We start from the raw sequence: 72,089 nt of genomic DNA on the forward strand, positions 1-72,089 counted from the left end.
CATACCCAGATATCAGGAAGTTATTATAAAGTTGAATCAAAACAAATATTAATAGATAAGCATAAAATAAACTCAGATCTTATAGTCTTAAAGGGATTAATGTATGATTTTGATTTTAAGTGCCCTGAAAAGATTATTATTAGATGCATTAATCACAATTTTCCCAATATTGGACACTAGTGTGTTTGCTTGATTTTGTTGCACATGTCCTAGACAGACCTTTTAAAAAGCAAAACAATGTATAATTGATGTAACTGGAAATATACCAACTGAAGAAACTATTTCTGAGAGATAGGTCAGAATTCTTGAGAACAAGTTTCTTTGAAAAACAAAATTGTGCTAGGGAGAAGAGATGTCACATCCTCTTGAATTTTTGTACTCAGATATAAATTGACTGATCTAAATATAGGAAAAGTTGGTTTGTAAATTGAAAATGCATTAGCACTTTTTACTCCCATTCCCATGGGATTGCATTGTTTGAGAGAAATGTGTCTGGGGCTGTGTTTTGTTTGATCTGGAAGGAACTTGAAGACTGAAGGGCAGAGTTGGTTCTACTTTGATTATTGTAATGCCAATATATTTTTGTTCACTGCAAGCTTGGTGACTCCTAGTCAGAAGGGAGGTGTACTTGTTTAACCAAAGATTTTCTGGATGAAGGATGGAACATATGGCAGCCTCAGGTTTTCTGTCCTATTCTGAAATAAATGTAAAAATATGTGTTTGCCTTTCTAGGATGCAATATTGATTTTATATATTCAGATGCATTTTAGAGAAGACCCTCCAAATGTCAATGGACTTGCAGAATGCATCACATCTTAATGTGGGGTAACACTAGCAGCTGGGATGAAAACTAGATGGGCTTATAAAAAGGCCAAACAAGGGGACTTTGTGACTCTGAAGGCTTATTTGTTGTTATTGTAGTTGAGGGAGATGCAATTTGATCTGAGCTAATGACACATTCTAGTCCTATGAATCTGTACATATCATTTGGTTTCCTCTGAAAATGATATGAGCCTCCCAACATGAAATAAAAATTAGGAAGATTCTGAAGTTTCTCAGGGAAAAAGAATTATATAATTTCAAGACTGGAAGGAGAAAGAGGAGATGAACATTGATTAGGCAGACACCTAGCATAGATCAGGCATGGCAACTCACTCCAGTATTCTTGCCTGGACAATCCCCATGGACAGAGGAGCCTGCTGTGCTATAGTCCAAGAGGTCGTAAAGAGATAGACATGACTGAGCAACTAAGAACAGCATAGCATAGATCAGGAAAAAGTTATGTGCTCAGAACCAGTTATTATATTTAATTCTCACAACCACTTTGTCAGCCTCATGTTATTATCCTTATTTTACTTATGAGCCTGGAGGTCAGAGTAGCCTTCTCCAAGTCATAGAGATAAGAAGCATGTAAGAAAACCCTTAATTGCTTTTTAGCTATTTGTGTCAAATAGAGCATAGAGATAAGTCAAACTTCCAGGCTTAGGTTGAAACAGGACTGCATCTGCCTTGACTTTCCCATTCGAAAAAAACCCACTGGGCTTTTATGGGCAAAGGGATGAGTCATTGGTATCATGCTTGCACATGGTTTCCCTAAGTGGCCTCTCCATAGGACAAAGCTACCAATGGGATCCCTCCCCTTTAGTTAAGTTCATTAACCTTGTCTATTATGTTAGTCCCAGTTTACGGCCTCTTGGTGGGGTCCTGGTTCCCTGTGCAGCTCTTCCCCCATCTACTCTCCAAACTATTGTAAGGTCATCATTCTGCTTGTTCCCAAGTACCTCAAATTTAGAGTTAATAATATCTTGAGCCCTTGCCCAAGAACTTCTAACACCTGAATATTGAATTTCCCGTCATCCAAACCTACCATGCATGAACATCTCCAGGAATTAATTCCCTTTGGAAAGTAAGACCATTTGTGTTTGAATTCTCTAGCCTTTGGAAATTTTTTTCTTTATATCAAGCTCAAATATATCAAGCTACTTCTGGCTAGTCCTAGTTCTCTGAAAACTTAACTGATTTTTTTTTTTCAAAGATTCACAGCAAGTCCTCATCCAGCAAAAGTTGGGAAGAGTTTGAAGTTGAGTCAAGTTCCCAGGCTTAGACTGACATTCATTCATTCAAAATATACTTTTGAGTTACTACTAGCTGCCAGCTACAGTTGTAATTGCTCGGTATACATCAGTGGACAGAAACCATGAGGAATAAGTCTAATTCCTATTCCATAATAAAAGGTTTTAAATCTTTGAAATCAGTTATCTTTTTCCCATTGAGCCACCTCAGGCTTACGGGCTTAATCTATCCAGTTCTTTGTGTATAGGATATGATATCACCATCCTTTATAGGGAGCCTCCTTAGAAATGAGGGCCAAAAGAAAGTGGGCCACATTATTTTACTCTTCATCACACACCCTTCAGTTCAGTTCAGTTCAGTCCCTCAGTCGTGTCCATCTCTTTGCGACCCCATGAATCACAGCATGCCAGGCCTTCCTGTCCATCACCATCTCCTAGAGTTCACTCAAATTCATGTCCATCGAGTCAATGATGCCATCCATCCATCTCATCCTCTGTCATCCCCTTTTCCTCCTGCCCCCAATCCCTCCCAGCATCAGAGTCTTTTCCAATGAGTCAACTCTTCGCATGAGGTGGCCAAAGTACTGGAATTTCAGCTTTATTTATTTATTATTTTATTTATTTTTTAAGTTTTATTTTATTTTTAAACTTTACATAATTGTATTAGTTTTGCCAAATATCAAAATGAATCCGCCACAGGTATACATGTGTTCCCCATCCTGAACCCTCCTCCCTCCTCCCTCCCCATCCCTCGGGTCGTCCCAGTGCACCAGCCCCAAGCATCCAGTATGGTGCATCGAACCTGGACTGGCAACTCATTTCATACATGATATGTTACATGTTTCAATGCCATTCTCCCAAATCTTCCCTCCCTCTCCCTCTCCCACAGAGTCCATAAGACTGTTCTATACATCAGTGTCTCTTTTGCTGTCTCGTACACAGGGTTATTGTTACCATCTTTCTAAATTCCATATATATGTGTTAGTGTACTGTATTGGTGTTTTTCCTTCTGGCTTACTTCACTCTGTATAATAGGCTCCAGTTTCATCCACCTCATTAGAACTGATTCAAATGTATTCTTTTTAATGGCTGAGTAATACTCCATTGTGTGTATGTACCACAGCTTTCTTATCCATTCATCTGCTGATGGACATCTAGGTTGCTTCCATGTCCTGGCTATTATAAACAGTGCTGTGATGAACATTGGGGTACACGTGTCTCTTTCCCTTCTGGTTTCCTCAGTGTGTGTGCCCAGCAGTGGGATTGCTGGATCATAAGGGAGTTCTATTTCCAGTTTCTTAAGGAATCTCCACACTGTTCTCCATAGTGGCTGTACTAGTTTGCATTCCCACCAACAGTGTAAGAGGGTTCCCTTTTCTCCACACCCTCTCCAGCATTTATTACTTGTAGACTTTTGGATTGCAGCCATTCTGACTGGCGTGAAATGGTACCTCATAGTGGTTTTGATTTGCATTTCTCTGATAATGAGTGATGTTGAGCATCTTTTCATGTGTTTGTTAGCCATCTGGATGTCTTCTTTGGAGAAATGTCTGTTTAGTTCTTTGGCCCATTTTTTGATTGGGTCATTTATTTTTCTGGAGTTGAGCTGTAGGAGTTGCTTGTATATTTTGAGATTAGTTGTTTGTCTGTTGCTTCATTTGCTATTATTTTCTCCCATTCTGAAGGTTGTCTTTTCACCTTGCTAATAGTTTCTTTGATGTGCAGAAGCTTTTAAGGTTAATTAGGTCCCATTTGTTTATTTTTGCTTTTATTTCCAATATTCTGGGAGGTGGGTCATAGAGGATCCTGCTGTGATGTATGTCAGAGAGTGTTTTGCCTATGTTCTCCTCTAGGAGTTTTATAGTTTCTGGTCTTACGTTTAGATCTTTAATCCATTTTGAGTTTATTTTTGTGTATGGTGTTAGAAAGTGTTCTAGTTTCATTCTTTTACAAGTGGTTGACCAGATTTCCCAGCACCACTTGTTAAAGAGATTGTCTTTAATCCATTGTATATAATTGCCTCCTTTGTCAAAGATAAGGTGTCCATATGTGCGTGGATTTATCTCTGGGCTTTCTATTTTGTTTCATTGATCTATATTTCTGTCTTTGTGCCAGTACCATACTGTCTTGATAACTGTGGCTTTGTAGTAGAGCCTGAAGTCAGCTAGGTTGATTCCTCCAGTTCCATTCTTCTTTCTCAAGATCGCTTTGGCTATTCAAGGTTTTTTGTATTTCCATACAAATTGTGAAATTATTTGTTCTAGCTCTGTGAAGAATACTGTTGGTAGCTTGATAGGGATTGCATTGAATCTATAGATTGCTTTGGGTAGTATACTCATTTTCACTGTATTGATTCTTTCAACCCGTGAACATGGTATATTTCTCCATCTATTAGTGTCCTCTTTGATTTCTTTCACCAGTGTTTTATAGTTTTCTATATATAGGTCTTTAGTTTCTTTAGGTAGATATATTCCTAAGTATTTTATTCTTTCCGTTGCAATGGTGAATGGAATTGTTTCCTTAATTTCTCTTTCTGTTTTCTCATTATTAGTGTATAGAAATGCAAGGGATTTCTGGGTGTTGATTTTATATCCTGCAACTTTACTATAGTCATTGATTAGTTCTAGTAATTTTCTGATGGAGTCTTTAGGGTTTTCTATGTAGAGGATCATGTCATCTGCAAACAGTGAGAGCTTTACTTCTTCTTTTCCAATTTGGATTCCTTTTATTTCTTTTTCTGCTCTGATTGCTGTGGCCAAAACTTCCAAAACTATGTTGAATAGTAATGGTGAAAGTGGGCACCCTTGTCTTGTTCCTGACTTTAGAGGAAATGCTTTCAATTTTTCACCATTGAAGATAATGTTTGGTGTGGGTTTGTCATATATAGCTTTTATTATGTTGAGGTCTGTTCCTTCTATTCCTGCTTTCTGAAGAGTTTTTATCATAAATGGATGTTGAATTTTGTCAAAGGCTTTCTCTGCATCTATTGAGATAATCATATGGTTTTTATTTTTCAATTTGTTAATGTGGTGTATTACATTGATTGATTTGCAGATATTGAAAAATCCTTGCATCCCTGGGATAAAGCCCACTTGGTCATGGTGTATGATCTTTTTTTTTTTTTTAATTTTATTTTATTTTTAAACTTTACATAATTGTATTAGTTTTGCCAGTTATCAAAATGAATCCGCCACAGGTATACATGTGTTGTTGTTGGATTCTGATTGCTAGAATTTTGTTAAGGATTTTTGCATCTATGTTCATCAGTGATATTGGCCTGTAGTTTTCTTTTTTTGTGGGATCTTTGTCAGGTTTTGGTATTAGGGTGATGGTGGCCTCATAGAATGAGTTTGGAAGTTTACCTTCCTCTGCAATTTTCTGGAAGAGTTTGAGCAGGATAGGTGTTAGCTCTTCTCTAAATTTTTGGTAGAATTCAGCTGTGAAGCCATCTGGACCTGGGCTTTTGTTTGCTGGAAGATTTTTGATTACAGTTTCAATTTCCATGCTTGTGATGGGTCTGTTAAGATTTTCTATTTCTTCCTGGTCGAGTTTTGGAAAGTTGTACTTTTCTAAAAATTTGTCCATTTCTTCCACGTTGTCCATTTTATTGGCATATAATTGTTGATAGTACTCTCTTATGATCCTTTGTATTTCTGTGTTGTCTGTTGTGATCTCTCCATTTTCGTTTCTAATTTTATTGATTTGATTTTTCTCCCTTTGTTTCTTGATGAGTCTGGCTAATGGTTTGTCAATTTTATTTATCCTTTCAAAGAACCAGCTTTTGGTTTTGTTGATTTTTGCTATGGTCTCTTTGGTTTCTTTTGCATTTATTTCTGCTCTAAGTTTTAAGATTTCTTTCCTTCTACTAACCGTGGGGTTCTTCATTTCTTCCTTTTCTAGTTGCTTTAGGTGTAGAGTTAGGTTATTTATTTGACTTTTTTCTTGTTTCTTGAGGTGTGCCTGTATTGCTATGAACTTTCCCCTTAGGACTGCTTTTACCGTGTCCCACAGGTTTTGGGTTGTTGTGTTTTCATTTTCATTCGTTTCTATGCAAATTTTGATTTCTTTTTTGATTTCTTCTGTGATTTGTTGGCTATTCAGCAGTGTGTTGTTCAGCCTCCATATGTTGGAATTTTTAATAGTTCTTCTCCTGTAATTGAGATCTAATCTTACTGCATTGTGGTCAGAAAAGATGCTTGGAATGATTTCAATTTTTTTGAATTTACCAAGGCTAGCTTTATGGCCCAGGATGTGATCTATCCTGGAGAAGGTTCCATGTGCGCTTGAGAAAAAGGTGAACTTCATTGTTTTGGGATGAAATGTCCTATAGATATCAATTAGGTCTAACTGGTCTATTGTATCATTCAAAGTTTGTGTTTCCTTGTTAATTTTCTGTTTAGTTGATCTATCCATAGGTGTGAGTGGGGTATTAAAGTCTCCCACTATTATTGTGTTATTGTTAATTTCTCCTTTCATACTTGTTAGCATTTGTCTTACATACTGCGGTGCTCCCGTGTTGGGTGCATATATATTTATAATTGTTATATCTTCTTCTTGGATTGATCCTTTGATCATTATGTAGTGACCTTCTTTGTCTCTTTTCACAGCCTTTGTTTTAAAGTCTATTTTATCTGATTTGAGTATTGCTACGCCTGCTTTCTTTTGGTCTCTATTTGCATGGAAAATCTTTTTCCAGCCCTTCACTTTCAGTCTGTATGTGTCCCCTGTTTTGAGGTGGGTCTCTTGTAGACAACATATGTAGGGGTCTTGTTTTTGTATCCATTCAGCCAGTCTTTGTCTTTTGGTTGGGGCCTTCAGAATGGACTGGTTGGATCTCCTTGCAGTCCAAGGGATTCTCAAGAGTCTTCTCCAACACCACAGTTCAAAAGCATCAATTCTTCAGCACTCAGCTTCCTTCACACACCCTTAATGTCTAACAAATAGTAATACTCAATAAATAATTGTTAAAGATAATATGAATGCATCTTGCTTATTTCTCAAACTCTTCTAATTTGGGCTAGAATTAGTACTGAATCTCCTTGAGCTAGAATCTATAAATTTACTCCCTGAATAATGATAGAAATCCATTTTCAGTATGGGATAAGATTAATCACAAGTGTTGTTTTAAGGAAACTGCACAAAACAAAAGTATAAGTGGATGATTCAGGTCAAAGGTAGGCATTGAAATAAAGAATAAGCTTACAACCATAGGCAAGTAAGAGATCTTGGAACCACCGAAAGTGAGGACCACAGCACATCAAACAATGGTTGTGGATTTTTGGAACTTTAGGTTTATTTGTCCAAGTAAAGAATGTCCCAGAAGAGCAAACCCTATTATAAATGATTTTATTATTATCAGCAGTATATCTTGAACTGTAGCTCTCACTAGCAGAACCCACCATTTTTTGCATGAATATATTTAAAATAATTATTTGTTATCTTCTTTGAACTCCTAGCATTTAGTGCTAATGACAATTAACTTGTTAACTTACTCTTGTACTGTCCTTTGGCATCTCTTAAAATATTATACTGTTGCATGTTTTGTGTTATTTTACTTCTTTTTTCTGTTTAACTAAAGTTAATTTTGTAAGAAGCATAATGTTTTTCACTTCTTTATGGGTCTCATAAAGTCTACAAGAACATTGTTGTATTAGTCAGACTGGGCCAAAATGCTATAACAAATATATCCACAGACATATAATGGCTTAAAGGCAGTTTAACTTATATCTTATTCATTTAACCAAGCCAGGTGTTCTTGTTTATAAACATTGTGAATTCAGGCCTAGTAACTTTCACTACCTGCTTCCTCCCTCCCCAGAACATTGTTGCCTCCTATGTCAAGCTTGTAAAAGCTCAAAGAGCTTAGCTGAGCCACATCCCATTCTTAAAACTTGGTTCCCAAATGCAAATATAATTTCCAGTCAATGTTATTGGAGAGTTGAGTCACAGAAGCATAGGTGATGGGGGAGGTAGTCCTTTCCTGAGCAGCCACTTTCTAGATGCAAGATCTATAGTCTAGAAAGCAAAAATGGATTCTGATGGACAGCTAGCTGTCTCTGTTAAGCACAAAGTGGTTTAACAAATATTTGTTGAGGTACTTATATCAGCAGTAAAGGTTAAATTGCTTTTATTTCTTCTTGGAACAGTGCTATTACATGCCCCTTAGAAATTTTAGAAAATTCTGCAGTAGTGTGCACTAGATTATGCATTTCTTCAACAATGGTTTGAAAGATTGCTGATGTTTATCTAGGGAGATATGAAGCAATTTAATATTATTAATTGCTAACAAACGGATAAGATTTACATGAATTGTCAAAGCTTAAAGCTCCAAATAATCATTCTTCACACAGGAAAATTTATTATGCCATTATGCTTATTTCTATCAGGGTTCCTATAGTGCAATTGCTGTTCGCTATTAAATTTTTATTGCGCATTTAATTTATCTTTCCCTCTAGTGGGGAAATGTATTAGAGAATTCATTTGACACCAGTATCATCTCCCCTTCTCTTTTTCTCACTCTGCTTGCCCTGAAATAGATAGGAGTATATTTGTATCTTGGTATTAATTATACAAAAGCTTAGGAGGACAATGCTTGCTGCTGTCTGAAAGGAATTATCCAGCTAGAATTAGCTTTATGGAAAAGCAAGTGGACTTCCATTATAAACATCCATTTTCAGTGGTTTATAAAGAGTACTGGAAAACATCCATTTATAAGTTAAAGCTTGCTTTTCATCGATTAAAATAGAAAGTAATTTTGGTTTCCAAATATTAAAGGCTTGTAAAAGGTTGAGGTTGGGGGCTCTTTCATTTATAAGGTGCTATATTGAAAATGAGGTTTTATATTTCTGAGGGTAGAACTTTTATGTGCAAAGATTAACAATCTTGTTCTTTGCACCTCTTCCTGCCCCACGAGTTACATATAGTTGAATCAAGAGAAAAACAATGATACAAGATACATAAACCACCTTTTTTCATCATCAATGCCTTTTTCTTAACAGGGCCTAATTCAGTAGAAACACCCTAGGCCTTGGTACAGTACAATCATTCTCTTGACTTTTGGAAAGATTTATAGCTTTTCTTGGGTCTGATTTACCAAGACAGAAATCAACTTGTCTTATTGATTGATCTGAAGGTTCGGTCTCTCATGGGATTTGATAACATACTGCAACTATATTTTTTGCACATTGAACAACTACCGAAGTTTTGTTTTTGCTTTGGGTAGGAGGCTGGACATGACAAAATGTTTGTGATCCCATTTCTAGAGCCTAATAGAGGTTAAATATTTGTTCCTTTGAGTCAATACAACTGTAAAGCTTGCAGATCTCAGAAGGGAATGCATAGCTGTCCTCTCTGTGGCAGGAAGAGTCTCTGAACCCTCCAGACTGGTGGTTCTGATTTCAGTGTGCCTTCATCCCACCCCACTGTAGCATGTTTTCCCTTGGTCATGCTGTTTAATCTATATACGTTCCCAGGTGGTGCTGGTGGTCAAGAATCCACCTGTCAATGTAGGAGACACAAGTGATGCTGTTTTGATCCCTGGGTGGGAAAGATCCCTTGGAGTAGGAAATGGCAACCTACCCCAGTATTCTTGCCTGGAGAATTCTATGGACAGAGGAGCCTGGTGGGCTACCGTCCATGGGGTCACAAATAGTCAGACACGACTGAGCGATTGAGCACAGCAGACACATTTGCCAAATGACTATATTTACTTCCTCATAGACATTGACATTAATGTCCTGGAGAACAGCATAATTAGTGCTCCAGAAGAAATAGCACTTAAATCTGACAGTTACAAGGTTTAGGTACTGGACAGTAGCTTGAGGCTTAACAGCTTCTGAGTAATTTTTCCATCTTTCCTTTACTACCTGAAAGTATCAGCTAGTGGAGAAAGACTGAGAAACCCACCAAAGCCAAGCTGCCTTTTCCGTTCATCTTCTGAGGGTCGTTTTCTGAAACCTCATACATTATGTTCAGCCTGACATGCCATCTAGTGGGACTTCCACTTTGGTCATGATGTACTCTTGCAACCCTACTCTTTGGAGTCTTTCTGGCAGCCTCAGAACCACCTGGGACAAACTTTTTTTCTGATATTTCTGTTTATATAATTGGGTAGAACGCCAGGGCTTGGCATCATTGGCTAACCAGCACACAATGCTTAGTAGCTGTTCAAGAAGTTGTGTCCGTGTTCCTTAACCCTTTGACTAATCTGTTCCAGAGACTTAGGGGACCCATCTGACAACCCTTTTCCATGAACTGATTCTCTAGCTCCCTCCTGAAAGATCCCTCCAGACATACACACACATTCACTCACCCTCAACTGGTCTTGACACTGTTCACTGGCTACAAGTGACTGGAGCCTACTCAAACTGGGGTCTCAGATGAAGGAGGTGATTGAAGAATAGAAGAGGTTACAGAGGTGGAGGAAGTGGCGAGTCACTGAGAGTGCTCCTTCCATCTCTCACTGGCTCCTAGGAACTCCCGTCTCAGACTTTCTCTATATATTACCTTCATTTTCTTAGTTTTTCTCTGCAGAACAACTTTTTCTCTCAAACTCCCCTTTTCTGCTTCCCAATTAGTTTACTTGTCAGTAACTTGGTTTGCATGGTTCTGACTCCAACTCTGACTCTTGAGGAATATTTGGTTTAATTACACACCTTCAACTGCCTTCAGTCTTCATGTGCTTTTGTTGACATTCTTAAGTTTAGTAAGTGCCAAGAATCTGTAGCCTCTCAACTGACAGTCTTCTGTAGTCAGAATCAGTTAAAGATAGTTGAAATTCTGAAACCTCATTGTGTCATTTACTAGAACTAGGTGACTTGCTTTATGATATCATTTTAAATCATCAATAGTTTCATTATTTGAGGATTTATTAAATAAAAAATAACAGGAACCACAGGGAAATCTGAAAGGTTTTTCCAAATATTTTCAGGTAGAAATGAAATAAAGGAGGAATTTTTCCCTGTTTTCTTATGTCCTGAAAATTTTCCTGGGTAGACTCTAATTTATATTCCAAATTTAAGTTGGCAATACAATTTGTATAATAAAAAATTACTTTTTTCTCCTTTACCAAATAAATGTTGAATAAACTTCTAAGAATATTGGTTTGAAGACTATTCAATGATAAATCTGCCCAGGGTACCTGTATTTGTCAGGCTGGCCGTGGTTGTGTCTAGCACTCAAAGCAAGTTCTGACCCACATTATCTCTAAATGCCATATTTAGGAATTGGCCCAGTTTCCTGTGTAAGGGATTTTAACCCTGGCTGCCCTGAACTTTTGGCTGAGTGTCTCCCCAGGTCAAGGAGAGCCTTGAGTAGAAGAGAAGCTATCAAAGAAGAAGGGTGGGAGAAAGGGGAGAGGCTGGAGCTGACCAGCCTTTGTCTCTGCCAGGATGACAACCGTCCCCCTGGACTGAGCAGAGGCTGCTCCTTTGCCAGGTTCATCTACGTTTTAGTTTGATTTCTTCCCAGCATGTCACTTCCCTGCAGAGTCATGGATTGCCTCTCTGATTTGGTTTGGCAACATTAATCTAAAGAACATGTTGGAACTTCCCTGGTGGTCCAGTGGTTGAGACTCTGCTCTTCCACTGGAGGCAAATTACCATGTCTTGGCCAGGTATCTAAGATCCTACGTGCCACATAGCTAAGTCAAAAGAGAAAAATTAAAGGACACGTTTAATGGCCTGGGCATGGTTACTTGCATGCTTTTGTTTTGTTTTGTTGGTAGCTGCTGACCTCTGTTAACACCATGAGGCCTCGAGTCTGCTAAAGCTTTGCTTCTGCTTGGAGCACAGATTCTCTTCCCAGATGCTTGGTGTTTGCAGTTGCAACCCTCCAGACACCGTGCTCTTAAAGGTGTTCTAATTCAGGGCCACTGCCTGCTGTCAGAATGAATGCCTGTGATGGAGAAGGGAAGGTGGCAACTGCTCCAGACAAGCTGTCTCCTGTCCTAATTCATCGCTGCCTCGTGGGTCAGGCTTCTCTGCTCCCCAGGGCAGCGGGTCTCTAGGCGGGGCGGCATCCGCACACTAGTGATGGATTGCAGTGTCTGGGAACTCCTGGCTGGAGCTGCTGTCCACTGCACTGAGAGCTACTGGCAGCAGAGGAGGCAGAGCGAGCAAAGAGTTCACCTTAGAAGCCGTGCACATTTTTTCCTCAAGATTTGGTGTCACTTGCTATTAGTGTTGACTGTGCGTGGCCACGGGCCTTCGCTTCTCCTGACTTCCCCTGGTGTCAAGGGCTACCCAGGCTCTTCTCCAGGTGATAGTTCAGACTGGCAGTTCTGATGTTGTCTTTGATTCCTCCCGTCCCCACGGACTTAATACCCTCAGGCTCTCTCATTTCCTCTGGCATTGCATTACATTCTGGACAACATTCTCCCCTTAGCCAAGGCCTCTTTGTCTCACCCAGCAAGGACTGGAAAACAACAGTAGGGGGGCCAGTAAGAGGAGACTTCTGTGTAAAAAGCAAATCTCCACACTTCATTTGGAGATGACTCTGCAACAAGGCATTTTCCCTAAGGGAAGTAGATCAAAGCATTGTCACTTTGACAGATTTCTTTCTCTGATGCTTTGCATGGTGGTTTTCTGAGGTCCAGTTCTTATCACTTGTAACTCCCCCCAAACTTGAAACATTTTAGATTGGAAGTTGAATAAAGAAAAACAAAAGGAAACTGACAACCAAAAAGGGATCATTGGAATGCAGATTTCAGCCACCCTATAGGGTTCATTTCGTCTCATCTCCCTGAAACCACGTACTGACACCTTTTTCTCTGATATCCACAGATCCTACCTTTGTGCTGTGAAACATGTGGCTTAAATTATTACATAGCTATAGGTCTATTTCTAGGTCTTTAGGACTTTTAATACTGCAAAACTTTTTTTCCTCTAAATTGGGGTGTAATGGCTTTGGGGGCAGAGGCCGTATTTTATCTGGAATAGCCTGAGAATGGCGTGGATTGAGTCTTGAGTGGTTTTTCCCAAATTCAATTACAAACTCTGAAGTAAGCATGAGAAAAGGCATATTATTGTAACATCATTGATGTTATGAAAAGCATTATTGACTTATTTATGCCTCCAAATCATTGTAGAAAGTGATTTTGAGAAATCTTATTTCTCTCTGTCTTTATGCCTATAAGAGGGTTTTTTTTTAAGGTGAGGAAATGGCAGCAAAAGGAAGATGAAATTAGGAAAATAAGATAAATAGAAAGTTTGATAATATATAATGAATATCAAAAGACACTATTCCCCTGCTGGAGATGAGTCACAAATTTAGTTGCAAATTTATCAGCAACCAAAACAAAGGGAAATACAATCTGTTACAAACATTATGAAGCCCATAAAATGAAAGCTTAAGTAAAAACACAGAATGCCTGCTGTTTATGGTTCTGAGATACCAATACCTAAAACTCAACGATTCCTGAGAAGGGCCACTGATGCTATTATTGCCAACACTTTGTCATTGCCAGCATTTTCAAAAACATGCAAGTTTTTCAGCATCCCCCCAGCACATGATAGCTGGGGGTTTAGTAGACCTATTAATACTAGCTCATAGTTTAATAGATGGTGTTCCATGACACTTCAAAACAGTTCATCATGCAGTAGTATTTTTCCTGCTGAAACCAATGGAACAAAAATTTTTTGTGGTTTGTATATCAATAAGCATTGGTAATCAACCCAGTGGAGGGCAGGTGTGACAAACTATTAATATCACTAAAGTTATGGTTGTGTACTTGAAGGTCATAAAATCTCCCCCAGGAGGAAGCCTGAATACTTGTATAAATAGTTAAGCAGGGAAAGTATCTCATTTGAAAGAACTGCCATGAAATTATTATGTAAATGTTCATGACCATGTGTTCCATACTAGCAAATTAAAAAAAAAAGTGGAAAAATATTATGCATAACTGCAGATCTAGAATCAAGGAAAAGAATAAAGAGTAGAAAATGTTTGTTAGAGACTTCCCTGTCCAGTGGCTGAGACTCTGTGTTCCCAGTGCAGAGGTCTCACGTTTGATCCCTGGTCAGAGAACTAGATCTCATCTGCTGCAAGTGAAAACAAACAAACAAACAAACAAACAATCCTGCATGCCTCAGTGAAGATCTAAGATCTCACTTGCTGTAACTAAGACCCAGAGCAGACAAATAAATAAAATAAATTTTAAAAAGAACATATTGGTTAATGATTCTCTGTGAACCCACACTTTTAGGAAATTGGATTGATAGTCTTATTCATTTTGTCTGTTACAGTATCTCAACAATGACAGTGCTGGGTGGTCTCATAAGCTTTCCGAATCTGGAGTGCTAGAGAGGAAAGTGCATAACTTGGAGAATATTTACTAAATTGTGGTGGGTGAAGGGAAATAAAGTACTTGCTAAAGAAAAGAGGGATAAAGGCTGATGAGAGGAGAGAAGAAAGGACCAGAAAAGAAAGAAGAGAACTGGGCAAGGAGAAAGGAAAAAGAGGGAATGGGATGGACACAAGGAGGAGTAGAGAGAGAGGAAATGGGGAAGAAAAAAGACATTCTAAATAAACCTCAAACAGTGGCCAGCAACTTGACTTTCATGCAAAAAGCTGTCAAGAGTAAAGTTTCCTCTTCAGTGCACAGAAGCTAAAGAGAAATGAAAGGGACTTTTCCTTCCCTCTCCCCATCAGTCTTCTTCCCGCTTGTAGGTTACCTCACGCCCCACTGCTATAGTGGCTCACAGCAAGTGGTGGACAGTCCCTCCAGAGGGAGAGCAAGAGACACACAAGAGTTTGTGTTCCAGAGCACTGGAGACAGGGTCCAAAGGGGTTGGGTTATACAAGGCCTTGCAAATGCCCATACAGAGTATGGATTTTTGCTTCATAGTCTGGATGGCAGCATTGCAGGGTTTTACAAAGGTGAACAGTGAGATCAGAGTTTCAATTTAGAAATAGTCCTCTGGCAGCATTACAGAGCACAGATTGAAGAGGGCACTTGCTCAATTCTGTCTCCAAATACTTTGAGATGAGCCCTCTGATTCCTGGCATTTCACGCCACCTTGAAGTGGTGAGGATTCTTGCATTGTCCATTGTTTTTCCAAGAATTCCCTTATAAAAGGTCAAAGTACACCAAAGACCAATAGGCCAGGCTCCTTTTTCTGAAGCAGCATTTCAGATCAGCCTGCCATATCTGAAGCTTCCAAATCCATTGAATTGTTTGCTTGAATCCAGGGATGTGGAACCTGTGGATATAGGAAGGGAGTAGGGGTGACCCTACTATGTTATTTTACATGAGGGATTTGAGCATCTACAGATTTTGGTATGGGAGGTGGAGGGAGGTCCTGGAACCAATCCCCATTGGATACTGAGGGATGATTGTGTAATAAGTCATTTCCTCCTCTAAAACTATCTTACACTTCTAATTCCTAGTAGAAAGGTTCCTCATTAGCCCATGTCTATGTACTCTTCACTTGGATGTTACCCTGTCTTCAAGGTGCTTAAAATTCATCTTTCTCTAAATTCTCTTCTCTAGGAAAATTGGGGTAATTATTCCCTAAATAGACTCATAATATTGATGTTGTTTCTCTTCTTAGGATTCCTTCTCCACTTTTCTCTTTTGAGCCAATAAAAACCCAAATTTTAAATCCATATCAAATGTTTTCATCACTAAGGAGGCAAAATAAATTACAAAAAGCCTGGTCTCTAAAAGCAAATGTGTCTGGGTTCAATTCTAGATTTATTGTCAGCAAACAGGTAGTACAATGTCCCAGCCAGGATGTGGACTTTGATACAGTTGAAATCCAGAATATTTCCATCACCATGAGGATCTCATGTTACTATTTTATAGGCTACATTTACTTTCTTCTCTTTCCCCTCCTTGACCTGGGAATCAGTTATCTGTATTTCTATAATTTTGTGTTTTTAAAATGTTATTTAATTGGAATTGTTTAGTATGCAACTTTTGAGATTAGATTTTTTTTTTTACTCAGCATAATTCTCTAGAGATTCTTCCAGATTATTGCATGTAGCAATAGATCATTCATTTTCACTTCTGAATTATATATTCCATGGTATGAATGTAGCATAGTCTGGTTACCTTTTCACCCACTGAAGGATGTATGAACTGTTGCAGTTTTGTCTATTACAGGTATGACTGCTATGAACATTCTTGTACAGGTTTTTGCCTGAATGTATATCTTTATATCTCTGGGAGAAATAGCCAAGAGTGCAGTTGCTGGATTGTATGATAGTTGTTTGATTTTTTTGTTGGTTTAAGAAACTGCCAAGCTCATTTTCATAGTGATTATATTATTTTTCATTTTTTATCAACAATATATGAGTGATTCCATTTCTAAATATCCTTACTAGCATTCAGTGTTGTCACTGCTTTTTATTTTAGCCATTCTGATAGGTTTATATTGAGATCTCATGGTAGTTTTAATTTGCATTTAGTGGATAGCTAATGGTGTTGAACATCTTCTCATGTGCTTATTTTCTAGCTATATATTCTCCATGGTGAGATGTATCTCCATGTCTTTTGGTCTTTTGCCTGTTTTCTAATTGGTTGCTTTTTTTGGTTGAATTTTCTTCTTATATATTCTAGTCCATTATCACATATGTGGTTTACAGATATTTTCTCCCATTCTGTAACTTGTTTTTTTTTTTTTTTTTTCATCTTTTTAACAAGCTCTTTCCCAGAGCAAAGTGTTTTTTGTTTTTTGGCTTTTTTTTGGAAGAACTCCTAATTTACAATTTTTCCCTTTTATCAATTGTCATTTTGGTGTCAAGTCTAAGAACTAGCCCTAGGTCCTGAAGCTCCTGAAGATGTTCTCTTATGTTTTCTTAAAAAAGTTTTGTTAGCTTTGAGTTTTATATTGGTTCGTGATCTACTTTGAATTAGCTTTTTTATAAGAGGTGATACTTAAGGTGAGGTCTGTTTTTTTTTCTTTGATGTCCAATTGTTCCAGCACCATTTGTTGAAAAGGCCATCCTTTGTCCATTAAATTACTTTTGTACATTTGTCAAAAATCATTTGGGTGTATTTGTGTGCGTCATTTTATGAGTTCTCTATTCTGTTTCATTGATCTATGTGTCTATTCCTCCATCAATGCCTTGGAGTCTTGGTAACTGGAACTCTGTAATAACTATTGAAATCAAGTAGACTGATTATTCAGAGAAGGCAATGGCACCCCACTCCAGTACTCTTGCCTGGAAAATCCCGTGGATGGAGGAGCCTGGTAGGCTGCAGTCCATGGGGTCACTACGAGTCAGACATGACTGAGAGACTTCACTTTTAGTTTTCACTTTCATGCATTGGAGAAGGAAATGGCAACCCACTCCAATGTTCTAACCTGGAGAATCCCAGGGACGGGGGAGCCTCATGGGCTGCCGTCTATGGGGTCATACAGAGTCGGACACGACTGAAGTGACTTAGCAGCAGCAGCAGCAGCAGCAGCAGACTGATTATTATCACTTTATTCTTATTTGTCATATTTGTTTTAACTATTCGAGTTCCTATACCATTCTATATAAATTATAAAATAATCTTGTCCATATCTATAACAATCTTGTTAATATTTTGGTTGTGTGCTAAGTTACTAAGTTGTGTCCAACTCTTTGATGACCCCATGGATTGTAGCCAACTAGGCTCCTTTGTCCATGGGATTTTCCAGGCAAGAATACTGGAGTGGGTTGCAAATTCCTCCTCCAGAATATTTTGACTGAAATTACAGTAAACCTAAATGCCAGTTTGGGAAAAATGGATATCACTACTTTGCTAAATCTTCTAATCCATTACCATGATTCTTCACTTATTTTTATATTTTTTGATTTTTTCCATTAGCAGTGTATTGGTTTTAATCTGTAAGTCATATTTATGTTTTGATCTACTTACATCTAAATCATTGTTTTTGAATGATTATAAATTAAATTTTGTTTTCTACATGTTAGCTTTCACTATATAGAAATGCAGTTGATTCTTGTGTATTGATCTTGTATTTCATGAGCTTGCTGAACTTACTAGGAGGTTTTTTAGGGAAAGATTCCTTGGGATTTTCTAGAGAAGCAATTATGCCATCCCCAAATAGGCACAGTTTTACTTCTTCATTTCCAGGCTGAATGCTTTTTATTTCTTTCCTGGTTTTATTGCCATGGCTAGAACTTATAGCATTATGTCAAATAAGAGTGATGAGAACAGATATACCTGCCTTGGTCATGATCTAAGGGAAAATGTTGAATAATTCAGTCTTTCACAATTATACATAATGTTAGTTGTAAGTTTTCTGTAGATTCCTCTGTAGCTGAGGCAGTTCTCTATGTCTTGTTTTTTTCTTTCTTCTTTTTTTAATCATCAGTGGGTGTTGCAGACTAAATACAAGTAGGAGATGCTTCGGAGGAAAGCATCTTTCTGTCTGAAAGAGGTCCAAGAAAGTTTACCAAGGTTTGCAATTCAGAAGGTAAAGAGAAGTGGGATGTGGCTTCACAACAGCGGACTTGAAGATTAATATATAGAACCTTGAAATTGGCATACTTCATTCATGCCTGGTGTTCATAGTTGAGGCAACTCTGGCATTTCCCTTTTCTGGAAATCTTTCTCCACTGGCCAAATGGCCTGCATCCTACCCTCTCACAATGAAGCTATTTCTGTTGACCCATGATATATGCTGGGCTTCCTCAGTCACTCAGCAGTAAACAATCTGCCTGCAATGCAGGAGACGTGGGGGACACGGTTTTGATCCTTGGGTCAAGAAGTTCCCCTGGAGGAGAAAATGGCAATCCACTCTGGTATTCTTGCCTGGAAAATCCCATGGACAGAGGAGCCTGGTGGGCTACAGTCCACGGGGTCGCAGAGTCGAACATGACTGAGTGACTGCTGGATGCTGTCTTTGTCATCTGTGAACAGAAATCACAGATGGAAGACAAGTGAAGAAAACTCAAAGCCTGAAAGAAAAAGGGGATGGGACTTTAGAAGATCCTATAAATCAACTAAATTCTTCTTTCACAGAGTATATTTAACAAATTATATCAAATATTGAAGAATCAAGCAATAAGAGAATTAGCATTTGCATTGAATATATATATAGATATATAAATATGTACTAAAAACTAGAAAAACAAAACTGAAATAATTAAAAATTATTACTGTTAGAGTCTTGAGATAGGGGTAAGTTGGGATGATGAGATGTTACTTTTGATTAAAAATCCTTTTGTTCTAAATTGAAACTAATATCATAAATTAGCTATACTTCAATAAAAATTAAAAAATGTGTATTATTGATGCCAACAATTACAAGTATGTATTATGTCTTTAAAAGAGTCATTGCCCATCATTTTGTTGCTTATGTATTTGAAGGTAATAAGACTACTACTTAAAAATATCCTCTGATATTAATTTCATAAAAAAGATTTGCTTTGGATAAAACTAAATATTTAAACTGCAAAACAAATTTATAAACAAATGAAAAGGATGCCAGAAGGAAACAGTTCTATTTCTCTAATTTTTAAAGTTTGTAGATAAACCTTTGTAAGGGGAGCATTTAACAAAATATCTGGCATGTAATAGATGCTCAGAGAGCATTTGTTGAATGAATTGAAGTTGTGAGCTAGTTATTTAAAAAGTTCTAAACTTTCCCCCTCATCCACATATTTCTTTGTTTTTGTTTAAATAATTTAGAACTTCCGACCTGGATTTCTGTTTGTATTTTTATTATTCTATTTTATTTACATCTTTTAAACTCAGTGGTTAATTCATTTTAGTGATCATAGCCCATTCTTTTAAAACCATAATAAAAAACACAGTGTCTTCATTCTTGAGTGTTTAATTTTGAATAAATTTTCCATTGGCTGGTCTACATATTTCAATAATTTTCTCAGAAACGATATTTGGGTATTAGACTTCTTATACTCATATACATATAAGTAAGTATAAATGGATATTTGAGTATTAGATAGTTGAGTATTTTTAGATTTGTACAAAAAAGGTCTTCATGACCCAGATAATCACGATGGTGTGATCTCTCACCTAGAGCCAGACATCCTGGAATGTGAAGTCAAGTGGGCCTTAGGAAGCATCACTACAAACAAAGCTAATGGAGTTGATGGAATTCCACTTGAGCTATTTCAAATCCTGAAAGATAAGGCTGTGAAAGTGCTGCACTCAATATGCCAGCAAATTTAAAATATTTAGCAGTGGCCACAGGACTGGAAAAGGTCAGTTTTCATTCCAATCCCAAAGAAAGGCAATGCCAAAAAATGCTCAAACTACCACACAATTGCACTCATCTCTCACGCTAGTAAAGTAATGCTTAAAATACTCCAAGCCAGGCCTCAGCAATATGTGAACTGTGAACTTCCAGATATTCAAGCTGGTTTTAGAAAAGGTAGAGGAACCAGAGACCAAATTGCCAACATTTCTGGATCATTGAAAAAGCAAGAGTTCTAGAAAAACATCAATTTCTGCTTTATTGACTATGCCAAAGCCTTTGACTATGTGGATCACAATAAATTGTGGAAAATTCTGAAAGAGATGGGAATACCAGACCACCTGACCTGCCTCTTGAGAAACCTATAAGTAGGTCAGGAAGCAACAGTTAGAACTGGACATGGAACAACAGACTGGTTCCAAATAGGAAAAGGAGTACGTCAAGGCTGTATATTGTCACCCTGCTTATTTAACTTATATGCAGAGTACATCATGAGAAACGCTGGGCTGGAGGAGGCACAAGCTAGAATCAAGATTGCTGAGAGAAATATGCAGATGATTCCACCCTTATGGCAGAAAGTGAAGAAGAACTAAAGAGCCTCTTGATGAAAGTGAAAGAGGAGACTGAAAAAGTTGGCTTAAAGCTCGACATTCAGAAAACTAAGATCATGGCCTCTGGTCCCATCACTTCATGGCAAATAGATGAGGAAACAGTGGAAACAGTGTCAGACTTTATTTTTTGGGGCTCCAAAATCACTGCAGATGGTGATTGCAGCCATGAAATTAAAAGACGCTTACTCCTTGGAAGGAAAGTTATGACCAACCTAGACAGCATATTAAAAAGCAGAGACATTACTTTATCAACAAAGGTTCATCTAGTCAAGGCTATGGCTTTTGCAGTTGTCATGTATGGATGTGAGAGTTGGACTATAAAGAAAGCTGAGTTCAGAAGAATTGATGCTTTTGAACTGTAGTGTTGGAGAAGACTCTTGAGTGTCCCTTGGACTGCAAGGAGATCCAACCAGTCCATCCTAAAGGAGATCAGTCCTGGGTGTTCATTGGAAAGACTGATGCTGAAGCTGAAACTCCAATACTTTGGCACCTGATGTGAAGAGCTGACTCATTTGAAAATACCCTGTTGCTGGGAAAAATTGAAGGCAGGGGCAGAAGGGGATGACAGAGGATGAGATGGTTTGTATGGCATCACTGACTTGATGAACATGGGTTTGGGTAAACTCGGGGGGTTGGTGATGAACAGGGAGGCCTGGCGTGCTGCAGTTCATGGGGTCACAAAGAGTTGGACATGACTGAGTGACTGAACTGAACTGAACACTCATATCTATATCTATTTATATATATAAAATATTTGTGGCATTTCCATACAAATGGCAGTTGGATGAATATCTTTGTTTAACAGCTTTTTGCCTAAATCTCTATACTGTCTTTTTATTTTCATGTTATATAAGGGCAGTCTGCCTTTAGCTAGAATATGGTTGTTTTATGCTTTCCCTGTTGATCCTTGGATACTTGTTGGGTTCTTTCTCTAGATTTGAAATTTAAAACTTTTATCAAGAAGTCTATTTTCATTAAAATTTTCAAATTCTTTGTGAGCACCTTTTGATTTGCCAAAATGAGGTAGGACAAATCCCAAATTGAGTATCACCAGCTGTTCATCTTCTCAGTTTGGAAGTGTCTTGTTTTTCCTTTTAAGATAAAGAGTATTTTTGGATAAGTGAAAGTGGCTTTCAAATGTACTAAGGTTTGTACAGAATCATCATGTCAGTGAAGGATATAAACCCTATAGCTATGTTATATTACTGTGGCTTATCAACAGGATAGCTTTTCCTTTAGTTAACTACCCATATGAGAAGCCAGTACATACAGAATCGCTGTGGTTTCTAGTCCATGAAATATGTTCACGGCATGCCCAAGGAATTGGATAATATGTCAGGAAGTGGAAAAGAAAGAAAAAACCAAAAACCTTATGTACAGTTTAACAGGACTGTACATAGTTGAAAACTCTTTTAGTCTGAGTGTCCCTGAGAGTTTTGGCACTTTCGGAGTATCTTTCTGCCTTACACTGAGTAAAAAATAAATTCAACAAAGGCAGAGATAATACCCACTAATTGTCTGCAGCCCACGTAGTGAAATACATCCATATACTCAATTGGTTTTGACTGACAGATGTGCTAATCATTCACTTGGATAGGTATTATTGAAGAATGTCCCAGCTTGAAGCCAAGCTGCATTTACCTAAGTCGTTATGTCTAAGTCGCATATATTTCAGGCTCATTTTGAAATGTCATGTGGATAGATACGTTGAGCCTTCTGGCCTTTTATTGTGAAATTTTTATGACCTTGCTACTCACAGTATGATTTGAGGACCAACAACATGGAGATTACCTGGGAGCATGTTAACAATGTAGAATCACATGTTCTGCATGTGTGCATGCTCAAGTTACGTCCAACTCTTTGTGACTGCATAGACTGTAACCCACCAGGCTCTGCTGGCCATGGGATTTTCCAGGCAAGAATACTGGAGTTGGTTGTCATTTACTTCTCCAGGGGATCTTGCCGACCCAGGGATTGAACCCACTCTCCTGTATTGGCAGGCAGGTTCTGTACCACTGAGCCACCCTCATGTTCTACTGGATTAGAAACTACACATTACATTTTGACAATCAGTGTTCTTGAAGTTTCCTAAAGCAAATGCATCCTAAAAAAAGAACTGAAGTATGCACAGACTGTTGTCCAAACTCATGGGTTGGATTTGATGAGCTTGATCGTTTTAACTGGGGGCAGCTAAAATCTGTGTGGGCTTTGAGTTCAGCCATCTTCGGCAGCTTTGACTCCTATGAGAGATAGCTCCTGAGTTCTTGGCTGTGCAAAGATACCCATAACATTGGCATTGGTGGACACTCTGGCATCAGTGCTGGGCATCATCTGCATAGCTGCTGCTCTTGGCTTTGTAGCAACAAGAAGCTTCAACCCGGTGAGCTGAACGAGTAGAGAGGAAAAGTGCTGTCGGCTTCCTTTTGCCAAGAAGGCTAGTTTTTGGAGCACAATCTCACTTTCTACCTCAGAGAAAACGGAGCCATCAGATGGTTGGCCTGTCATTTACAAAATTGCTTTCATCTGCATCCATTCTTTCCTTATTTTCTGTCCTGATTTCATGGCTTTTGCTTTCTTAAGGATCACATGCTGTTATCCATTGCCTTAATCTCATGTATCTTTAATTCCTCTTGAAATACTGATCTTGAATTAACTTTTAAATCTATATTTCTCTTAAAACAATAGTTCCTTTGATTCACCTTCTGTACTATTAGGCTCTCTTTCTCCTTTAAAAAAAAATTAAGTGCTTTTATTATTTTCAAGTGGGCCAGGAGTATTTTTTTCCTTGTAATGTTATTTTTTCTTTAATGTATTTATGTTTTCTCCCCAGCTTTATTGAAATTGTAATTGTAACATAACAATGTGTAAGCTTAAGGTGTACAGTGTAGTGATTTGATATATTTGTTATTTTTAAAGATATCCTTCTTAAAAAGTTATTGCAACTATTACTTTTATTTCTTTATCTTTCATTTATTGTCATTGATTTTTAAAGCTGTGGTATATACTCTAATGTAGAAAAATTGCAAAATTATTATGCATGAATGACTAAATAATGTAATTTTTACTGTTTTTCAATTTTAGAAGAATAGAATCATGTTGTTTGTAAATATTATATACATATCTTAATTATTTCACTCATGTGTATGAGATCCATCCATAATGTTAGTTGCAGCTAATTGTTCATTTTTACTACTGTATAATGTTTTATTGTATGAATATATCACAGTTCACTTTTCCATTCTTCTCTAAATGGACATTTGACCTGCTTCTAGTTTATAGCTATTATGAATAATGTTTCTATTAACATATCTGTACAAATATCTAGGCACACATTTTTGTAAGAGTTGCTATATGGTATATTCCTGGGATGGAATTGCTGGGTCATAAGTCACATACCTTTAATTTACTAGATAAAGCCAAATGTTTTCCTTTTCATTACTATATTTAGTGTGTTCCTTTTCTCAGTATCCTTACCAACAGTTGATAGTGTCAGACATTTTACCCTTTCCCAATATAGTGAGTATGTAATGCTATTTCATTGTAGTTTTAATATTTATTATCCTGATTACACATGAAACTATGTTTTTGATGTATGTTGACTAGTTAAACTCTTTTTATATAAGTGATTATTCAATCTCAGTACAGTTGTTACTCAGTCATGTCTAACTCTTTGCGACCCCCGTGGACTGCAACACACCAGGCTTCCCTGTCCATCACCAACTCCTAGAGCTTGCTCAAACTCATGTTCATAGAGTCGGTGATGCTATCCAAGCATCTCATCCTCTGTCATACCCTTCTCCTCCTGCCTTCAATCTTTCTCAGCCACAGGGTCTTTTCCAGTGACTCAGGTCTTCACATCAGGTGGCCAAAGTACTGGAGTTTCAGCTTCAGCATCAGTCCTTCCAATGAATATTCAGGACTGATTTCCTCTAAAATTGGCTGGTTTGTTCTCCTTGCAGTCGAAGGGACTCTCAAGAGTCTTCTGAAACACTACATTTCAAAAGGATCAATTCTTTGGCACTTAGCTTTCTTTATAGTCCAACTCTCACATCCATACATGACTACTGGAAAAATAATAGCTTTGACTAGATGGACCTTCATCAGTAAAGTAATATCTCTGCTTTCTAATATGCTGTCTAGGTTTGTCATAGCTTTTCTTCCAGGCAACAAGCATCTTTTAATTTCATGGCCGCAGTCACAATCTGCAGTGATTTGGGAACCCAAGGAAAGAAAGTCTGTGACTGCTTCCATGTTTCCCCATCTATTTGCCATGAATCTTAGTTTTTTGAATGTTGAGTTTTAAGTCAGCTTTATAACTCTCCTCTTTGACCTTCATCAAGAGGCTCTTTAGTTCCTCTTCACTTTCTGCCCATAAGGGTGGTGTCATCTGTATATCTGAGGTTATTGATATTTCTTCTGGCAATCTCGATTCCAGCTTGTGCTTCATCCAGTCCAGCAATTTTGCATGATGTACTCTGCATATAAGTTAAATAAGCAGGGTAACAATATACAGCCTTGACATACCCCTTTCTCAATTTGTAACCAGTTTGTTGTTCCATATCCAGTTCTAATTGTTGCTTCTTGACCTGCATACAGATTTGTTAGGAAGCAGGTAAGGTGATCTGGTATTCCCATCTCTAAGAACATTCCACTATTTGTTGTGATCCACACAGTCAAATGCATTAGCATAGTCAATGAGGCGGAAGTAGATGTTTTTTGAAATTCTCTTGCTTTTTCTATGATCCAGTGGATGTTGGCAATTTGATCTCTAGTTTGTCTGCCTTTTCTAAATTCAGAACATCTGGAAGTTCTTGGTTCAGATCAGATTAGATCAGTCGCTCAGTCGTGTCCGACTCTTTGTGACCCCATGAATCACAGCACGCCAGGCCTCCCTGTCCATCACCAACTCCCGGAGTTCACTCAGACTCACATCCATCGAGTCAGTGATGCCATTCAGCCATCTTATCCTCTGTTGTCCCCCTCTCCTCTTGCCGCCAATCCCTCCCAGCATCAGAGTCTTTTCCAATGAGTCATCTCTTCGCATGAGGTGGCCAAAGTACTGGAGTTTCAGCTTTAGCATTAGTCCTTCCACAGAAATCCCAAGGCTGATCTCCTTCAGAATGGACTGGTTGGATGTCCTTGCAGTCCAAGGGACTCTCAAGAGTCTTCTCCAACACCACAGTTCAAAAGCATCAATTCTTCGGCGCTCAGCCTTCTTCACAGTCCAACTCTCACATCCATACATGACCACAGGAAAAACCATAGCCTTGACTAGACGAACTTTTGTTGGCAAAGTAATGTCTCTGCTTTTGAGTATGCCATCTAGGTTGGTCATAACTTTCCTTCCAAGGAGTAAGCGTCTTTTAATTTCATGGCTGTAGTCACCATCTGCAGTGATTTTGGAGCCCAGAAATATAAAGTCTGACACAGTTTCCACTATCTCCCCATCTATTTCCCATGAAGTGATGGGACCGGGTGCCATGATCTTACTTTTCTGAATGTTGAGCTTTAAGCCAACTTTTTCACTCTCCACTTTCACTTTCATCAAGAGGCTTTTGAGTTCCTCTTCACTTTCTGCCATAAGGGTGGTGTCATCTGCATATCTGAGGTTATTGGATATTTCTCCCAGCAATCTTGATTCCAGCTTGTGTTTCTTCCAGCCCAGCGTTTCTCATGATGTACTCTGCATATAAGTTAAAAAAGCAGGGTGACAATATACAGCCTTGACAAACTCCTTTTCCTATTTGGAACCAGTCTGTTGTTCCATGTCCAGTTCTAACTGTTGCTTCCTGACCTGCATACAAATTTCTCAAGAGGCAGATCAGGTGGTCTGGTATTCCCATCTCTTTCAGAATTTTCCACAATTTATTGTGATCCACACAGTCAAAGGCTTTGGCATAGTCAAGAAAGCAGAAATAGATGTTTTTCTGGAACTCTCTTGCTTTTTCCATGATCCAGTGGATGTTGGCAATTTGATCTCTGGTTCCTCTGCCTTTTCTAAATCCAGCTTGAACATCAGGAAGTTCACGGTTCACATATTGTTGTAGCCTGGCTTGGAGTATTTTGAGTATTACTTTACTAGCATGTGAGATGAGTGCAATTGTGCGGTCGTTTGAGCATTCTTTGGCATTGCCTTTCTTTGGGATTGGAATGAAAACTGACCTTTTCCAGTCCTGTGGCCACTGCTGAGTTTTCCAAATTTGCTGGCATATTGAGTGCAGCACTTTCACAGCATCATCTTTCAGGATTTGGAATAGCTCAACTGGAATTCCATCACCTCCACTAGCTTTGTTTGTAGTGATGCTTTCCAAGGCCCACTTGACTTCACATTCCAGGATGTCTGGCTCTAGGTCAGTGATCACACCATCGTGATTACCTGGGTCGTGAAGATCTTTTTTGTACAGTTTCTGTGTATTCTTGACATCTTTTCTTAATATCTTCTGCTTCTCTTAGGTCCATACCATTTCTGCCCTTTATCGAGCCCATCTTTGCATGAAATGTTCCTTTGGTATCTCTGATTTTCTTGAAGAGATCTCTAGTCTTTCCCATTCTGTTGTTTTCCTTATTTCTTTGCATTGATCGCTGAAGAAGGCTTTCTTATCTCTTCTTGCTATTCTTTGGAAGAATATTCTTTGGAATATTCTTTAGAGAAGCTCTATGCAGTCAGCAAAAACACCACCAGCAGCTGACTGTGGCTCAGACCATGAACTCCTTATTGCCAAATTCAGACTTAAATTGAAGAAAGTAGGGAAAACCACTGGACCATTCAGGTATGACCTAAATCAAATCCCTTATGATTATACAGTGGAAGTGAGTAATAGAGTTAAGGGCCTAGATCTGATAGATAGAGTGCCTGATGAACTATGGAATGAGGTTTGTGACATTGTACAGGAGACAGGGATCAAGACCATCCCCGTGGAAAAGAAATGCAAAGAAGCAAAATGGCTGTCTGGGGAGGCCTTACAAATAGCTGTGAAAAGAAGAGAAGTGAAAAGCAAAGGAGAAAAGGAAAGATATAAACATCTGAATGCAGAGTTCTTGGTTCATGTACTGTTAAACCCTGGCTTGGAGAATTTTGAGCATTACTTTGCTAGCATGTGAGAGGAATGCAATTGTGTGGTAGTTTGAACATTCTTTGGCATTGCCTTTCTTTGGGATTGGAATGAAAACTGACCTTTTCCAGTTCTGTGGCCATTGCTGAGTTTTCAAATTTTGCTGGCATACTGTGTGCAGCACTTTTGCAGCATCATCTTTTAGGATTTGAAATAGCTCAACTGGAATTCCATCACCTTCATGAGCTTTGTTCATAGTGATACTTCCTAAGGCCCCCTTGACTTCACATTCCAGGATGTCTGGCTCTAGGTGACTGAGCACACCATTGTGGTTATCTGGGTCATGAAGATCTTTTTTGTACAGTTCTTCTGTGTATTCTTGCCACCTCTTCTTAATATTTTCTGCTTCTGTTAGGTCCATACCATTTTCGTCTTTTATTATGACCATCTTTTCATGAAATATTCCCTTGGTATCTGTATTTTTCCTATTCTGTTGTTTTCCTCTATTTCTTTGCATTGATCACTGAGGAAGGCTTTCTTATCTCTCCTTGCTTTTCTTTGGAACTCTGCATTCAGATGGATATATCTTTCCTTTTCTCCTTTGCCTTTAGCTTCTCTTCTTTTTTCAGCTATTTGTAAGGCTTTCTCAGACAATTTTGCCCTTTTGCATTTCTTCTTCTTGGGAGTGGTTTTGATCATTGTCTCCTGTGCAATGTTACGAACCTCTGTCCATAGTTCTTCAGACACTCTATCATATCTAATCCCTTGAAACTATTATTCAATCTATTTGCCCACTAAAAAGTGGATGGCTTATTTCTTATTAATATATAGAAATCTTTTTTATAGTAATACCTTTTACCAATCTGAACTTGTATTGAATACAGTATCTTTGCAAACTTAAAATTTAACATTAATGCAGTTGAAAGTTTTCACTTATGGATAGTACTTTTTGTGTCTTATTAAGGAATTATTTTTAACTAGAACTTCTGAAGAGTTATCTTTGAAAAAAATCCTTACGATTTTTCCTTTTATTTTTAAATCTTTAAACTACCTGAACTTGATGGTTGTGTATGTATGAGAAAATAATAGTTCATCTTAATTTCCTTCTGTGTGAATATCCAGTTATCTAAGAATTATTTCTTGTAATGCTGTCATTTTCCCCTTTCACAATGACATCTCTGTCATATATCCAGAATCTATTATGAATAAGTCTATTCTCTGCCCTTTATTACATTGCTCTGTCTATCTGTTCTTACCATAGTTTAAAAATAATTCTAGCATACAGTAGAGAAAGCCCTTCCAACTTATTTTTCTTCTTTAAAAGTGTCTTGGTTATCTTCGGTCTCCTTGTATGAAGTTGGCCAAAATGCTTGTTTGGGTTTTCTTGTAAGGTGTTATGGAAAAAATAGAATGAACTTTCTGGCCAACCTAACACTTCAAATATTTTAGAATATACTTTTCAAATTTGGTAAAAGTAATCTGATAAGCATATTGGATGGGACTGAATTAAATCTATAAATAAATATGAATATAATTGACATTTTTAATGATGTTTCAATCTATTAATATCTCTCTCAATACATTTCAACAAAGCTTATGTATGCGTGCTGTGCGTGCTTACTCACTTCAGTCGTGTCCAACTCTCTGCAACCCCATGGACTATGGCCCACCAGGCTCCTCTGTCCATGGGATTCTCCAGGCAAGAGTACTGGAGTGGGTTGCCATTTCCTTCTCCCAAGCTTATGTGTATATATATGCAAATACTTATATATACTATGTTCATACAGTTTATATATATGAATATATATATAAATATATATTAAAGGTACTACACATATATATTTAGCATGTTTTTACATTTGATGCTATTGTCAATGGCATCTTCTTTAAAATTTTATTTTCTGGTGATTTGTTCTAATAGTCTAAATAAAGCTGTTTTCATAAACTGATTTGGTATTCAGCAACATTGTTATAATCACATATTATTCTACATAATTCATTTGTAGATTATTTTTGGATTCTATACATATGCAATCATACCATTTGTATGTAGACACCACTTTTATTTTCCTTTTCAAATTCTTATACATTTTAAAATAATTGAAGTATAATTGAAAAAATTGTAAGATATTTAAAGTATACAGTGTGATGGTTTGATAAATGCATACATTGTGAAAGGATTCCCACCATAGAGCTAATTTATACCCATCATCTTACATATTTATCCCACTTTTTTTTTATGAGAACGCTGAAGTTCCACTCTTATAAAGTTTTGCTTATGTAATACAGTATTATCACCTATAGTGACCACATTAAACATTAGGTCCTCAGACCTTATTCATTTTATAACTGAAAGTTAATATCTTCTTATCAGCCTCTACCTAGTTTCCTCACCCCTATCCCCAGGCCCTGGCGACCATCATTCTCATCTCTGTTTCCTGTAAGTTCATTTCATTTTAAACTCACATGAAAGTAATACCATACAGTATGTTTTTCTCTGTCTGGATTATCTCACTTAGCATCATGACCTCCACATTCATTCATAATATAGCAAATGGTAAAAATGCTTTCCTTTTTAAAGCTCAATAATATTCCATTGTATATGCCACATTTTAAAAATCCATTAATCCATCAATGGACATTTGGGGTGTTTCTGAACCTTAACTATTCTGTACCATGCTGCTGCAAAGTATAGATATCTCTTTGCAATGAGTATTAGTTTCCTTTGTATATATACCCTGAAGTGAGATTTCTAGATCATAATGTAATTCTATTTTTAATTTCTTAAGGAACCTCCACAATGTTTTCTGGAGTTCTTTACCAGGTTGCATTCCCACCAACATTGTATGAGGGTTCCCTCTTCTCCATATGCTTGTCAGCATGGTTGAGGATATGCTAAAACCTTTCAGTGTCCCAAAGGATTGCAGTCAGAAGTTGAATGCAGGCTAGTTAAAGGTTGACCCTCTGGCAATAGTTGGGAAAGTGTGCAGTCTAACTTCTTTCAGGGAAAGAGTGAGAGATGGGCATTTTTGCCCATCCCCTCTGTGCTGAGCCTGAGAATATAGCCACTGGAGTGAGAGTGCTTATGTGTGTGTGTTCAATTGTGTCTGACTCTTCATGACCTCATGGACAGTAGTCCCCCAGGAACCTCTGTCCATGGAATTTTCCAGAAACAAATACTGGATCAGGTTGCCATTTCCTACTCCAGGGAATCTTCCCAACCCTGGGATTGAACCTGCATCTCTTGTGTCTCCTGCATTGACAGGTGAATTCTTTACCACTGAGCCACCTGGGAAACCGGGAGTTCTTTTGCATTAGTAAAAATCTGCTTCTTTGTTTGCTCTATTTCTGTGGGAATTGTGAATGTTTAAACCTCATTTTGTTATCAAAACTAGGTGATCTGGGGGCCTTAACATTGGGGTGCTACATGTGTAGACAGGCTTTTTCCAAGGAGGTGCTGGCAACTTGGTTTTACTATTGGAGCGAACAGGAAGGAGGAGGGGAAAGTGCCTACTGGCTCTTTTGGGAAAAGTGCCCACTGACTCTTTTGGGCTCCCAGACCATCACAGTACCTAGGTGTGTGCTAATTAGAAGCTGGACTTTCAGGCGGCAGCTTATAAAGTATGTAGTCAAACCTCTTCAAGGGGAAGACTGAGTGATGGGCATTTTTTTTTTTTTAATTTCCCCAAAGGAGTCTAGTATATCTTTTGATTTGTTATTCATACCTATGTTATTTATTCATTTATGTTATGGCTTTAAGGACTATTTTCCCTCAAAACTTACTCATTCACATTACAAATATTGAAGGAAAATTGCTTCACAATATTGTGTTGGCCTCTGCCATACATCAACATGAATCAATCATAGGTATAACATGTGTCCTCTCTGTCCTTAATCTCCCTTCCATATCTCACCCCTTTCCACTCCTCTAGGTTGTTACAGAGCCTCGGTTTGAGTTTCCTGAGTTATACAGCAAATTCCCATTGGTTATCTATTTTACACATGGTGGTGTATATGCTTTCATGTTAGTCTCGCCATTCATCCCACCCACTACTTACTTCTCCTCACCCATGTCCATAATTCTGTTCTCTATGTCTGAGTCTCCACCGTTGCCCTGTAAATAGGTTTATCAGTACCATCTTTCTAGATTCCATCTATATGCATTAATGTTAATATACAATATTTATTTTTTTCTTTCTGGCTCCCTCTGTGCTGAGAGCTAGGCATACCATCTGGGAGTGCTCTCAAGCCCTTTAACAATTGCTGCTTTTTCTGCTATGGTCCTGTAAATGTAAGCCCTGTTGGCTTTCAGAGCTAGGTGATTTGGGAACCTCAGTTGGGCAGTAGTTTTAAAAGTTGGGGCTCTAGTTGTGTGTTCCAAGCCCTTGGTTTCTGAGGAGAAAGCTGGGAGTTTGGAGTGCCTTTCTGAAAATGGCAAATGCTTGGGGTAGGGTTTATGGTGGGAGTGTGTCAGTCTTTTCTACTCATTTTGATGTGGGTATTTCTCCATCAGCTAATATGTAGGACTCACTCATGTAGCTTCTGGATTTCTCTCAAGAAGAAATTGTTCCGAATTAGATAGCACCACTGACTCAATGGACATGAGTTTGAACAAACTCTGGGAGATAGTGAAGGACAGGGAAGCCTATAGTGCTGCAGTTCATGTGGTTGCAAAGAGTCAGACATGACTTAGCAACCGAACAAGAGAAACAAAGCTGTATGTATTTTCAAGTATCCTGGAGAGGAGGGAAATTCAGGAGCCTTCTGTGTTGCCATCCCAGCCTGGAAATCCTCAATTCTTACACATCTTATTTCTTTTTTTTATCTTACCACGTTGGGCTAAATCTCCAATACAATGTCAGATTAAAGGGTGATAGTGAGAATCCTTGTTTTATTTTTGTTCTAAAAGGGAAAGATTTAAATTTGATGTTTTGCTAAAGTTTTTTAAAGTTTTCTTTTTCTTGTATATATTTTTATTTGGATTCGGGAAGTTTCTTTCCAAATGGATTCCCAAGACTTTTCCTTCTTATTTTTTTAATGTGAAAAAATCAAAGTTTTATAAAGGAATTGGAAGATAATGCAAACATTTGGAGAGACATTCCTTGCTGTTGGATGGAACAATTAATTTAATGTAAGAAAACTATTGATTCTCCCCAAATAGTTGATGTAAATTCCATAACCTCAATCAGAATTCCACTTAACTTTTGTTTGGAAAGTTTATAAACTTAACCTACAATTGATACAGAAAAGTAAAGGTCTGCCAGTAGCTAAGGCAATTCAGAACTTTCCCTACCAGATATAAAAAAATACTATATAAACCTGTACTAATAAAAAAGGCATAATGAGGGTGTAAGAACAGACCAGTGAACTGGTGGAACTGAGACCAAAGCCTGCAGAGTTTAGCTGACGTTGTCAGTATGCTGTCATTGTCCTTTGTCATTCACCATCAAGCACACTCCAAACTTACTATTTCTTTCTTTTTTCTTTTTTGATGTTCAGTATTAATTTATCAAATAAAACCGGGTAATCATAGAGCAATATACACATATTGTGATTCTATATAATAAAAGAAAATCTTTAAAATGGATAATTGAGATTTATTAATACATGTATTAAAGTGATGAAATAAAATAACCTACGGCTCAGATTACTGTACCCAGCAAGTGAAAGTCAAAGTGAGGTCACTCAGTCGTGTCTGACTCTTTGTGACCCCATGGACTGTAGCCTACCAGGCTCCTCTGTCCATGGGATTTTCCAGGCAATAGTACTGGAGTGGATTGTCATTTCCTTCTCCAGGGGATCTTCCTGACCCAGGGATCAAACCTGGGTCTCCCGCATTCTAGACAGATGCTTTACTGTCTGAGCCACCAGGGAAGTCCAGCAAGGATCTCATTCAAATATGAAGGAGAAATCAAAAGCTTTATAGACAAGCAAAACCTGAGAGAATTCAGCACCAACAAACCAGCTCTCCAACAAATGCTAAAGGATCTTCTCTAGACAGGAAATACAGAAAGGGTGTATAAACTCGAACCCAAAACAATAAAGTAAATGGCAACGGGATCATACTTATCAATAATTACCTTAAATGTAAATGGGTTGAATGCCCCAACCAAAAGGCAAAGCCTGGCTGAATGGATACAAAAACAAGACCCCTATATATGTTGTCTACAAGAGACCCACCTCAAAACAAGAGACACATACAGACTGAGAGTGAAGGGCTGGAAAAAGGTATTCCTTCTTTAAAATGAATGAATGTTAAATTTTATTGAGCCTTCTTTCAGAAACTACTGAAATCATTGTATAACTATTTGGCAATCTATTACTAGGAGGAGTATACCAACTGATTTTCCATTGTTAAAAAAAATTGCATTTAAACCAGTTTTTTTTTGATAGATTAATGAGTTTGCTTTGTTAACACTTTAAGATATTTCCATAAATATTAATTAGTAAAAATTATATACAACTTTTCTTCTTACACTGTTCTTGTACTTTCATATCCAATCTATGCTGGCCCCATAAAATGAGTTGAGAAGTGTTCCCCCACTTTCTCTACTTTTTCATTCCTCTTCTGTACTTACTATGTAAATATTTAAATTATTGTTTTAAGAATTTGTAGATTTCCATGGATAATCACTTATTGGGGTTTGAGTTTTTGGAGAAAATTTTGAATAGTACTGACTCATTCACTTTAATGGCTATAGGGCTGTTGAAATTTTCAAATCCTTCTTGGTTTTGTTTGGTTAAGTTATCTTTTTCTTGAACTGTGTATATTTGTTGTATTTTAAAAAAATATTCACATAAGGGTGATTTAATATCCTCTTATCATCCATTTAATGTCTTGAGCACCTGAGATGATATTTCTTTCTCCATTCCTTGTGTTGACTAATTGTGCCTCTTCTCTGTTTTTTCCTGTAAGCTTTACTAGTCATTTATAATTTTTTTATTAATCTTTTAAAAAGACTTGATCATCTCTAATGAATGTCTGCTTTCATCAATAATTTCTAGTCAAATTTTTATTATTTTGTTCTATAACTTTTATCAGTTTAGTGTGCTTTCCTTTTCCTCATTTTTTGCAATGATATCGCAGATTGGATTCACTTGACTCATACACTGAGATGAAGTTTGTAGTGCGAGATGGGAAAAAGTAGAATGAAAGCAGAAGCAGTGCCAAACTGTGATGCAGGCCCTGTAAGCCTGAGCCAACTTGGTGGGGAGCTCTAGAGCAAATATTGTCCTTCAGAGTACTGTCTTTGAATATAGTGTTGGATTTTCAACATTGGGCTGGTCTGGTCAACCCCTACTTCCCCCAGTTATTAGATGTGGGCCTGGCCTTATGGTTGGTAGGTGGCTCTCTGCAGCTGAGGTGGACCCTACAGGAGCTGACAGATGAAGACTGTCTGCTGACTGTTTTCCCCACAGCTGGACAGCAAGTCCTTCTTTAAAGAATGATCTGTGCCAGATGGATGTATGTTAATTTTCACACATTATTATTAAATCTGTACATTTCCTCCAATTTCTACATTATTTGTAGCACACATATTTTGCAGTGTAGTATCTTTTTTTTGTTGTTGTTATTAGTCAATAAAAAGGCTTCCCTGGTGGCTCAGATGGTAAAGAATTTGTCTGCAGTGCAGGAGACCTGGGTTTGAACCCTGGGTTGGGAAGATTCCCTCGAGGAGGGCTTGGCAATCCACTCCAGTATTCTTGCCTAGGAGAATCCCCATGGACAAAGGAGCTTAGGGGGCTACAGTCCATGGGGTCGCAAAGAATCAGACATGACTGAGTGACTAAGTACACACACATTCAATAAAAGCTCATTAAAATTTTTTTAATTATGATTTCTTCTTTGACATATTGGTATAACAAGAGGTATTTAATTTCCAAAATACATAGTGTTTTTATTAGTTACTTTTGTTTTGATATTAAATTTAATTATAATGTGGTTGTAAATATAATCTGTATAATTTCATTCCTTTAAAATTTGAGACTTAAATATGTCCCAATATTAGCTGTTTTTGTCAATGATGTGCTTAAAATGAATGTGTATTCTGTAGCTGTTAGGTATTTCATACTTTAGAGTCTCTAAGAACCATCAAAAAGCCTACTTATCTATCTGATAGTGATTACTATTGATTCCTTTCCTTACTACTATCCTTTAAAATTCATATCCTTTGGAGTGTTGAGTCACTGAAGCCTTCAGTTTGGATATGAGAGTGAGGGAGAATGGGGTTTGTGGTCAAGATGGAATCTATTGCCATGTGGTACTGTGAGGGGGGAAGATCTGTATGGATCTCTGTGGAGGATGGAGAAAACAAATTCCTCAAGAAAGGGATTTTTCAGTATATGAGAAAGAAGAGAACAAAGTAGGAGGGAGATAGGAGTGCTTGGAGGGCAAACTCTGCTTTCTTCTTTCTGGAAAACATGTTTTTCAGCCATGTAACAACTGTGAACTTTTATTTGGCAATAATTTTGTTAAAATAGTGTTTCCAACTTGGGACACCCTTCAAAAACTATGAGGTGATTATCCAAAAAAGAGCTAAAGTATTAAAGTATCTGAAATACTTTGTTCATCCCCATCTTTTGTTGAACTAGTAACAATAATTCACTTGCTGGATGGATTTTCCTCCCAATACTTTCCCCATGCTTTCACTCTGCCTGTGTTCCTGCATTCCTCCTTCTATTTCACCATCTTCAGGAGGGAAGAGAAAAGCAGAAAGAGGCAAACAGGGAGTATTTCTGACTTTAGGAAATCTGAGATCACTTCAGGTAAAGGTGAAATATTTGGGAGAAGTGGACTTTGAGAAGAGTAGAACTTTTCCCACATAGAACATTTTTCCAGCTTGGAAGAAAGTAGGAGCAGGAGAGATAGTGAGAGAAGAGTTTGGTGGGTCTCAGAGAGAAGGTTTTGCTTATTGTTCCTCTGATAGTAATTTGGGAGGGACAAAACCCTACTACTTGGAAAGGTTCTGTATATTTTTTAGGCAACAATATCCTAGAAAGGGAATGGCTACTAGGCATGGCAAACTGGAGTATAGATCTTCTCACATAGATTTTCTAGCCGGGGCACAGAACTACCAAATAATCCATAGAACTAAGAAGTTCTGAGGTGAATTAGGATGGTATCAGCAGTGATCTGCGGAGAAGGCAATGGCACCCCACTCCAGTACTTTTGCCTGGAAAATTCTATGGACGGAGGAGCCTGGTAGGCTGCAGTCCATTGGGTCGCTAAGAGTTGGGCATGATTGAGTGACTTCACTTTCACTTTTCCCTTTCATGCATTGGAGAAGGAAATGGCAACCCACTCCAGTGTTCTTGCCTAGAGAATCCCAGGGATGCGGGAGCCTGGTGGGCTGCCGTCTATGGGGTCGCAGAGTCAGACATGACTGAAGCGGCTTAGCAGCAGCAGCAGCAGCAGTGACCTGAAGGCAAAGATGCAGCTATTTCAGTGTACACAAGTGGAACACATGCCCCTAACCAACTTGTACCTCAGAGCTACATGAATGGTGCCCCAAAATAAAGGCAACCCTGTGGAGATAACAGAGACCCCAAATTAACTGAGATTAGGCTTCCATCACAAAAGATGATTAGAAGCTCAAAATACAATTTACAAGCACACATACACCACTGTTTTTAAAAGACATTTACACACGTGTCTATTGATTTTACATCCTCATTTTACTTACTCCTTACAATAATGTAGATAGCAATGTATTATATTCATCTCATAAATAGGAAACTGGGAGCTAAAAAAACTTAAAGAGCTTGCTAAAATTTGAACTTAGAAATGTCTGATACTTTACTTCTTGTTTTTTAATTACTGTGTGCCTGTCTATTTCTAACCAGCTCCACTCTCTTTATACCCCCATTCTGTCACCAAATCCCACAATGTAGTTATCATTGGATTGGTAAGTGTTTTCTCTGAGTCATACAGCTATTGGGAAGATAAGTGACTATTTGGCAGAATTACTTATTCTTTAATGTAAAAATTTGAAAATTATCAGTTAATTATTTATTAAGCATCCATTCCACATAAAGCATTATGTTATGGGTCCAAGATTATATGAGTTTAACAAATCAAAGATAAGGGGAATACAGTCTTTTGTTCCAAAGGAAATTTAATCAAGCAGTGGGGTTGGAGAGAGAGATATATGTACACACACAGGTGACAAGTAGTGGGGTGGATGTGGAATTCATCACCTTTAGGGCTGCCCTATACAGTGGAAGTGAGAAATAGATTTAAGGGCCTAGATCTGATAGATAGAGTGCCTGATGAACTATGGAATGAGGTACATGACATTGTACAGGAGACAGGGATCAAGACCATCCCCATGGAAAAGAAATGCAAAAAAGCAAAATGGCTGCCTGAGGAGGCCTTACAAATAGCTGTGAAAAGAAGAGAAGCGAAAAGCAAAGGAGAAAAGGAAAGATATAAACATCTGAATGCAGAGTTCCAAAGACTAGCAAGAAGAGATAAGAAAGCCTTCTTCAGCGATCAATGCAAAGAAATAGAGGAAAAAAACAGAATGGGAAAGACTAGAGATCTCTTCAAGAAAATCAGAGATACCAAAGGAACATTTTGTGGAAAGATGGGCTCGATAAAGGACAGAAATGGTATGGACCTGACAGAAGTAGAAGATATTAAGAAGAGATGGCAAGAATACACAGAAGAACTGTACAAAAAAGATCTTCACGACCCAGATAATCACGATGGTGTGATCACTGACCTAGAGCCAGACATCCTGGAATGTGAAGTCAAATGGGCCTTAGAAAGCATCACTACTAATAAAGCTAGTGGAGGTGAAGGAATGCCAGTTGAGCTATTCCAAATCCTGAAAGATGATTTTGTGAAAGTGCTGCACTCAATATGCCAGCAAATTTGGAAAACTCAGCAGTGGCCACAGGACTGGAAAAGGGCAGTTTTCATTCCAATCCCAAAGAAAGGCAATGTCAAAGAATGCTCAAACTACTGCACAATTGCACTCATCTCACATGCTAGTAAAGTAATGCTTAAAATTCTCCAAGCCAGGCTTCAGCAATATGTGAACCGTGAACTTCCTGATGTTCAAGCTGGTTTTAGAAAAGGTAGAGGAACCAGAGATCAAATTGGCAACATCCGCTGGATCATGGAAAAAGCAAGAGAGTTCCAGAAAAACATCGATTTCTGCTGTATTGACTATGCCAAAGCCTTTGACTGTGTGGATCACAATAAACTGTGGAAAATTCTGCAAGAGATGGGAATACCAGACCACCTGATCTGCCTCTTGAGAAATTTGTATGCAGGTCAGGAAGCAACAGTTAGAACTGGACATGGAACAACAGACTGGTTCCAAATAGGAAAAGGAGTCCATCAAGGCTGTATATTGTCACCCTGCTTATTTAACTTATATGCAGAGTACATCATGAGAAACGCTGGACTGGAAGAAACACAAGCTGGAATCAAGATGGCCAGGAGAAATATCAATAACCTCAGATATGCAGATGACACCACCCTTATGGCAGAAAATGAAGAGGAACTAAAAGGCCTCTTGATGAAAGTGAAAGAGGAGAGTGAAAAAGCTGGCTTAAAGTTCAACATTCAGAAAAGTAAGATCATGGCATCTGGTCCCATCACTTCATGGGAAATAGATGGGGAAACAGTGGGAACAGTGTCAGACTTTATTTTTCTGGTCTCCAAAATCACTGCAGATGGTGACTGCAGCCATGAAATTAAAAGACACTTACTCCTTGGAAGGAAAGTTATGACCAACCTCAATAGCATATTCAAAAGCAGAGACATTACTTTGCCAACAAAGGTTCATCTAGTCAAGGCTATGTTTTTTCTTGTGGTCATGTATGGATGTGAGAGTTGGACTTTGAAGAAGGCTGAGCGCTGAAGAATTGATGCTTTTGAGCTGTGGTGTTGGAGAAGACTCTTGAGAGTCCCTTGGACTGCAAGGAGATCCAACCAGTCCATTCTGAAGGAGATCAGCCCTGGGATTTCTTTGGAAGGAATGATGCTAAAGCTGAAACTCCAGTACTTTGGCCACCTCATGCAAGAGTTGACTCATTGGAAAAGACTCTGATGCTGGGAGGGATTGGGGGCAGGAGGAGAAGGGGACGATAGATGATGAGATGGCTGGATGGCATCACTGACTCGATGGATGTGAGTCTGAGTGAACTCTGGGAGTTGGTGATGGACAGGGAGGCCTGGCGTGCTGCGATTCATGGGGTCACAAAGAGTCGGACACGACTGAGCGACTGATCTGATCTGATCTGATCTGAGGGCTGCCCAAGGAGATGGCTAGTGCCATGTTTCAAAGTTCTGTTACAAAAGTGCAGTTTATCACAGAGAATTTCATTGGAGTGTAAAGAGAGAAGGTGGCGGGGGGGGGGGGGGGCTGTTTTAATTTTGATGTAGGGGCCTGTTTTAAATTTATTATAATTAGATTGATTCTAGAATATGATGTGTGAATGCGCATACAGAATCTGAAGGAGATAACCATATTTTGTAATAGTTTCTTAAAATCGTAGTCCAAGATTCCAGGAAAAAGCTTTGACATTTCAGGGCAGCCCATAAGAGGAGAGAACAGGACCTCACTGTTAGACAGTCATTAAACTATGTATGAAGAGCAGGGAAGAACTTTCAGAAATCCTGAGTTAGGGACACAGAGCTTAAACTGCAGAGCATCTAGGCTCTCGAATTTCCTCTCTGGTTGCATCATTGTTCTTTATTGACTGTTTTATAAACTCACATTATCTCAGCTTGGTTAAGGACAGCAGTCTTTAATCAGGGCAGAACAGATAAGGACTATTAAACCCTGAGCCTGCTCTCTCAGACAGATTATGGGGCCACCTTCCTCAGCATCATACTAATGTTATGGATTCTGCCAACACTCATCCTGTTCAGAGGATGTTAGGACATCCAGTGTAACCTTCATGCCCCTCTCAGATCTATGTTTCTTAAACTCTGAATAAGATGATCAGTTTGATTCTTACAGAGGTAGATTTGAGATCAGACTCTGTGAAGTGAAGGAGGGTGAATGCAGATTTGTGAAGATTTCCTTGATTCTTCAATTAGAGAATCCTTTCTCTGGGACCCTGCAGGGCTTTATGTTTTATTTTCTGTGATTTCCCTTATCACAGCCTGATCTCTATTACGTGTACTTGTTGGAGGGTACTGCCGGGAGCCGGCATATTGCATATTGAGTGAGGATCTGTAATAGCTCAACTGGAATTCTATCACTGCCGGGAGCCAGCGTGAGGAACTCCGCCCATGACAAAGGTCATGAGGAAGGAGGCTCGGCATATGCAAAGGCGGGATCGAGCCTCAGGAGTCCCCCTGGAAATTCTCGAGCATCTACCCCCAAACCAGAGTCTGCCTACTTTCTGCTTTGTGCTTTCACCTACACCTCTGACTTTACGGGGGGCTGTCCCCCACTACCTCTCTCTGAAAAAAGAGTTAGCTTACAGCTCCAGTTAATAATTCCTGGGTGTGACAGTGTTTCAACCTAAAAACTCCTTTGGAAATCCTCTAGCCTGCCTAAATAGGTTTTTCCGGCCACATGTGATTGTTCAGAGCTTCCCAACTGTGAGAGGCAGGAGATGTTCTAAACTGCCTAAACACAGATTCTTTTGAGTAGTTAAAAGATTGATTAGAAACTGTATTGGTGAAGGGTTTTTCACCTGTTGGGCCAATGTTTGATGCTAAGTCTCCATACTCCTTACCTACTGTGTCCTTGGCAGTGTATTGATTGATATAAGGGGTGTATAGAAATGTAAAATGCAGCTTTGTCCAATGCTTTTTTGGAGGCTGGTGCCTGACTTTGGAATAATCACCTTTAGAGAAAAATAAGTTTCTTAAAATGTTAACAGGCCTCCTGGCCAGAAGATGATGTCAATCACCTGAACTTTTGCATATGATAAGTTTGAAAGCCTGGCTTCGATTAGAACCAGGAACTGCTGTCCTTGCATGACTCCACCCCTTCCCCCATTATCCTCTATGCATAACTTAAGATATAAAAACTACTTTGGAAAATAAAGTGCGGGCCTTGTTCACTGAAACTTGGTCTCCCCATGTCACTCTCTCTTTCAACTTCTGGCTGAGTCTCCATCTGGAGCGCGGAACCCGCCATGCTTGCTAATTATGCCTGGGCTTCTAAGATCCGACCGGGGAGGCCTCAGTGTCTCCTCTCCTTCGGGAGAACGGAAGGACGCCTGCGGCCTACGTAAGTGGTGCAAACTTCTTGTCTTGAAGTTTTATTGGTCTCCCGCGTAAACCAAGCTACTCGGCCTCTTTTCTCCACTGAATTTTCCTACTGAGCTATCCTCATTCTATTACTCTTTGTATCCTTAATTAACGTGTAATTAAGCAGTTGTTTCCTGACCCTCGCCTATGCCGTCTCTCCTTCGAATACCCTGGATCAGCCGGGGCTGGACCCCGGCAGGGTACATCAACCCAGTACTATCTACTCAATTCTGATTTCAGCACTGTTTCTTTTCAAAATTCCCCTCCTTGACTCCATGCCATTTAGTAGGGCTACCAATTACAATACCAGATTTCTCCCATCACAGGATTGGGTGTAAGATTCTGGCTTGACCAATCAGACTACATCATTATCCTGGGCTCAATGATTGGCTCATGGATGAAATAATGATCTTAGAGTGACCAATCAGAGCTCTTCCCTGAAATTTTTTCATATATAGATACAAAGGAGATAGTCTTTCCCTTTGGATGTAAACTGGAAGACTTTGACTGTAAAGCTAGTTCTGTTTATTCCCCCTAACTTACAGAGAGGTCTAAGGGGAATAGGGGCTAAATACAATCTTAAGCCAAGTGAGAGAAATATTGAGATTCAGAATTGTTATGCTATTTGAATTTTTAGATGTAGTCTTTCCTGAGGCCAACTTCTCCTTATTCTTAGAATCTTATTTGCTAATGTAATTCCTTATTTTAAAGTTAAACTAGAATATAAGTTCCTTGAGTGAGGGCATGGGTTTTATTTTTGTTTCTCTGCTCTAATTCTAAATGCCTAGAACAGTGCCTGTCACATAGTAGGCACTAAGTTAATAGTTATTTAATGATATTTCCAGTGGAATGAAGCTGACAAAGCACAGTGTAAATATCTTTCCAACTATTTTATGGAATTCTTGAGAAAAACCCAGAGAGCAATTACCATTGTGTTGTGGGAATTGAAGCTAGTTTCTTGGGATGTGGCATAAATTTGCTGTTGTTCTGTAAATCTTTTATTTTAAAATATAACGCACAGGAAAAGTGCATAAAAAATAAATAAACAAATGCAATGGATGAGCTAAAAAGTGAAACCTGTGAATTACTACATAGGTCAAGAAATAAAACATGGTCAGCATTCCAGAAGCTCTCCATATGTTCACTTTGGAATATCTTCAAATCTCTTTACCTGCTAGAGGTAACTGCTATGCTCAATTTTATCATAATCATTTTCTTGCTTTGCTTTATAATTTTAGCACCAATATATGCCTCCCTTGACAGTGCTGTTTATTTTGTATTTTGTAAACCTAATATAAATAAATGATATATGGTACTTAAGTATTTTTTTGTGTTGTGCTTTTTTATTCATATGTCTATATGATTTATCTGAGTTGATGCACATTGTTTTATTTATCTTAATTTCTATATTTTATAACTATAGCATATTATCATATATAGTAGCATATTCTTATATATATGTACATACTTTTTATAAATACAGTAATTTTTCCTTGGTTTTGGCTATAAAATCTATGCCACAATTAAAGTTATTTTGCCTGTATCCCGGTGCCTGTGTGCCCATGGTTCCTATATGTTTACCACCTATGAGTGAAATTGCTGAGTCACAGTGTATGCCTGTTTTTAGTTTTAGCAGACAATGCTTTATATTGTCACCAAATATTAGGCTTTCTCAGATGTTTATTTTTGCCAATTTGATGTATATATACTTGTAGATCTCTGTAGTTTTCATTTGTATTTCCCTGCTTACTAAAAGGTTGCTCTTACTTTATTTATCTATTGACCATTTGAATGTTCTCTTTTACAAAATGCTCAGTTAATACTTCAAACTACTGTTTTTATTGACTTGTCCAATTTTTTATCAATTTGTAGTTCTTTGTGTAATCTGGATACAAGTTCTTTAATAGTGATGAAGTTAAAAATATTTTTTCACATTCTGTGGCTTATATTTTTTACTTTATGTTTTAATGAATAGATGTTTTAAATTTATTATTGTCAAATACATCAGTATTTTTCCTTTGAGGTCCTTCTGTAAACTTTTCCCTAAAGTGATACACCAACATTTTTGTCATATTGATAGAAGCAGTCCCTAAGCACAACCCATGGTTAAGGGAAGAGGAATTAGTCTTCACCTTTTCAAAGGAGGGATCTCAAAGAATATTTAGACATCTCTTAAAATCATTAAATGTACCAAAATCAGGTGAAATTTTTTAGAGAAAGGGGAGTAGTATATATTCAAGTGAGAAAAAGAAATCACAGATGCTGGAGAGAGGAGAGATCCAAATACTTATGGTTTATCTTTTGTAGGTATTATCTTTGCCTTTAGTGCCCCAGATCTTGGAGGGCATTGGCTGTGTCTATCAGAGATGGACACTTACTTGGTGTCTATTAAAGATTTACTTGTCATAAAGGATTCCCCAATTCCTGACCAAATTTCTATGATAGTGGTAGTTCTTCCAGTTGATCTGATATTGATTGCCCTGATCTAAATGCTGAATTTAGGGTCAAATCTTAACTAATAGGCTAACCAAAAAAAATAATTTCAGGTCAAATCAGACTACAGTCAGAATTATTAGAAGCCCCTATTTCTTTGCCTTTAGCCATTTACTGTGCCCCCAAGATTTCTCTCCTGTTTCTTCCCTTTGAAATTTAATCATCTTATTTTCTTATTCTCATTCAATCTGTCATATTTGAAGATCTATCAAAATTCACTCATTTGAAGATGAATGGAGACTTACTCATAATGGAGACTTACTCTTAATATTAGTAGTTTAATAGAAAAATAATTATATCTAGGGGGTTTTCTTTGCATTTTAAAAGTATATTTTGAAGACACAAAGCTTTAATCTAACATAACACCTTTCCTGCAAGTACAGTAACAGAGTGTCCATTTATTCCTACACTTGTTAATGTCCAAAGAGTTAGAAGAAATGCCATTAGAAGACATGAGCTATTGTATTTATGGGCAAGGATCTGCCATCTAACTGTGTTCTGCTTTGCCTGCTATACTCATTTGCCCTTGAATTTATCCAAACCCAAAACGCCAGCATATTTGGCTCTGCATTTATGTTTTCATGCAGTCTGTGATTTTCCTTCTCGTTCCAATTAGCCACTGCTCTAATCAATTTAATCCATCTCTGACAGCAAGCCATATTTTCCTACCTTGTTGATGAGCATGTCATGTGGAACAAAGTCAGAAGCCTCCCTGAAGTCAAAATATATTATGTCTGTCCCTTCCTCCCTACATACAAGGTCTGCCACTCTGTCAGAGGAGGCAATTGAATTGGTCTAACATGATTTGTTGGTCACAAAGTCATGCTGCTTATTACCCATCATTCTAAGCCCTTCCATGTACTTGCAAATTGATTAGGCATCTTGATCTTGTGGTTAATGTACTTTTTGTCATTGTTTAGAGCTGGGGACACACCAGTGCAATCTTGGGCTACTGTGAGCATGCATTTACTATCTATCCTTTGTTCCTTAAAGATAAGGAGCTCATTTGCTTTTACAACTCAGAAATTTTCAAAAAAGAAAAGTTACTGCTCCCAAGGACTCCTGGGATATTTTACTAGTAACCTAGCTTTGGTATGAAGAATTAAAAGAAATTATGTTTTCCATTCTTATCAATAGGAAAGGCAAATATTTATTAAATGTCTGGTATGTGAAAGACACTTTACTGCTAGGTTGTGTGAGAGTACAATGGTATTTAAGATGGTCTGAAATCTTGTATAGGAAACATGAACACGTTGAAAAATAATTGGCAATGGTATTTTGTGTGGAGAAGAGGGAAAAGAAAGACCATAAAACTATTTAGTAGGTTGTATGTTACAAGTTATCAGGTTCTCTTTATGCCTGATTGTCCAGTTATTTTAAATAGCGACTCACAAATATTATTTGTATATTTTTTTAGAATTGAATTTGAGTTATTTTTGAATTGACTGCTTCCTGAATTTATTATTTTCTTACATTCTCAAAATTTTTGGTAGCAGTGAGGTTGATTTCTTTCTCATTGTCATTACATATATTTCCTATTTTTCTTTATCTTTCTATCTTTTTGCCTTTTTACCTTTTGTCTCTCTATCAACTTCATTTTTGTGTCCAGTTATGGGCTTGTAGGTATGTTCTTCCAAGATGAGGGAATTTTTTCAAGATTGTTGATCATAGGGTCTCTTAGGAACTCACACTGTACTGTTCCAAGAAAGGCTTGATAATACCAATGGTCACTATCAACAAAATATTCAAATACAGGTCTATATATTTACATTTATAGAAATATAACACTTTATGAAGAAACATAATTGGCAAAAATTTAGTGACCACCTTTGTTTTTATCGATTTATTTTAATATACAATTTAGAATTGGAATATTAAGTTAAATTAAAAGATACTTGCTCCTTGGAAGAAAAACTATGAGAAACCTAGACAACATATTAAAAAACAGAGACATCGCTTTGCCAACTAAGGTCTGTTCAGTCAAAGCTATGATTTTTCTGGTAGTCATGTATGGATGTGAGAATTGGACCATAAAGCAGGGTGAAAGCCAAAAAATTGATGCTTTCAAACTGTGGTGGTGGAGAAGACTCTGGAGAGTCCCTTGGACTGCAAGGAGGTCAAACTAGTCTATCCTAAAAGAAATCAACCCTGACCTGAATATTCATTGGGAGGATTGATGCTAAAGCTGAAGCTCCAATACTTGGGCCACCTGATGCGAAGAACTGACTCATTGGAAAAGACTCTGATGCTGGGAAAGACTGAGGGCAGAAGGAGAAGGGGGTGACAGAGCAGGAGATGGTTAGGTGACATCATCAGCTCAATGGATGTGAGTTTGAGCAAGCTCCAGGAGATAGTGGAAGACAGGGAAGCCTGGCATTCTGCAATTCATGGAGTCACAAAGAGTTGGACACAACTTAGTGGCTGAACAATAACAACAATTAAGTTACAAATGTCTTAGGACAGACCAGAACATTTTTTATTATACCTGACTATTATCAACTAATTTATCAACTATATTTATTAAATAAACTTTAAGGAAATATCTTCTATATCACTTATGGATAGGACTTCTGCCTTTTAAACTTCTCAAATCTTGTGAGTTGGAGAAAAGGATATCAGATAATATTACATAATTATTGTTAGTATGAGAATAGTATTAGGTAGGGAATTAGTTTTGGGAGAAGGATGCTGATCTACTCAGGGATGAAGTGTGGTGGTATGTGTAAATTACTTTGAAATATACATATATATGCATATACATATAATACATGAAGTCTCAAATCTTAGGTCCAGAGCAGCTTTTTGTAAATTTTTGCCCCCTGCTTTTTCTTATCACTGCATTATATGACTTTACTATACCACAGTCTCCTTTAGTTTTTCACTTATATGTCATTGGTTTGCTTCCTGCTATGATTTCTAATTAATTTTTCCAGTGTATTGCAGGATCATCTCAATTGCATATCATAATGTCCCATTAATGTTTTAGTATTATTGTTTTATTTCTTATTTTATTATTGGAATACAATTGCTTTACCATGTTGTGTTAGTTTCTCGTTTACAAAAACATGAATCAGCTATATATATAGGTATATCCCTTCTCCCTTGAGCCTCCCTCACCCACATCCCACCTCTAGGTCATCACAGAACACGGAATCAAGCTCTAGAAGGGGAGGGTGGGATGAATTGGGAGAGAAGCCTTGATCCATTAATATTTTAAGCCTCACATTGTTATTTAGTCTTACTCCTCTCTCTGCAACCAGTGAAAAGTAAAATGAGGCACGGGAACTCCTGAGTTTGCTTTGAAACCTGTGATCCATTTATGTTCCTCCACTTTCTGCTTTTCTCTTCCTTTAAGGTGTGACAATAAATATTTGGTGAACAAATAAAACCAATACAATATTGTAAAGTAATTAACCTCCAATTAAAATAAATAAATTTATATTAAAAAATAATAAAGATCTACTCTTAGCAACCTTCAAAAAAAAATCAGTAGATGGATGCTTCCAACAGACAGGTGGTCCTCAAGACAAGTTTATTAAATTCATCATGTGCTGCTGCTGCTGCTAAGTCACTTCAGTCCTGTCCGACTCTGTGCGACCCCATAGACGGCAGCCCACCAGGCTCCCCCGTCCCTGGGATTCTCCAGGCAAGAACACTGGAGTGGGTTGCCATGTCCTTCTCCAATGCATGAAAGTGAAAAGTGAAAGTGAAGTCGCTCAGTCGTGTCTGACTCTTAGCGACCCCATGGACTGCAGCCCACCAGGCTCCTCCATCCATGGGATTCTTCAGGCAAGAGTACTGGAGTGGGGTGCCATTGCCTTCTCCGAATTCATCATGTAGGTATTTAAAAATCAGCCAGAGTCCCTCCTTGCTAGAGACATCTTGTAAAAGGCTTTCTTGAAAACAACTTATGTTTTCTCCAAACATAAAAGGATAGAACATTTTAAAAGAGAGTCATATTGTGATGCAACTTGGCTCTTTCCTTGGCATAAGCAACATTTCCTGGAGGGTAAAGGGTTAAAACTGATCTAGCAGCATTGCAATTTTATTTCAATAAAGCAAAATCAATTAGTATGATGCATACTGCTGAAATCAAAGTAAATGCTAGCATGGTGTAATTGCACAAAAATGTCTGTGAAAAAAGAATGCAGATCAATAATTGATTATCTTTCATTTAAATTTTTTATTCTCTGTCAGTAAGGATGCAGACTAGAGGGAGTGAAGACTTTTAAAACTCTTTATTTGAAGTGCGCAATGCCTGGATAAAAGCAAGCTTCTTCCAAACATAGTTCTCTTGCCCTCTCATCATTTTAAATCTGTGAATGTGAGGCACACAGAGGCTCAACTTTTGAAATACATTAAAAACAGCAATTACAAAAAAGAGGAAACTCAAGTTAATTAAGGGGAAGTATGGGATAGACTATAAACTTACTGCATAAAACACATAAAATATAATTTTTCTGACTTATTTGTTGAGAATTTTGTAGCAGGTTAGGGATACAGAAACTTTGAACCGAAAAAATGAAAGTGTTAGTCACTCAGTGTCCAGCTCTGTGACACCGTGGACTGTAGCTCGCCAGGTTGCTTTGTCCATGGGATTTCCCAGGCAAGAATAGTGGAGTAGGTTGCCATTTCCTACTCCAGGGGATCATCTCCATTCAGGGATCAAACTTGGGTCTCCTGCATTGTATGCAGATTCTTTACCATCTGAGCTTTAGAGGTCTTTTAATTTGACTTTCTTTTTGGACTTTTAAGTAATGACTGGCCATCTTGTCTTCAGATGCTAGGAGGCTTCTGCAGTATGAAGGTTAGACATTTCTACTATTGGACAAATTAAATGCTAAGAATTTTTTTAGCTATATTGGACTACATTGGACTATACTATTTCAGTAAATTTTGCTAATGGATCCTGACTTTGTCTTTAAGGGCTGCAAACAATATCTATCAAAGGAAGCATTATATTATAGAAAAGTGAAAGTGAAGTCACTCAGTCATGTCCGACTCTTTGCGACCCCATGGACTGTAGCCTATCAGGCTCCTAGGTCCGTGGGATTTTCCAGGCATGAATACTGGAGTGGATTGCCATTTCCTTCTCCAGCGGATCTTCCCTATCCAGTGATCAAACCCAGGTCTCCTGCATTGCAGGCAGATGCTTTACTGACTGAGCTACCAGGGAAGCCCTGTATTACAGAAAAGTGGTCGTGGCCCCTTGGCCACTAGTATCAGCCTCACCGGGGAACTTGTTATAAATGCATTTATCAAGTCCAGCTCAGAAATATTAAATAAAAAATTCTTTGGGTTGGGGCCTGTTGTAATCCATGTATTAACAAGTCTTCCAGATAATTCTGAAACATGCTAATTTTTTTTCTAGTTTTGTTTTTCTTTTATACTGGACTATATTTGATTTACCATGTTGTATTAGTTTCAAGTATATAGCAAAGTGATTCAGTTATACACAATCATGTATCTATTCTTTTTCAGATTCTTTTCCCATATAGGTTGTTACAGAGTAGAAAGTAGAATTCCTTATACTATACAGTAGATCCTTATTCATTATCTATTTTGTATATATTTGTTTATTTTAGTCACTTAGTCATGTCTGATTCTTCGCAACCCCATGGACTGTGGCCTGCTAGGCTCCTCTGTCCATGGGATTCTCCAGGCAAGAATACTGGAGTGTGTTGCCATTTCCTTCTCCAGGGGATCTTCCCCATCCAGGGATCAAACCTGGGTCTCCTGCAATGCAGGCAGGTTCTTTACAGTCTGATATAGTAGTGTATATATGAAACATGCTAATGTTTAAGAATTCCTACTTTATCTCTTTTTCTTATGAATTAATGTATCATTCTAGGATGGTTTCTAGAACTGCTGTTAACTTCCCCTGAAAAAGATTTGGATTAAATAAATAACAAAAGTTATCTTATTTTTTAAAATATTCTATATCAAGTCTACCAAATTCAGTTCAAGAGGTGACAAACTTATATCCTGACTGATCAGACCAAGGAACATGAATAAGAGAATAATTTTCTTTCTTTCTTACTTTTTTTTTTTTTGCAACTTAAGCAAAGTAACTTTTTCTGACTGTTATTAGCACCATGGATCATAAGTGATTAAAGGGAAAAATTCAAAGCAACATCAACAAGAACAAAACATGGTGAGAATGTTCTTTTTTTTCCTTTTTCCTTTTTGTAAATTAGGATATACCATTTCTTTTTGTTGCTTTAAATGACAGGAAAAGCCTATCCCAATGGCACCCCACTCCAGTGCTCTTGCCTGGAAAATCCTATGGATGGAGGAGCCTGGTAGGCTGCAGTCCACGGGGTCGCAAAGAGTCGGACACGACTGAGCGACTTCACTTTCAGGTATTGGAGAAGGAAATGGCAACCCACTCCAGTGTTCTTGCCTTGAGAATCCCAGGGACAGGGGAGCCTGGTGGGCTGCCGTCTACGGGGTCGCAGAGAGTCGGACACGACTGAAGTGACTTAGCAGCAGCAGCAGCAGTACTAAGTCTAATTAAGATCATAAGTTACCATTGGAAGAATTGAGATTGGATCTAAAATATCCTTGTTATTCTGAAAATGAGGAAACTGAGTTTTAAAGTGGATCAATTAGCCACCCACAGGGAATTTACAGTCAAATGCATCCACTTATAGCAGATTCTGGACCCCAAAACAGTCCTTGGATTCCTGATTCTCCAAGCTTTCTCGACCACGTCAGGCCTTTCTCTTCTTATTCTGGATCTATTCTTGTTACCATGGAAGCCACAGAAGCAGAGCAGCATGGTGCACACTCTGATGGTTGTGAATGTGTCCTGCCACATCATGGTGCAAATGTAGAATTCCCCAAAGTAAGAGTGTAGACAATCCAAAGGACACAGACTTCTCCAGTCAGTTTATTTACCCATAGGCTCCTTCACTCATTTGTTTTCTCCGTTCAATGAGTTATTTAATGAACATTTTTTTAGAACCGATATGTGCTCAATTTTGAACTGGTAACTGGGGGAATTTTGGATGTTACATAGAGTTGAATGTTACTTCCATGAAGATGAGGACTGGATTTTATACGTATTATAAACTTGAAAGTGATTATGCATTGGCTTCACATGTTAAATTAATATTTATTTGACAGGTTATTGCAGAAAGAACAATAGAAGTAAAGTTTCTATTAAGTGCCCCCTCCCTAGCTAAGACTAGATTGCAGAGCATGAATACAAGCTTCTAGTTCTGAAGGACCAGAGGGGCATTTGGGAGACATTGATGAAGCCAGTGTCTTCACTGGGATGAAAGCATCATTCTTCCAGCATTGTAACTTGGGCTCCTTCAATATTTTTGAACTATAGTACCTAAGAGTAATTACACATCTGGATGTTTTTAACTTAATAGAGAAGTTTGAATATTTAAACGCAAGTCCATCCACAGCTTTTAAAATGGCACAGTTTCATTCTTTTTCATGGCTGAGGACTATTTCATTGTAAAAAATATGTATATGTCTGTAACCGATAGAAGGGAAAAAAAGAACATTCATGATACTTCTCACAATGCTCTTTAGCCTTACAGTAGGAAGACAATGCCATAAACTGGAAATGTGTTTACTATTATGATAGCTATTAAAGAATAGAGTACAGAGGGCTGCAGAGGCCATTTATTCAAGAAGGATTTACTGAGTACCTACTGTGTACTACATACTAGAGCTAAGTGCAGAGCTTTGGGAGGCTGAGTGGACGGGAAAAGTGCAGGACTTAACCTAGTCTGGTGTGCAACCATGGGACTGTGTATAGGTGTGTGCACACGTGTGTGAGATGTGATACATTGTGATGTGGATGGTGTGTACAGGGCTGCATAGGAATGTGCAAGATTACGGGTGATTTGTTTCTCTGTTCAGAGCTTGCTTGTAGTTATTATATTGCTTTTAAAAATAAATTTAAACTTCCAGAATAAAAAAAAAAATGTAAGCTCACAGGTGGTGGAAGTGTTTGCATGGGAAGAGACTACCAAGATATTTGCTAAGGCTCCTCTTTGCCAGACATGTGGCTTTCTGATTTTCATTGCTGCCTGCTATGTGCTCAGTCGTGTCCTACTCTTTGTGACCCCATGAACTGTAGCTCACCAGGCTCCTCTGTCCATGGAATTTTCCAGGCAAGAATACTGGAGTGGTTTATTATTTCCTACTCCATTTCATTGCTGTGCACTGCATTTATCTGTAGAAGAGTTATCAACAGTCATTTACTGAGCAACTATAATGAACAGGAAATGCCGTGCTTAGAAGGAGCAGGGTAAAGGTAAAAACTGTTAACTAAATTAGCTTCCAGACTTCACCCCCGTGATGGTATCCATCTCTGTTTCCAGGTGATCTGCTCTGATTAGATACACATTGCTAGATTATGAATGGCAAGTTAAAATGTTCATGGGACCAGGCAGGTAAAACAAGTGACTGAAGCAGATGTAGGTGCATATGCTGACATTGGAAAGCTGGAGAAGGTTTGCCTGTACAAAAAAAAGCAGTTGTTACAGAGCCCAGCTGCCATATATTCTGAATTTTTCAAGAGAAGTTAGGCATACAGATTCTATGTAAAATCATCCATTTTAAAAATATTGTCTCCAACATATAAATCATTGTATCAGCTACACAAAACACAACAGCCCTTGTCTGGACACGGGCTTCAGCTTGTAAACCTTGAAGTTAGATGACTCTCAGTTTTCCAGAAAGCAAGTCTTTGGAGGACTACTACCTGGACGAGTGTTCTGGAACTCTGTGATCTCTCCCAGGTACTATAACCAGCTTCTGGTTTCCTAAGAGCTCTTGTGTCTGCTTGATACTGTACAAAGGCTGATTTGTGAAATTTATGTTCAGTGAGCGTCTTGTTAGGGAATTTGACTTGGCATATGTCTCCTTCCAAACCTCAAATTGTGTTTCTGGCCAGACAATGTTATAATCATGCCCAAGATATCCCCAAATGCTGCAAAAAAATTGTGAGAATCCACTGAGGTTTGAATAGAAATGCTAAGCCTATTGTTATGGATTGAAGTATTCACCATCTCCCATCCAAATAATAAAATGAACAAATTATGCATTTTGAAAGTGCCTGCATGGTCCTGCATTGTAGCGTCAGCTGGATGAGACCTGCAGTGGGGCTTTCTGCAGCTTCCAGAACCTGTTTTAAAATCATACAAGCTTCATTTATTCTGTGTTTTTTATTATTTCTTTGTGACATCAGTTTAGACTGATTATAAAGATAATCCTCTTCTGCATTACAAAATGCCATTTGCTGAATTTCTCTGGAATGTGTTTCTGGAATGTTTGACTATGATCATACATGAAATAATTTTTTCCTTGCTACTTAGTACACACACACACACACACATACACACACACTCATGTACAAACACACAAAACTTCAAGAAACAATTTTTACTGTTACTACATGAAGTACACTGTGGTATCTTTTTGTTTTTTTATTTTTCTCCTAGACTGCTGCTGCTAAGTCGCTTCAGTCGTGTCCGACTCTGTGAGACCCCATAGATGGCAGCCCACCAGGCTCCCCCGTCCCTGGGATTCTCCAAGCAAGAACACTGGAGTGGGTTGCCATTTCCTTCTCTAATGTATGAAAGTGAAAAGTGAAAGTGAAGTGGCTCAGTCCGACTCTTCGCGACCCCATGGACTGCAGGCTACCAGGCTTCTCTGTCCATGGGATTTTCCAAGACTAGCCAAGTGTAAACTATTCCATTCTATTACATTAATAAGTCATTAAAAAGATGTTACAATCCACTAATGAACTGTAGCTCACAGTTTTAAAATAATTGTTCTAAAATGTCAGTTTATGATTCTTGCTTGACTTGATTAGTCAAGGTCAATGCTGAATAAATCCTTATAGCCAAAAGAAATCATAGAGGAAGAAAAAGGGCTAGAAGGAAAGAGAGGGATACAGAGAGAAAAGGATGAAAAAACAATTCCAGTGCATGTCCCAATTGTTTAGTTAGTCCTTTCATGTATCATTCTAATACCTACCATTAATTGAGCACTAATTAAGCATTAGTTGAGTTCCAGTTGAGATTGGGATTGGAATGAAGAGAATGAATATGGTACCTATGGTGAAATATTTAAGGAAACACGTTATTTTAAACTGTCCTAAGGATGAATCCTAATCAGGTCAATGTACAAATAAACCTGGGACTTTTAACATGGGCAAGAATCAGGATGAAAAAGGAAAATCTATTTCTGTAAAAGAATACATAGGTCATTTCAGGGGTATTAGAATAAGTGTCAGAGAAGGCAATGGCACACCACTCCAGTACTCTTGCCTGGAAAATCCCATGGACAGAGGAGCCTGGTAGGCTGTAGTCCATGGGGTCGCTAAGAGTCGGACACGACTGAGCGACTTCACTTTCACTTTTCACTTTCATGCATTGGAGAAGGAAATGGCAACTCGCTCCAGTGTTCTTGCCTGGAGAATCCCAGGGACGGTGGAACCTGATGGGCTGCCATCTGTGGGGTCGCACAGAGTCAGACACGACTGAAGCGAGTTAGCAGCAGCAGCAGCAGCAGCAGAATAAGTGTAGGTGTTTAGGAGATTTGGTCTGAAATAAGAAGACCCTCTCTGATTCTTGAAAATCTTAAAAGTCTAAATCACACTATGATTTACTTCTCTTTTTGAGATTTGCTGTAAGTAGGTCAGTCTTGGGTAATGCTTATGTTTTTGTTGGTGATTATGATGACAAACACAGTAGTATTTATGGTGCCAGGCACTGGAGTAAGCAATTTGCATGCACTAGGTCGTTCAGTAGCTTGTATCTTGGCTCTTCCTTCTCCATCTGGCTGGACTGTTCTCTCACAAGCAGAGAACTCTCCTCCCACTTGGTCCTGCATTCTTCCAAAACCTGCTTCTCTTTTGCTCAGTAAAGACAGGTTGATGTTGTCAGAGGGAGTGGAGATGAGACTATGCTTGCTCTCTTTTTGTGGACCACCCATCACCTTCCAGGTTTTGTATAGGGCCCTGTAGGGAAGTCAAAAGCCAGCAGTATGGGTTAAATATGTTCAAAATAGTTCTGAATAAGGAATGTGGATTATCTGTAAATATCACCCAGTCATTGTTTCTCACTTCTCATCTTTTCTTACCACTTGAGTTGTGGTTTATCAAACACTTTTTCACGTTGCTTCCAGGATAGCTTATGTTTCTGCTTCCCCTCTTATCTATCTACTCCTGTTCCTTCTCAGTTTTTTGTTTGTTTGTCACCCTCACTTTTTTCCACTTGTTCCTTCTTCTCTCTCTGACCTCTCTGTGTTAGAGAGCCCTGAGCTTAGTTCATGGACCTCTGTTGTTTTACTCCCTAGGGGGCCTTGTCTAGTCTCATTAATTTAAATACCATGTTATGCTCATGATTCAAAAACTCATATATTTAGCTCAGAATTTCCCTCTGAATTCAAGATATCTATCTATCTATCTATCTATCTCCCTCTACCTACTTTACATCTGCACTGAGAGGTCCAAAGGGTGCTGTGCAGCAAAGAGATCTGAGAATGGAGTTAACACAGCAAGGCTAAGACTGCTGTCCTTAGGAAACTTGGTCTGCAAGGTTGTTCATTGGCTGGCATTTGGGAACCTGACCCTCAGAGTCAGTGTTTCCAGTCGGCAGTTAACCACTGAGACTAGCTCATTGTGTCTAAATTGTGCAAAGAGTGTAGCTTATGCTGAACATGTGCTTTTCTTACCGAATTCTGGGATTTTGGCGAATGCTTGGCAAAAGATATGAATGTGATCTGTCTCCAATAAAACTGTTGAGTACCGAGTCTCTAGTGAGCTTTCCTCATACATGTATTATACATGTGTTGCCACAATTTGTTGCTGTAAAAATTGAGCCTGTTCTGTGTGTCTGCTGGGAGAGGACTCTTACTAAAGTGTTCCTGGTTTCTCTTAACTTCATTCTCTGTGTTTTTTCCTTTTGCTGAATTTGCTTTGCACCCTTTTGCTATAATATATCTTAGCTTTGAGTCCATGTATATTCTGCATTCTGTTAGCTCTTCCTGTGAATATTTGAAGTTAGGAATGGTTTTGGGGAATTCCTTTAACAGTCAAACAAAGTTAAATGTCTAAAATTGAGCTCTTGATATTCTTAACAATCAATTAACCAAATATAAACAAATAATTAAGCAAGCGTGTAAAAATGATTCCTCCTGTGGCTCATTTTGTAGTCTTCTCTATCTTCATTAATGGTAATTCCATTCTTCCAAATTACCCAAGCCCAAATTGTTAGCATCCTCTTTTTCATCTGTCTTCCTATCACAGTACACACATGATCCATCAGCCTATCCTGCAACCTCTAAGTTTTAAATGTAACTAGAATTCAATCAGTTTTCACTAACTTTACCATCTGGTGTATGCTACCATGTAACCCCTCCTCTGAACCCTTCACTTAGGTTATTCTTAAGAGTATTGTTAAAGCAGTCAGAAAACCCTCTACTGATACTATGTATAAAATGGATAACTAATGAGAACCTCCTGTATAGAACAGGGAACTCTATACTTAATGCTCTGTGGTGAAATAAATGGGAAGGAAATCTAAAAAAGAGAGCATATATGTACGTGTAGAGCTGATTCACTTTGCTGTACAGTAGAAACTAACACAACATTGTAAAGCAACTATACTCCGATAAAGATTTTTTAAAGTGCGAAATAAGTTATAGAAATCTTCTGCTCCTGAGCCTCCAACAGTTTCTCAGTAAAAGCCAAAATCCTCAGTATGTTCTTTCCTATCTAAACCACTTAAAGTCTCCACCTCCATATGCACACAAGCACTCAAAGGCTCTCTCCATTGTCAGACCTCTCCAGCCTTGCTCCTCTGCAACCAGCAGGTACTGCCTTGAGGCTCTTTGAGGCTCCTTAATTATTGTCCCTTCTGCCTGAAATGTTCTTCTGCTACTATTCACATGATCAGCTCCACAATTCAAATGTCACTTCTCAGTGAGGACTACTCTGCCTATTCTATCTAAAACTTTACCCCCACCCAACAGTTTGTATTTTGCCTCCTGCTTTTTATTTACTTTGCTATTTTTAATTTCTAATATATTGTTATGGACTGAAATGCGTCTCTCCAAAACTCATATGTTGACGACCCAGTTCTCAACGTGAACGTGTTTAGTGATAAGGCCTTTAAAGAGCTCATTAAGGTTAAATGAGGTCATCAGAGTGGGACCCTAATCCAGTCCAACATGACTGGTGTCCTTGGGAGAATTAAGGGTGAGACACTAGACAGGCTCACACATAGAGAACAGGCCGTGTGAGCCAACGACAGGAAGACAGCTGTCCGCAAGGCCAGGAAGAGGGACCTCAGGAAAAACCAAATATGCAGACATCTTGATCTTGGACTTCCAACCTCCAGAATTGTGAGGAAATACAGTTCTGTGATTTTTTTTTTAATTAGCACACATATGTGTATATATCTATTTATCTATAAATATATACACATGTATACACAAGCACACACACATACACATATATGTATATATACACTAGTTATTTTAGTTATTTATTTTGGATACTCCCTATGTCTTTCATTAGAATGGAAGTTTCATTTGAGAAGGAGTTTTTATCTGTTTTATTCATCCCTGGAATTCTCAGTACCTATAAGGAGCCTGAAACAGGAGAGGGGTCAATTACTATTTGTTGAATGAATAATAAAAAAAAATGGTGAGAAACCAATCCTGATCTCCCCAGATATTTTTTTCACCTCTGCATTGTTGTAGATGCCCTTGGCAATGTGATTTTGCAGTTCTTCCTTATGAAGAAGTAATATCTGGGACTTTCCTCATAGCTCAGTGACTAAGACTCCACTCTCTCAATGCAAGGGGCCTGCATTTGATCCCTGGTCAGGGAAATAGATCCCATATGCCACAACTGAGTGTGCATACCACAACAAAGACATTTCCTGGCACAGGAAAATAAATAAATAAATATTTAAAAGAGGAAGAAATTTTCCTCATTTCCGCAAATAGACTCAAATGAGTCTATTTCTTCATGCATTGAATCTGGACTGACTTTTTGACTTGCTTTGGCCAATAAAATATATCAGTGTGCTAGCTATGAATCTAGGTCTCCAGAGACCTTGTGTGTGTGTTAGTCGCTCAGTTGTATCTGACTACTTGCAACCCCATGGACCATAGCCCACCAGGCTCCTCTATCTGTGGAATTCTCCAGGCCAGAATACTGGAATAGGTAGCCTTTCCCTTCTCCAGGGGATCTTCCCAACCCATGGATCAAACCTGGGTCTCCTGCATTGCAGGCAGATTCTTTACTGTCTGAGCCACCAGGAAAGCCCTGGACGTAGGTGTACATTGACCTTATCTGCTTTCATTCCCTTTTTAAAAACAGGCTTCGTAGTGAAAACAAGCTTAAGACATTATGTTGGAGTACAAATGACTATGTGGAGGAGAGACAATCACCCTAGCTGAGAACATTTGAGACAAGCCAGTCTGCAGCTGACCACAGACATGCAAGCAAGACTAGGTTAGATTGGCCAAACTCAGCCAAGATCAGCAGAGCTTCTCAGCTGACCAATTGATTAATGGATAACAGTACACCTGAAAACAAAACAAAACAAAACAAAAAAAAAAACAAACAGCAAGGATTTAGAGTTTTAGTTATTGTGGTATTAGAGTGGCAATAGATAATTGTGCATCCGACAGTGACTGCAAGAAGTATTTTGTGTGTCAGAGATGTCTTTTGTCTTTGAAAGGCATCTCAGCTTAAAGGAAAGTTCATTGGCTCTGGAATTAAATCAAATTGGTTTCAAATCCCAGCTCCATCATTCATGGTTAACCTAGTGCAATTAACTTAACCATTTGAGCTTCTCCCCATAATTTGTAAATTAAAGATAGTAATGTGTGTGTCAGAGAAGGCAATGGCAACCCACTCCAGTACTCTTGCCTGGAAAATCCCATGGATGGAGGAGCCTGGAAGGCTGCAGTCCTTGGGGTCGCTGAGGGTTGGACATGACTGAGCGACTTCACTTTCACTTTTCACTTTCATGCATTGGAGAAGGAAATGGGAACCCACTCCAGTGTTCTTGCCTGGAGAATCCCAGGGACGGGGGAGCCTGGTGGGCTGCCATCTATGGGGTCACACAGAGTCAGACACGAATGAAGCCACTTAGCAGCAATGTGTGTGTGCGTGGTATGTCACCTCAGTTGTGTCTGACTCTTTGCGGTCCTATGGACTAGCCCGCCAGGCTCCTCTGTCCATAGGATTCTCAAGGCAAGAATACAGGAGTGGGTTGCCATGCGGTCCTCCAGGGGATCTTCCTGACCCGGGGACTGAACCTGCATCTCTTGTGTCTCCTGCAGGCAGATTCTTTACCACTAGTGCCACCTGGGAAGCCCAAAGATAGGAATACCTGCTTACTGAGCCCCTGTGTGTAGTAAATGAAAAATTCACATCAGACACCTGGCATAAATACTACTGTTGATCTAAAAAGCATCACCAACTTCCTGTAATAACTACTTATAGATGATTCATATGTACATGAATTTAGTGCTTATAGACACTATTCATATTTTTTCTTATTAGACCCATCAGCCTGATATACATGCTATTGATTATTAAAAACTGTGCTTTCTTTTAGCCATCCTAACTGATATCTCTCAACTTCAAGATTTAATAACCTGGTTCATTTTTATTTCATTTGTACCTTTCATGATCTTATTGACTTAGGCCAAATACCTTCTTAATTTTCTGTTTCTGAACCGAAGAGGCTAATTTCCTAACATCAATATAGAGAAAACTGGACACTCTGATTCAGTACCTTTCACCTGGAAGCTGCAGATATTCCCAGCAACTGTTGGTTACCTTCACTAAGTCTAAGTGAAATATGGGCTTTCCAAGGCAAGGACAGAGGCCCTTGAACTAGCCATTCAAAGTCCCACAAATCTGCCTGTAAATACTTAGGCGGCTATTTTTGAATATTCCTTTATTTTATGTAGCCTCTTCAATAAAAGAGAAGCGGGTTAAATTTGATGCAATTTGATGCAGGCTAAATCTAATATCTTGGGCATTAGATATAGAGAAATACATGCTAAAGAGGAACAGGCTTTAAAATTTTTTTTATTTTATTTTTTAACAAGAAGTTAGCTTAAGCACTACTTTTAGGTGAAAGTATTCTGTAACTGACATCATTTTTAAGTGCTCTGTATTGATTAAACACTTTAGCTGGATTTGTAAGTCTGGTCAGAAAATATAAGTTGTAAATCAAGATCCAACTTTTCCTTTGATCCCATTTTAGCTTTCTGTTTCTCCTTTGGGTCAGAGGATGGATAAAAAAATGATGATAACATCTAATAAAATTTTGGAAACTCAAATCCTTTTGATTGGTAATGATTTCTCTCATAGAAAAACTTAAATACAATTTATTTGAAATGCATGGGCAGGGATTCATTGGTACTTGTTTCCACAAGAATAAAATTGATTTTCCCATATTAATTGTTTCAATAAACCATCACTCTTCTAGTCAAGTCATTAAAATTATTCCATCTCAGATGCCTTTTAATCTAAATTATAAACTGTCATTTTAGAAAGAAAACTGGAAAAGATTAAGATTTCTTGTTTGAAAGCAGGAACTTGATTTCTATTTTATACTTTCCTTGTAGAATTAAAGTTAGAGTCCTAAGGCAGCTTCCATATTTCTGCAGTGTTATTTATTACATGTGCTCTCAGAGAAATCTGAGCGTGTACCTATAAAACCTGCCCCAGTTATGTATAACAAGAGTATTCAGTATTTAGAATACAACAGCAAGTTTTATTGTGGCAACAAGGACATTACAATGATTTGAATTTCTAACTCTCTAGGCCAAACGGACAGTTGAAAAGAGAAATTGATTATCTGGTTGATGTACACAGAAAGCCATTTTGTATGATGATGTTTGGTGCCTGGGTTGCACAGCAGTCTCCATTATTTCTGTCTTCTGGGTCTAGATTTTATAGGCCATTGTTTTCAAGTAATTGAGAATCTATTTTACTAAATATAAACACCATCCAAAGACGTTCAGTCTCTTAGTCATGTCCGAGTCTTTGCGACCCCATGGACTGCAGCATGCTAAGCTTCCCTGTCCTTCACTATCTCCCAGATTTTGCTCAAACTCATGTCCATTGAGTCAGTGAAGCCATCCTACCATCTCATCTTCTGTCACCTCCCCCTCCTACCCTCTATCTTTCCAAGCATCAGAGTGTTTTCCAATGAATTGGCTCTTTGAATCAGGTGGCCAAAGTATTAGAGTTTTAGAACATAAAAAAAAAAAATTGAATCTATCTTTATAAGTTTCCTCCTTTTGAAACTGTGTAAGCCTTCTATATCACACCTGGTCTCAGGACTTAATGAAGCTCAGGTTCTTGATGTCTCATTACAGAAAGAATTCAGTGAGAAACAAAAGTGATAGGAAAGAAGTAGATTTATTTAGAGAGAAACACACTCCACAGACAGAGTGTGGGCCATCTCAAAAGGTGAGAGTAGCTTGGAAATATGGCGTGGTTAATTTTTATGGGTTGGGCAATTTCACAGGCTAATAAGTGTGCACTCCACAGATCTTCCAGTCTGGTACGGGCCCAGCCTCAAGACCAAATAAAGAGCCTGGAGTCAGCAACAGAGATGTTAGTAGCTTAATGGATGGGGGGGGAAGCTTGTATGTCTTAAGGTAGGCCCTGGAGTGACACCTCACAGTGTGTGGCAGATGACGGGCAGGACAAGGTAGTAGCCTTCACTCCTAGAAGGAGAGGGGGAGTGCCGGTTAAATAGGGAATTGACTTTAGGTTGGCTCATGGGTTACCAGGGAAACTAGTAGAGGGGCACATCCTTAGATACACTATCATAGTAGAGATGGTTGTGATCTAAAGGTTAATTAGAGCAATCACTAGTTGGGATGGTTGGGGGGGGCAAGTATGTAGGTATTTATTGGTTAAGCTCTGTGATTAAGTGAAGGTCAGTTAGGTGGGTAGGGCTAAGTAAGGTCAGTTAGGTAAGTAGGGCTACTCATGGGTGAGGCAGGGACTAGTTGAGCAGGGTGTGTACAGAGAACAAGGGAGTAACCATCTCCAGTGGCCTACCATTAGATAACCACTCACTAAAATTACCAATAGACTGCAGGTATTCTTCTTACTTGGGCTAGTGTTTGTTCCTCTATATTAAGGGAAAGTGCTGTCTTGATGGCAGGTGGTTGGAGCAAGTGGAGGAGTAAGTGTGTCGAGGGTGGGAGAAAAGACCCTAGGTGGTCTTCTCCTGTCCCTCTTATCCCCTACATTTCTGCTCTGGGGATGATATTTAAAGAGAACATCAAAGGCAGACCTGATCAATAGAATGGAAAGCTAAAAGTTCTTTAGCGCTTTGGCACCCCAAGGGAGCTACAAGCTAATGCAAATTCTATTTTATCCCTATCATCTTTCCTCATAGCAGTCATAGGCTCCTTTCTAGCCCATCCACTAATCCTACCTATATACAACATAACTGTAAAGCCCCAAGTGTATCTATAGCTATACCCCAGTTACTCCCACGTTGCAATTTTCTATAGAAAAATGCTTGTCTGATCTTCAACGAGTACCAATCCCAGAATCAGCTAAAAATATTAAGGTTTATTGCTAATTAGTAGAGCTCAGCTTAGGTGTATGTAGAGAGTGAACAGAAAACAAAGGGGGTTATCAAAAAAATTCCGATTATGTTTATCAGAAAAGGGAAACAGATGGCTTGATTTGGGGAGCACAGAGGGGGGAAAAAGTCCTTATCAAGATCAGAAATTGCTGTTGTTTAAGTATCTTAAAAGTCTTTCTGACAATGACACATGCCATGGTCACATAAATGAGCATACAATTACATAATAAAAATAAGTCTTCCTTTAGCCCTACATTCCAGCGGTAACTACCATCTACTTTCTTGGATATCTTCATCAAGTTTGCCATACATGTTCATGTATCTATCTATCTACCTGTCTGTCTATTTATCTATTCATTTTTCTTTTTATATGTGGTGAACTTATATTCTTATGTTTTTGCACCTCAGTTCGCACCTACCATAGGAATCAGTCAACAATGCTATCTGCTACTACTACTTGTGGATTTTAGCTATATCTCTCTTTGAATAACCCTTTTTTCTATATCCTAAGAGAGCAATTAGGTCTGTATTGTGTCACTTTTCTCTCAGTTATCTGCCCACCACTGCTGACAATCATGGCATCTGACCCATTATTAGAGTGAACCTTGGCATGATCTAAGGCAGTGGTCTCAACCCTTACTGTGCTTTAGAATCATCTGGGGAACATTTAAAAATTATCAATGCCTGAGCCTTGACCCAGGCTAATTAAATTAGAATCTCCAAGAGTAGACCCCAAGCATGGCTGAACTCTTAAAGCTCCTCAGCTGATGAAAGTATGCAGTCAGAGTTGAGAACCACAAGCTTCAGCTTGTCAAGACCATTTTAGATCCCCATTCTGCTGGATAGTGCTTTAGCTCTTGTTCCCACTTTGTATTATGTATTAATTTGAAAAGCATTCCTCCTGATTTCTAGATTCTTGTCACTGACAGAAAAATCTCTCCAATAATTTTTTCCTATTTTTGTTTAATTATTTTGTAAAAAATAAAGCTTTTTTTCTCTCTAAAATAAAATATATTAAAAGTTCTGGTCGGTTGATGGCTTAGGGGTTTATTTCATTCTGTACAACTGAGGTTTTAAATATTAAGAAAATCATATGACCTCAAATGACTAATGAGTTTCTGTGGATGTTAAATCAGTTTTGCTTACATTGATTTCGCTTGATCTCTTGCTCTCTCTTGTTGGATATTTCCAGACCAGGTTTCCATCTGTTCACTATTTGCATACATACACATATCTGCATGGCCATCACCCAACCATGATAACGAAATTAATAAAATTTTCATTAGGACTTCAGTTCATGGATCATTTCCTAGGACTAAGGGATTAACCTGCAGCCTATATTTTCTGTGTTACATAAGGCAGACTTTCTATAGGTGTAGCTATCTAAAGCATATTAAATGTTTAGTACATATATATATATATATATTTTTTTTTTTTTTTTTTTTTAAGAAGGAGAAGGTATTTTGGCAAAGTGGTTACTGGTGAAGAGCCAAGTAGGTTTAAAGACTCATATTACTTCTATCTCTGATCTCATGGAACAAGTTCCAAAATTACAATAGAGCAAGCCCTTACTTTTATAAAATGCTGTTTCTAAAGAGATTCCATTTTAGCAGCATAAAAGTGAGTGTTTAAAAGAAGTATTTTAAGTTAGATTGGTGAGTGGGTAAGGGTGACAGTTGTTCCTAGTTTTGGAGAAGCTACTCAAATTCCTGTCCACACAGTATCGTATGTTCTTTTGAATAAATTGGAAAACATGGTGAGAAGTATGGCAGAGGATAACTGAGACGTGAAAATGGATGAAGTGAATGGGTGCCATGAGGTACCAATAACCTAAATTTGTTTTTAAACACTGATTTACAGGATTTCCTTGGTCATCGCAGTTCACCACCCCCACCCCCAACCCCACCGCCCCACCGTTTTATTGCATTCAAATGATTTGCAATTCAAGGGGGTAGTTTCTCTGGTTGAAGCAGTAGTTCTCAAACCTATCTAACCAACACACCATTTTTATAGGAAATATATTGTGAAGTCCTCTTTATTATCCTAAAATATTGATATAAACAAGTGTGTATGTATAATGACCTAACTATATACTGAAAGTATCATTATAATGTCCTAATTCTAATATAAAATATTAAAAAGATTTATGATGAAATACTATATATTCCAACCTATAAATGCTCAGATATGCACAGGAATAAACACTAGGATACATAATAAATAGTCATTACTATGGTCATATTACTTTTCTTTCTTTTTTAATAATTTAAGTATAATTAATCTACAATATTATGCTAGTTTCAGGTGCACAGCAGTCATTCATTATTTTGTACACTAGGAAATGATCACTGTGATAAATCTGGTTGCCATCTGCTATCATACAAAGTGATTACAGTGTTATTGACTATATTCTCCATGTTGTACATTTCATCCCTGTAACTCAGTTGTTATGAGACTGGAAGTTTGTACTTCTGAAACTCCCTCACATATTTCACTCCACTCCCAACCTCCTTTCCCTCTAGCAACCACCTGTTCATTCTCTGTATCTCTGATTCTATTTATGTTTTGATATGTTTGTTCATTTGTTTTTTAGATTCCACATGTAAGTAAAATCATATAGTATTTGTTTTTCTTTGCCTAACTTATTTCACTTTGCATAATACCCTCTAGATATTACCTGAATTCTTATTTACTTAATGTATTTTATAGTTTGACTTTCCTTTTTAATTTAAGTAAATGTACTTTAAAAGAAATATTATATAAGTAGAAAACCAGTATTTGGCACAGTAAAAAGGTAATTATAAAAACAAATGCAATGAAACTATTATATTCTAACCATGAATCGTTGTCTACATAACCTCTTGAGATAAAGCTTACTTTCTTTTGGTTAGTGTTAGTCAATATTGGGAGAAGGCAATGGCACCCCACTCCAGTACTGTTGCCCAGAAAATCTCATGGATGGAGGAGCCTGGTAGGCTGCAGTCCATGGGGTCGCTAAGAGTCAGACACGACTGAGTGACTTCACTTTCACTTTCCACTTTCATGCATTGGAAAAGGAAATGGCAACCCATTCCAGTGTTCTTGCCTGGAGAATCCCATGGACGGAGAAGCCTGGTGGGCTGCAGTCCATGGGGTCGCATAGAGTCGGACACGACTGAAGCGACTTAGCAGCAGGCAGGCAGTCAATATTAGAATGATGTGAAAAGCAGATGAGCATTAAACTGAGACTTTATCATTAACATAATCAGAAATTTTAGAAAATAATTGCAACAATTACCACTCTAGAACTATTCCTTTTCTTACCATTTGTTACATGGATGGTGAGTTAGTATACCTTCATACATCTTCAGCCATCCTGCTTTTTCCTGAGTCCCTCATGGCATTTAAACAATAATCCACATTGGTGTCTCTTCCTAGGTGGATCGACTTATAAGACCCTCACCTTTGCTGCTAATAGTTTGATTATTTTCTGAAGAAGGAATAAACATGGGATTTAGTAATTAAAGGATAGTGAAGGTATTACATTTTATCTGGCTAGCAGTGAGTGAATATTAAATGGATGATTGATTCAGGCTCAGCTGTGTCTATCAACAGTACTTCAAAAGAATGCTAGGAAAATTCACACAAATAACAAGGAAGGTTAACTCTGTGTTGATTTTAGGTAAGAAATTACAGTCAGGAACCCCCTGACTGGGAAATTGATATAAATAATAACTGTTATAATACCAAATCTCTTAGTGCTCCCAGTTTCAGAGATGTATCCAAAAATACCAACATGATTCAATGTTATTTAATTCCATTTATGGGTACCATACAAATAATCGCATACATCATCAAAATCACCTGTAATATTCTTCACATGTTGAAAACTCTGACGAGTAAAATCTAAATTCTAAAACACAGAAAGGAGAAATAATTGAGGTATTAGGTTGAACAATTGAGATTTTTGAAGGTCAAATATAGTCAGTTACTGACTATTTAGTATGTTTCAAAAATACTTGGTAATCATTATGAATTTCTTTGTATATAACCATAGTGCAGTGTGGGTTCTGTCAGGTGGAAAGAAAACCAGACTATGAGTCAGGATCTAGGAACAGGCTCCACCATTAGCAGTGTAATATTGGGTAAATTACTTCTCCTTGGGTAGTGTTCACTCTTGCATGTGGAGAAAACATTAACTAGATTTGTGGTTCCTAAAATATGCATCATTGGCCTCTGTGAGTCTGTGGAGTTAATGAAATATGGTCTTGAGTCCGTGTTCTCATCAAGCGTATTTTGCATAAAGAATAACTTATACCTTGCACAATATCTGAGTGCTTCCATGATAAATGAAGTGTGAATCAATACTTGAATTCATAGTAGAATTTTATATTATTACATATTTTATAATTATAAAATAGTAAAATATAATTGTTGCATTTGAAGAATATACCTTTAAAGCTATCATCAGTGTTGAAAGATGTTTTCTTCTGTCAACTAGTAAAGACTAATCTTGAAAAAAAAAAAATGCTTTGAGTAAGAAGAGCCAACTAATACTCAAATTAGAGGCAAAGAACAAATCAAGGATGAGGCCATTGGTCTCTTTATTTATTGAGGTGATGCCTAATAAATATTTTCATTTGGGCAAAATGGCTTATGGAATAAAGACTAAGGATATGCTTTTTCATGGAAACTTGATAAATCCCTGTCTAAAATTGTCTTGAGAAAGACAAAGAAGTCAGTTTGAAAAATAATCATGAATGTGGCTCTTGGCATTTGGAGCTGAATGTAATCAAATGAATAAAATACCAATTTGGATTTTGAGAAGGTTAAAATCTCCAGAAGAATCCCCAACTTGGATTACAATTGATTGTGGATATTTAAGACTATGATTGTTAGGGCTTTGAACTTCTACAAGTAGAGAATAGACTAAAAACTCCTTTCAGTCTCTTAAGGAAGCTTCATTGCTTTCTCCATATGGTTTTAAAAAGGATAATGGGGAATGAAGTCATGTCCAGAGGGCAGAGTCAAGAACGACATCTTCAGTCTAATCAAAGATCATTCCCCAGCTCATGTGTAATGGGCCTGTACGCATCTCCCCAGTGAGATTTCGGAACTGCTGTAGACTGGTGATTTTCAGTTCAGTTCAGTTGCTCAGTTGTATCCGACTCTTTGTGACCCCATGGACTGCAGCACGCTAGGCCTTCCTGTCCATCACCAACTCCCAGAGTTTACTCAAACTCATGTCCGTTGAGTCGGTAATGCTATCCAACATCTCATGACTGGTGATTCTGAATGCCTCTAATCCTCCTTTCTGAATGAGACTGTTCATTGTGATACTCTGTCCCTTTTAAATCATTGTCTGTTGAATGTGTGAGAGGCATACAACTTGTAGGTTTCCAGATCAAGAGGAACCACATCTAGATTGAACTGTTCATGTTTTCAAGAAGTCCCAGAATTTAAGTTTTATACTATAATTATATGAAAATTATGACTTTTTCCAAGGGAGAATTAATGTATTTAGGATATACAAGGGAAGGAATTGTATATTTGTGACTAAAAGAATGGTCTAAGTAGGTTGTGTATTTTCCTCAATTATCTGCTGCTCTCCTGTGAGAGAATTACTCCTTTTGCTTCTTTCAAGTCAGGCTTAGTCATTTGGCTTGCTCTTTTTTTTTTTTTTTCCCTTACTGCAGCAAGAATTGCAAACCCAGATAGGACTTCTCCTTGAGCCTGGATCTAAGAAGACAACATGGAATAGAGCTGTGCCCAAACCGCACTGACATAAAATGCAAGCAAGAAATAAACCTTTGTTGTAAGCCATGGAGATTTGGGACTTATATGTTATTGTAAGCAGCATGATGAAAAGAGTTTAATACCGTCACAGAGCTAATGGTAGCAGAGCCTAAACCAAAATAAGAGCTTTTGATTCCCACTTACGGGGTTCTTTTCATGGCATCTCTACTTCGTTCACGAGTTGAATATACTTGAATGTTTCAATGGTGGTCACAGTTTTTTAAATACTGTTATTAGGTCACAGTTTTAAATACTGTTATTAGAGTATTAGAATATTAAGATATTTGCACAGCCCATAAACCAAACTTAGGACATGTCCAGACCACAGCCAAGTTAAATAGAACAGGGAAGCAACTGTCAAACTAATTTAACTTCTGATATTCCTTACTCCAGTTATCTAAATATTTAAAGTGGAAAATTTTTCAAAATTATTCATTTTTTACTCTCTTGGGTTTTAGGCTTACTTAGATATAGATTCAATCTTAAAATGTTCACTAAAGACAGTGTGAAGGATGATAACTCTTGGAGTGGAACACTAGATTAAAATGGCCTCTTTCTTTTCCCACCTGAGAATTGGTTCCAATAAGATCTGACTAAATTAACTAGAAAATCCTTGCACAAGGGTCCAAAGCCACAGAAAAAAATCATTGTGTGGAACGGTCTTGAGTTATCACACATCACTGCCAACTGCTAAAATAATACCCACAGCAGTACCATATTTTAGTGTCTGACTTAGAGATATCATTTAATCACTTTTATCTCACATTTAGATTGTCTCATTTTATGGAACTGCTTTAACCACTTTCCCCCCCACTACAACCTAATGAGCCTAATGTACCACTTTCTGTGTTCTGAGGTAACTGAAACTTAAATATATTCAACCTCAACTGTCCTTTATTACAGTAGAAGGTCTTTGCTCCGCAGCTGAATCTGAAAGCTATTTGATATGAGACTGTATCTTTATAAGAAACTTGCTGTAGAGAATCTGCCATTTGGCTGTGAGAGTGTTTTAGTGCAGCAAAAATGTAGTCACATATATTCATTTTATTTTCCATCATTCCTATTCTATTCTCTTAGTTTAGATTTTTACCCAAATGCATTTTTTCTTTGCTCCTTCATGTTTTAAAATAAAATTTTTAGCAAAATCTATTCAAGAATTCCTAGATGTCAAGAGATCAAAAAATACTTTTTACAAACCACTTTCTAAATGAGAGGAAAAAAACAAGGTGGATAAAATAAAGAAACAAATGAATATTGTGTCTTAAAAACATAAGGAGTTTGCCCTGGTGTTTGAGTATAATTTTTAAAAATTGAGACCCAAATGATGATGATGAAAAAGACCACAGCACTGAGTCTTTAGAAACTCAAGTTCTAGCTTGGGGTTCTCAGCTAGCTGAGAGCATGAGCAGCCACAAATCTTTCCATCTGTTAATTTCTTCATCCACAATTTGAAGCCGTTAAATCAGTATATATTAATACTTTGTTGTTGTTCAGACTCTCAGTCATGTCTGACTCTTTGCAACTCACCAGGCTTCCCTGTCCTTCACTATCTTCTGGAGTTTGCTCAAACTCATGTCAGTGATGCCATCCAACCATCTCATCCTCTGTCACCCCATTTTCCTCTTTCCCTCAATCTATCACAGCATTAGGGTGATTTTTTTCCAGTGAGTCAGCTCTCCACATCAGGTGGCCAAAGTATTGGAGCTTCAGCTTCCAGCATCAGTCCTTCTAATGAATATTCAGGGTTGATTTCCTTTAGGATTGACTGGTGATTTCCTTGTTGTCCTTAGCTCTGTTTTTATCAGGGATCTTCTTTGATTCTAAAGAAATCATAGGAAGAGGAACTATTTGCTCTAAACAGAGGGTTTATCCAGTGTGTGTACAAAGGCAGATAATCTTGCATCAGTATCAGAGGTACTACTGTCAAAAGTGACTAAAAAATCAAGCATTTCCCTGGTGGTCCAGTGGTTAAGACTGTGTTTTTCCAATGCAGGGGGCATGGGTTCAATCTTTTGCAGTGCAGCAGCAAAAAAAAAAAAAAAAAAAAAAAAAAGAGAGAAGAAAGAAAGAAAGACACACAAGTGCCAAAAAAATCAAATGATAAAAAAATTTTTTTTAGCTACTTTGTAAGAGCAAGGCAATGTTCAATCTTCCAAAAGCTGCTGGGAGTGCATTGCTAGTTTTATTTTTTAAGAGTTCAGCAACCTTGGGAATCTCTAAAATAACCTTTTCCTGATTCTGTTTTTATTTTGTTTTTCTCAGACCTTGAATTGTCAGCCACCCAGCATGAAAAGTAAGATTTTTTTGAAGGGGGGTAGGAAAAAAAAAAATCCATTCTTTACAGAAAATACACCCATTCTGAACCTTTCTGAATAAAATGACCTCATGCCTATTGAATTGCCAAGGCACTTGGGTAAGAAAGTGTTCTTTTCGCCTGGAGGCAATGGGGTATATTTTGATTTATGTCCTTGACATGCTTTAAAGGTTAAGAAAATGTTCAATGTATTTCTTCTTTTAAAGTTAAGGGAGTCACTTCCTCAAACATGGCTGTTTAATGTTTGACACTCTTTAAAAATAAGTAGAAAGCTGGAACTGAAGGAACAAGGTTCAGTGTTTGCCTGAAGTATAAGGTGCAGAGTTGCTGCTAAGGCATATTCAGTTTTGTTTGGGGAAATTGAGGCTGCTTTGGAGGATGGAGTGAAGTGAGGGTAGGGAGTGTTTGAAAGGTTGAGTCACATCTCTTATGACTGTCTCCTATGGGGCTATGTATTTTGTTTGACACTCAGGAAATGTAAAATAAGGAGGTAAAAAAAATGTTGTCTAAGCCACAGCTTTATCAGGAATTTGCACCTTTTGCCCATACAAATGAGAGCTGAAAGCTAGAAGAACAAAGACGATTAAGTGAGAGCCCCACTAGTGGATTTTAGATCTCTAAAATTTTGAAAGTCAATGATGAATTTGATTGAATTGTTGTCAAAATGACTTTCAGGGCACTGATTCTGAGTGCAATTATAAATATATGTCAAGATAGAAGCTGTGAGCACTAGACCCCACTCTGTCCCCACAGGCTAAGATACTCAAGAG

This window comes from Bubalus bubalis, chromosome 2, assembly GCF_019923935.1.
Source record: "Bubalus bubalis isolate 160015118507 breed Murrah chromosome 2, NDDB_SH_1, whole genome shotgun sequence".
Taxonomy (NCBI): domain Eukaryota; kingdom Metazoa; phylum Chordata; class Mammalia; order Artiodactyla; family Bovidae; genus Bubalus; species Bubalus bubalis.